At 33.6% G+C, this 72,089-nt stretch overlaps 3 protein-coding genes across 6 annotated transcripts in view; all 3 read right to left on the bottom strand.

Annotated features, from left to right (window-relative positions):
• Positions 1-1,615, bottom strand: part of LOC108326275 (U-box domain-containing protein 3) — a 5,309-nt gene extending 3,694 nt beyond the window's left edge. Inside the window, exons 1-2 of the mRNA XM_017559670.2 lie at positions 1,342-1,615; positions 63-343 (exon numbers count right to left, since the gene is read on the bottom strand). Coding sequence (XP_017415159.1) covers positions 63-343; positions 1,342-1,351 — 291 coding nt within the window. The 5' untranslated portion in view covers positions 1,352-1,615. The remainder of the gene's footprint in view (positions 1-62; positions 344-1,341) is intronic.
• Positions 1,616-36,762: 35,147 nt separating this feature from the next.
• Positions 36,763-41,083, bottom strand: LOC108326599 (rho-N domain-containing protein 1, chloroplastic). 4 transcript variants are annotated; one of them, XM_052875370.1, is made up of 3 exons: positions 40,956-41,050; positions 38,314-38,370; positions 36,763-38,066 (listed from the first exon to the last, which is right to left on the bottom strand). In XM_052875370.1, the coding sequence occupies exon 3, from the start codon at positions 38,056-38,058 to the stop codon at positions 36,988-36,990; it is 1,071 nt and encodes a 356-aa protein (XP_052731330.1). In that variant the 5' UTR covers positions 38,059-38,066; positions 38,314-38,370; positions 40,956-41,050; the 3' UTR covers positions 36,763-36,987. The 4 variants fall into 4 exon arrangements, with proteins under 4 accessions (XP_052731330.1, XP_017415679.1, XP_052731331.1 ...); XM_017560190.2 differs by lacking the exon at positions 38,314-38,370 and having other exon boundaries at positions 40,956-41,083; XM_052875371.1 differs by lacking the exons at positions 38,314-38,370; positions 40,956-41,050 and adding an exon at positions 40,125-40,851.
• Positions 41,084-42,403: 1,320 nt separating this feature from the next.
• LOC108326430 (uncharacterized) lies at positions 42,404-69,980 on the bottom strand. The gene is made up of 5 exons (XM_017559933.2): positions 69,809-69,980; positions 68,154-68,323; positions 44,017-44,200; positions 43,240-43,346; positions 42,404-42,907 (listed from the first exon to the last, which is right to left on the bottom strand). The coding sequence occupies exons 1-5, from the start codon at positions 69,878-69,880 to the stop codon at positions 42,826-42,828; spliced, it is 615 nt and encodes a 204-aa protein (XP_017415422.1). The 5' UTR covers positions 69,881-69,980; the 3' UTR covers positions 42,404-42,825.
• Positions 69,981-72,089: the final 2,109 nt, after the last annotated feature.

Raw genomic sequence — 72,089 nt, 5'->3', positions numbered from 1 at the left:
AGGTTGGAAATACAGTTGTTGGATATGGTATTAATTTGACAAAAAGAATAAGAGATTCTTACACTGTGAATCCTGCTCATCTTTGGACTCCATTTTTCAATGAAATCTCTAGCTTCATTAACTCGCTTATCCAATTCCTCACACTCTTTACATAGATTTACATCTGATGGAATTTGGTGATCCATAACGTCATCAAGCACCGGCTTCAAACGCTTTAACACCCCAACCATATTATTACAGATCTTCTGAAAGGGCATAGGTTTCATTGTTTGACATGAAACCAGATGAATGAATCGAGAAATGCTGTTGATCAGACATTTCACAGAAGTTGTATCTGTCTGACCTGCAAAAGTGAAACCATATAACAAACTAATATTACACAAGCAAGAATTCCAAAGGAAGACTTAAAACATATACTGGGAATCACTTAGACAAAATAAGATAGTCCCCTATTTAGTCCTATTATCTTTAAACAATTAAAGAGGACTCAAGTGCATGGTAGACACCAATATTGATTAATATTTTAACTGCACTACCACAAGCTTCTCTTCAAGAAAAAACACAACATGAATTATGTGATCGAATATCACACAGAAGGAGACACTCGACATAAACTTTGATGAATCCAACAGCAAAAAAAAAAAGAAAAAAAAACATACGTAGATGGAATCAACTTGCAGGAAGAAGGGTGTAGTACAAAATTGCAAAGAAGTTATTATTGATCAACCAAAGGGTGCATGCCCCCCATCTTTGCTGAAATAGTAACATAGGCCTTTCGGCAATGAAAATGGTGCATGCAAGACAAGTCAAAGTCCACTAAAGAGGAAAGAATTTTTGGTTCATAAATCCCAGTAAAATAATCATGGAAAGACAGCACCGTCAACTTAAAAGACCCTAATTCAACTATAATGCTCAAAAGAAAATTCTTCATCTCCGGGAACCACACAAATAAAATAAAAAATCCAAATCACCCTCTCTTTTAGACAACTTCTCCACAGATTTTCCCCCAAAACCCAAATGGAAAGCATGTATCTTTCCATTAACCAACTCAATAAATCACTAACAAAAAACTCTAACCATAACATAGCGAAAGTTAACTACTTAAGGAGATTTCATCAAACATTCCCAAATTCATAGCTCCCCAATTAATCCACAGAAACCCAGAAGCCAGTCAAAGCTCAGATTTTCAGTACAAGTGATGATGGGAGAACCAATTCGATCCACCAACAAATCAGAAACAGAAAAGGGCACCACAGAAACCCACATAAAAAATTATGGGAAAAAGAAACATTTTGGGAGAACGAAATACAGAAGCTTTGGATCATTCATATGCATACACACCTATATGCATGGTTCTGAAACTCAAACGGAACAGGTAAAATAGATCCTGATCAGCCTCAAACCATAAGGAATGTAATGGAAGGTTCCAAAAGAAAAAGCATGTAGTGATTTAAGAAATTCAACGGTTGTCCCAGAAGAGCATCATCTTCCTCCATTCATTCATTCATCATTCGTCCTGCATTTTTTTCTTCCAACAAAGCTGTCTGAAAAGCCTGGGTGAAAGGAGAGGGTCCAACACCACCAACAACAAGGAAAATTTTTTTTAGAAAAATAAAAATGGGTTAATGTGGTGGGTCCTTGATGTCATGCGGATACGGTTGCAAATTTGTTGTGTTTCGTGGCAAAATTTAATTAACAAAGTACTAATGAACAGTTCCAGTGGTGAGAAACAACAATATTTTTGGGATATAATAACAGGTCACTGTAACACCAAATATATTTTTCTCGTAAAATTTGAGGACAGTATAACACAAGAAATAAACACCTTTTTCTTCTCTACCATAAAAGACATTTTCTTTCAACTAAAGAAATGGTTTTTTTATCTGGGCATATGCCAGCTCAAATATGCACCACCATTTCCCATATTTTCTTTTTTAACATTTTTTATTAATTGAAATTTATGAGTTTCACTGTTTTCCTTAAAAGACTTTCACTAATTTGAATTTAAGAATTTACCAGATAAAAAAATTAACAAGAACAACGTAACAAAATGTGGCTAAAAAGTTATATTAGTATCTCCATTTCTTTTTTAATGATAATATTATTCCTTTGTTACTTCTTTTTTCTGGCTGGAACAATGGTACAATACTGTATCTTCTACCTCGAAACTAGTATGAAAATATGGAATCTGGAATTATTATTTTCTTGTGTTTCTGAAGATGATGAAGGATAAGGGGACTACAAATCCCATTTTTGCATTTTCTACCCAAACAAAACCCATCTTTTCGGCAACCATTTTTTTTTCTATCCAGGAAAAGTGGAAAATCTCCAAGTACTTGAACTGTATGATACGCTGTCTCTCATCTTTGGACAGTTGCACTGAAAAGGTAAGAGAAATAATTGTTTTTGAGAGAAAAAAAAAGTGTGTACCTTGTTTCTTTAATTAACTTATTAAATACTGGCATTCGTTTAATTTATATATTCGACTTTCATCATGAGGAATATGAAAGATGAATATGTTGATGTTTTTTTTCTTCTTTTAACAAAGCTGTACATGGTATTTTGCATCTACTACATAAATCTTTTCAAATTTTGATAAGATAAATTTTAAAATATGTATAATTAGAAATGTGTTCAATTAATGTAAACATATTGATATATAAATTTAAATGGAAAAATTCAATTTTTAAAATAATTTATTCGTACGAGTAATTGGCAATAGAAAACTAACATAAAAATAAAAAATACATTACTGTAAATAAAATACTATCAAAAACGTGTTGTATGAAAAGAAATGTAATGAGACCTTTATACATTATCTTTACTTAATTTGAGAAGGCTTTTTTATCTTCATCCAGCGTATATGCAAAAATTTCAATATTTGTAAATATATTTTTCAAAATTATATATATATATATATATATATATATATATATATATATATATATATAATAACTTGTCATTCTTACTAATTCAACCTTTTGCCTGCAGTTGTTAGTCGTTACCACTGATAAATGTCCAATTTACATGATTTGATATAGGCTATTCAAATATAAAATGTGTGAATTTGATAAAATTTAAGTAAAAACACCGACAACCACTTGCATCATCTTTTGCTCAGGTATATTATATAAGAGTTAAATAGGTTTTTGGTCTCTTAACTTTTAGTGAAAATTGGAATTAGTCCATCTTCAAAATTTTGGCCTAATTTAGTCCTCAAACTTTAGAAATGTGTGAATTTAGTCTTTTTAACTAAATTTTGTTAGATTTATTTGATGTTTCAAGTACGTTTCATGATAGCATTCGAGTTATTTACACCGTTTGACACATTTTTGCTTCAATGTTAGCTGAGAAATATTTTTGAAACATCAAATAAAGTTAACAAAATTTGGTTAAAAGGATTAAATTCACACATTTCTAAAGTTTGGGGACTAAATTAGTCCAAAGTTTTGAAGAGGGACTAATTCCAATTTTCACCAAAAGTTAAGGGACAAAAAACATATTTAACCCTATTATACAATCATAATAGATAGATATCACAAACTTACAAAAAAAATGGTTTAAGTTAGTCTTTTTTACAAAGTTCTACATGTGTCTTCACTACACTAACATTAAGAATTTTCTACACAATCAACCATAATTTAAACATACATGAAAAAATATAAATATATTCTAGACATTTTCGAGAGACATGTAATTGAGTTGGATTTATATGAAGTTTTGTGCATGTCATAAACTCTCCTACCCTGTAGAGCCATTGCATTTTGGATAAAATCTTATCCCTATGATAGGATAATTACACGGTCCTTTTTCATGTTGTCTCCCCAAACAAAGGAACATTCATCAACTCTTATTACCTAAACCTCATTTTTTATGAGAATATCGACATTTAACTGAGTTAGAATGATGTCACATCGGAATCTCTAATCAATATATACACTAATATTATATTATATGGTAATTCTCCTTAAAAAGGACCATATTTACACATATAATCCACATATAAAGTAAGATAATAACAAACTCAATAGATTTATGGCATAAAATGGATCTAGTTCTACTCAACCTAATGCCTAGTTTATTTATAGCATAAAATGGTGTTGGCTCTACTTAACCTCATACTCAAGAGATTTATGGTACAAAATGATCCTAGCTTTACTCAATCTCATACTCAATTCCACCAACAAAACTTACTTTTGGTTCTTAAGTTCTTTTCTCGCTTATCCATCAGGAGACTCGCCTGATGCCCTTAAATTTGTTCTCTACTCACACTTAAACTCGCTCAACAAGATCATTTTTCTCACTCAACAAGATCATTTTCTCGCTTAGTGAGATGTTGATTTTCCGATCAACTCACTCTCCCTTTAACACACTGGTTTTTCATTTTAGATATTCATTAGTAAAGTGTACTTTCCCTATGAATCAAGCACCTGTTGAAATTGGCAGCATACAACTCAGATTTTTATGAAGTCTGATCTCTTTCGAGCTAAGTTGATGATGTCTGAGCTCTTCCGAGAACAAGCAAGTGAGTTCTTCCAAGAACAAATGAATGATGTCTGAGTTCTTCCAAGAACAAGTAAATAACGTTTGAGCTCTTTCAAGTTAAGAAAGAGATGATCGAGCTCTTCTAAGCTAAGAAAGTAATGACCAAGTTCTTACAACCTGGACTAATGATGACCGAGCTACGCAAGCTACACCAGCAATGTCCGAGCTCAATCTAACAACTCTACAACTCAGCAAGACCACAACCCGACAAGGACGACAACCCAAAAGTTGGTAGTGGGAGATTAGTCATGCACCTACATGAACTACATTGGCATATTAGACTGTAAGTCAAACCGAAATATCATTATCAAATTAAATCATTTGAAAACATCTTTGGCACAAAAAGAGTATGTTGTGAAACACATAATAGTCATATAAATTGTTTTAATCAATTACCATACTTACAAAATCAATTAAAACATACTCAAACTTTTCACAATCTACATTTTTATGTTATTAATCGATTAGGACAATTTCAAAATCGATTAATAACACCACTAGTCGAGGTGTTTCCCATAAATATATGTCTTCTCTCATTTTCAAAAAAAATCGAAAAAAATGTATTTCAAAATGCTAATTCTGTGGAAGGAGGGATATTTTTTTGAATTCTTGAAGAGTGCAAGAGCTGAGTATTTGGGAAATCTACCAAGAAATTGTCAAGACACATTTTATTATGTGATTTCTTACTTGATGAAGGCTTGAATAGCGTAATTTTCACTTCAAATATACATTATCCTTTGTCTTTCTGTATTGTTCATTAAGTATTTTTTTTCACTGTGTAAGTGAGTGCTTTAAATGTAACTGTGTGAAACATTACACCTAAATATTAGTTCTTGGGTTTGAAGAGTTTAGGATTATTAAGGTGAACTTATAATTTTATAAACTTTGTGAATACAGTGAAAAATCTTCCAAAATCAAATTGTTTGGAAGAAGACCAAATGTATATTCAAGTTTAATCTTATGTTTCTTGGAAAATTTGTAAAAGTTTAAAGATTTAGCATCTCAACACTTATTTTAAAAAAATAAATTAAATAAATTCTCCTATTGGTTGAGAAATATTAATTACAATAGTTTTTAACAGCATGGGGAGAAATTCCTCGTAAATTCACCATGCAAGGACTTGGCAAACCCAATAACCAACTTCCCCTAAAACTCACTAGATTTTTCAAAAATATCTTCATCGAGCAAGGGGTTCAATCGTTTAGCAACTAAGACACTAGAAATTGGTTTTACCAACTAGCTAATGAGACCATATAAGCCTTGATGAGCGTATTTTATGAACTCGTAATGATAGTTTTCTTGTCTAATTTTATGATTTTAAACTTTTATATTTTATATATTTTTAGTTTTTAATTTTTAGTTTTATAATTTTATAATTTTGGTTAACTTTAAAAATATTTCTCACTAAATAACAATAAATCTTTGTGGAAGATTTTTGTTATTTTGGTTTTTTGTTACAAAAATGTTATGTGACAAGATAATTTTCATGTTATATAGTTAATAAAAAAATATCTAACGACAAGAAATCAATTGAAAAGTTTTAAAACTTTGAGAACTCAAATAGAATACAAAATTTTAAAATTTTAAGAGAAACTCAATAAAAAAATTTCCAAATTTATTAAAACTCAAAACTTCATTAAACCTTTATTTAAAAATTATCGAAACAATCGGTACCGTTATAGAGTCGCGCAGCGGAATAAAATATTCGGAAAGCGTGTTACGATCATAAATCAAGTTTTGATGGTCCGTTTTAGAAAAGCAATTTTCTTAGAGAAAATTTATCAAACAATTTATGTGCATAGAACAGTAAAGAGTGTAAGGAATAGAAAAGTTGACACAGTGGATTTTTATCCTGGTTCGATTCAAAAGAATCTACGTCCAGTTGTTAATCACTATAAAAAGTGATTAACGATTTCACTAAAATCAGTTTCAATAAATTACAATTAAGAGAGAATAAAAAACAAGAAAATAAAACCTTCCTTCGACCAACGAACTGGAAGCAAGTAATCTACACTTTCCTTCGACTGACGAACCGGAACAGTGCAGAACAGTTCTTCCTTCGACCAACGAACTGGAAGAACAGTAGCGTTGCCAACTCGAAGAGAATCGCTCCGACTTTTGACCCGCAAAGCGTGAGCTTCTCCTTTTCACGAGACTAGGCAGTACAATGAACTAGCTTATTGAACTTCCTCAGATCACACTGTATTCTCAAAAGCTCAGTTTCTTTCTAAGAGTTTTGGAAATAACATATATAGCCAACTGGTCTAAGTTCGCATAGATGAATTATAACTGCCACAGATAATCGATTATTGTTAGTGATAATCGATTATTTAAGTCCGTTACAGGGTTTTTCAAGAGTGATAATCGATTATCCTGAGGAATAATCGATTATTCCAGAGTCTTTGGCAGTTCTCATCAGAACTAGTGATAATCGATTATTTGAAGTAATAATCGATTATTCCAGAGCAACAAGGTTTCCAGAAGGACTCAGGATAATCGATTATAGCTTCTAATAATCGATTAAATGCGTAACAGTTCTAGAAATACGAATTTTTCTAAGTATTACATGTTTAAGGCTTTTCCTAATACATTTATAATCTACAAAGTGCTTTTAAAACAGTTATCACAATCTATCGTCTTTCAGCATCATCAAAATCATTTATCTTCAATTTTACCAATGCTTCTCATTTGTAACAATCTCCCCCTTTTTGATGATGATCAAAAATCACTTTTTAAAAGCAACTTTGGGTTATCTGCAAAAGATACAAACTGACAGACAACAATAAGAGTTAGTAGTAACTGCACATATTTCTCCCCCTTTTTGATCATAAGCAAAAAGAGTTATAATGCTCCCCCTTAATATGAGCTCCCCCTCAATTAGACCGTGTATGTACTAAAACAATAGATCATTTTATTCATGAAAACATTAAAGATTACAAGGGCACATAAAGCAAGACATGAACATGATAAAACATCCTAGGAATTCAAAACAAACAAACATGAAAGCACACTAACATAAAATCCTAAATTTAAAATTCAGGACTTGGTGGTCTCTCTGGAGGTTGAAGATTAAAGTGATTTTCAATGTTTCCAATGCGAGTATCAAGGTCATTGAACTGGTCGATCACAAATTCTTCATGATGTTGTTGCCACTCATATATTTGTTCAAAGTGAGTCTGCTGAAAGAGACGCATATCCTCCAGTTATTTTGACAGGTTTGCAAAATGCTCCTCCATAGTCAGGGATGAAGTGGAAGGCATGTGAGAAGGACCAGCATCAGCAGAGGTAGCAGCTGGGATTGGATCAACCATATGGGCATCCATATCGTCATTGGCATCTTCGTGGTGATCATCATCCTTGTGAATGATCACACGGCCACGAGCAACAAAGCCCATTTGGCGAAATGTTGTCTCACCAATTTCAGTGCCAATTGCTTGAATGGAGGTAGTGAGTTTGCCGTCCACACTTACACCTTTGTATTCTAAAATTCGAGAGATGAGAAGTGCATATGGAAAATGATAAGAAGGATATTTCTTGGCCTTTACCATTGTGTCGGAGATGAGGGCTGGCCAATCAATGTGGATGTGATTTAAAAGCCCATATAGTAGTAGAAGATCTTGCTCCGAGCATTGAGCATGGTTAGTGGCACGAGGACATAGGATCCATACAATTAAGTAGTGAATCATCCTTTCTTCAACCTTGAATCCACCCACAAGCAGTTGTCGACGATTGATTTGTTGTTCAGGATGGCGCAAAAAGGATTGAAAGGCGAGGAGACGATTGAAGTCCGGAACTCCAAGATGGATTTTGACAGCATCATCCCATAGTGTGAGTTGTGCGACATTCGTCCATATGTCATCATCCAGAATTATAAGGACACCTTTCACTTTTGTTGTGATGATGCCGTCACGATATCGCATATTGAAGTAGAAGGCACGGATGAGATCAGGGTAGATGCACCCCTTTTACTCCACGAGATGAGTAAGTCCTTGAGCATGAAACAGATATGGAAATTGAAATCCATAAAAACGATAAAAGTCGAGACGGATGAACTTTACCGCCATGATTCGTCGTTCTTGCCAGAAATGGACATAGTCACCATGTTGCTCCTCATCTGAAATCCAACCTTCGATGGAAGCAGGACGAACATTTCGGGAGCGAGAGGAAGAAGCACCAACAGTCCTCCTTCGGGTTCTTCTTGAATCAGCCATGAGAGAAGTGGGCAAAAAGAAACTTTGGAATGAAAGAAGAAAGATGAAGAGATTTGGTTCAGATTTGGGTGCAGCAGTTTTCTGGGTTCAAAGAAGTGAGTAATAATCGATTATAGGGGGCTATTTATAAGAAAAATGGAGAAACTAGCCGTTTATGACCGTTTCCAGCCGTTAGAATTCACTGTAACGGCTATATTTTTTATACATATCGCGTAATAATCGATTATTGTAAGTGATAATCGATTATCTGCTCATACGTAACTTTCCAGAAATTGTGTAATAATCGATTATGTATGAAGATAATCGATTATCTTCACATGAATGTCCAGTTTTTGGTTTGAATATGAATAATCGATTGTGCTATGGTATAATCGATAATCTGCGAATAGGAGTTTTTGTCAAAGATAAAAATAATCGATTATTCGATGGTATAATCGATTATTTGCGAATAGGAGTTTTTGCTAAAGATAAAAATAATCGATTATTATCCTATGATAATCGATTAAAAGCGCTGATCTTACGAGATTTGAGAAAATTTCATAAATCTGGAGTTTAGGACATATCTAACACCCCTAACTCTCTTCTAAGCTCATAGAATTTATCTTTAGGTAGTGCTTTAGTGAAGATATCAGCCAATTGATGTAAAGTGTCAATGTATTCAATTTGGCAATCTCCCTTTTGAATGTGGTCTCTCAAGAAATGATGTCTAATTTCAATGTGCTTAGTTCTTGAGTGCATTATGGGGTTCTTAGTTAGGTTGATAGCACTAGTATTATCACATTTCAGAGGAATGTGATCAAGGAAGATATCAAAATCCTCCAGTTGTTGTTTCATCCATAAAATTTGGGCACAACAATTTCCAGCAGCAATGTATTCAGCTTCAGTGGTAGACAAGGCTACACAAGCTTGTTTCTTTGAATGTCAAGACACTAAAGAATAGCCCAGAAAATGACACGTTCTACTAGTACTTTTCCTATCAATTTTACAGCCACCATAATCTGCATCAGAATAACCTATCAAACTAGGTGAAGCATCAGAAGGATACCAAAGTCCAAAAGATGGGGTTCCTTTAAGGTATTTCAAAATCCGTTTGACAGCAATTAGATGAGATTCTTTAGGATTAGCTTGGTACCTAGCACACACACACTTTGCATAATGTCTGGTATACTAGCAGTTAGATACAGTAAGGATCCTATCATTCCTCTAAACATGGTTTCATTTACTCCTTCACCAGATTCATCCTTATCTAAATAGCAAGACATTGCCATAGGTGTGTTGGCTTCTTTACAAGTATCCATACCAAATTTCTTAAGCACTTCTCTACAATATTTAGTTTGGGAGACAAAAGTTCCCCCATCTATTTGCTTTATTTGCAGTCCTAAGAAGAAGTTAAGCTCACCCATCATAGACATTTCAAATTCACCTTGCACTATTTGTGCAAATCCCTCACACAATGAATCATTTGTAGACCCAAAAATGATATCATCTACGTATACTTGAACAATCAAGATATGTTTTTCTACTTTCTTAATAAACAAGGTTGAATCAACCTTTCCTCGAGAAAAGTCATTTTCAATCAAGAAAGTACTAAGTCTTTCATACCAAGACCTAGGTGCCTGTTTAAGACCATACAAGACCTTTTTCAACTTATAAACATGATCAGGATATTTAAAATCCTCAAAACCAGGAGGTTGACTAACGTATACCTCTTCTTTAATGAAACCATTCAAAAATGCACTTTTCACATCCATTTGGTACAATTTAAACTTCATCAAAGATGCATAAGCAAGTAATAATCTAATTGCTTCTAACCTGGCTACTGGGGCGTAAGTTTCATCATAGTCGATACCTTCCTCTTGACAGTAGCCCTTTGCAACTAACCTGGCTTTGTTCTTTGTGATGTTTCCATCTTCATCAAGCTTGTTTCTAAACACCCACTTTGTTCCAATGATTTGATAATCATCTTGTCTAGGAATGAGTTCCCAAACATCATTTCGTTCAAATTGATTAAGTTCTTCTTGCATAGCAACACACCATTTATAATCTTGAAGAGCTTCCTTTATGTTCTTAGGTTCTACCTGAGACACAAAAGTTACTGTTAAGCAGAAATTATTAAGATTGTGTCTAGTAGTTACCCCTTTTAATATATCTCCAATGATGTTGTCTAGAGAAAGTCATCTTGGTTGTTGATAGCTTTTAGGATCAACTACTTGATGTTCATTTTGAGTTTCTGGAGGATAGTTTTCATTTAGATACATCTCTTCAAGAGCTTCCCTCAAATAATTCTCATCACCTACAATTGGTTTATTTGACTCAAGAGGGTTCACCTCAAGGTCCACAATTTCATCAAAGACAACATGCATTGATTCTTCAATTTTCAAGGTTCTTCTATTAAACACCCTATATGCTTTGCTAGTTAAAGAATATCCTAAGAAGATTGCCTCATCAGATTTAGCATCAAATTTGCCTAGATTATCTTTACCATTATTCAAAACAAAACATTTACATCCAAAGATTTTCAAATGAGATACATTTGGTTTTCTACCGTTAAACAGTTCATAGGAAGTTAGCTTAAGAATAGGCCTAATTAGCATTCTGTTCAACACGTAACAAGCAGTACTAACTACATCAGCCCAAAAGTATTTTGGCACATTAGATTCATTTAAAAGAGTCCTAGCTAGTTCTTCTAATGACCTATTTTTCCTTTCAACAACACCATTTTGTTGGGGAGTTCTTGGAGCAGAAAAATTATGAGCAATTCCATGTTCTTCACAAAACTTTTCAAAAGATTCATTTTCAAACTCACCACCGTGATCACTTCTCAAGGTTTTGATTTTCAATTCCTTTTCATTTTGAACACGTTTTGCAAAGGATTTGAATGCTTTAAAAGCTTCACTTTTCAAGGTTAAGAAAAATGTCCAAGTAAATCTAGTGTAGTCATCAACAATCACAAGAGCATAGTTGTTTCCACCAAAACTTTTAATTCTAGATGGACCAAACAAGTCCATATGCAAAAGTTCTAAAGGTTTTGATGTTGAAATCATGTTTTTAGACGACAAAGAGGATTTGGTTTGCTTTCCCTTTTTACATGCAGAACATATTTGTCTTTCTCAAATTTTAAATTAGGCAAACCAATCACAAGATCTTTTGAGATCAATTTATTTAAATGCTACATATGAATATGTGCAGCTCTTTTATGCCATAACCAAGGATTTTCCTCTTTAGCAACTAAACATGTTATACTATGACTAGATGCATTTTCAATATCAATCAAGTAAATGTTATTATGCCTAACACCTTGCAAAGCAATTTCAGTAGAATTTTTAAAATATACGGTGCATCTATCACTTTCAAAGGTTACCTTGAGACCCTTGTCACATAATTGACTTATGCTTAGGAGATTGTGTTTGAGACTTTCAACACATAATACATCCTTTATAGTCAATGTGTTTCCTCCTCCAATATCTCCAGTTCCAATTATTCTACCTTTGTTGTTATCTCCATAGGTCACAAATCCTTGCTTCTTCTTCTCAAAAGAAATAAACCTTTTCTTGTCACCGGTCATGTGTCTTGAATAACCACTGTCAAGATACCACAGTGACTTCTTTGACTTAGTAAGTTCCTACAAAACAAATTTGAGCAAGACTTAGGTCCTCAATCTTATTATGGGTCCTTGGGGTTAGTTTATGCAAACATACATCATTTTACAGTTTTAACCCATGCATATTTACCATTTGGAACACCAAAATGTTTGATGCTGCATTTGTTTGAGGTGTGACCAAGTTTCATGCAGTAAAAACAACAAGCCTCATACACTTTATTTTTCACAAAAGTCCCTTTTTCTACCCAAACTCTACGAGTTCTTATCACTTTAGATTTTTTGTGTAGGTGCGTGTTTCCACTTCTTGCATTGCTTTTCTCAAAGTTTGTTTTGGCATATGACTTAGACTTAGTTGCCTTTGCAAGTAAATTCTCAAGAATGTCAATGTCAAACAGATGCCTTTTACACGATAGACATTCAATAGGTTGTACAACAGTATCAGATTCAGATAATTTAGTTTCCAAATTACTAACTTTGTTTCTTAAAACAACTTCGTCATCTAGTACTTTTTCATACCTCAATTTCAATTCATTATGCTCTTTCTTTAGCTTTTTATGAGCAACATCAAGTTTTTCAGATTCATTTAACAAATCAAGAAATGCCTTTTGTAAGTCAAACTCATTACTTGACTCTAAGCTAGAATCACTTTCTTGGCTTCCTGCATCTTCTAAGTCTGCCATTAAGCACAAATTTGTTTCTTCATCTGAATCGCTTGAGCTTGAAGAACTAGAAGCATTCTCTTCCCAAGCTATGTAAGCTTTCTTCTTCTTTGGAAACTTTCTTTCTTTCTTTTCTTCACTTTTCTTATTTTTAGGACAGTCAGTCTTCACATGACCTCTTTCTCCACATCCATAACATTTAATGCTTGATGAAGATCCTTGATTTTCTTTCCTTTCTCCACGGTATTTGTCTTTTCCCTTTGCTTTCATAAATTTAGCAAACTTCTTAATCATAAGACTCATGTTTTCCTCATCGTCATCGGAATCATCGTTCTCAATTCTCTTAGAACTTTTTCCTTTTGAGATTTCAGACTTGAAGGCAAGTGTCTTTCTTTTGCCTTGATCCTCTTCTGCAGTTAATCTTCTCAGCTCAAGCTCATGCTCACGAAGCTTTCCAAAGAAAATTGTCGTTGACATTTGAGTGAGGTTTTGAGACTCCGAGATGGCAGTCACCTTTGGTTGCCAAGACCTGTCTAATGATTTTAATATTTTCACATTCAATTCATCAGTGTCAAAAGACTTACCCAAACCTGTTAGGTGGTTCACAATGTGAGTGAAACGCTTCTGGACATCAGATATTGTTTCTCCAGGTTGCATTTTGAACATCTCATACTCTTGGATGAGTGTATTCTTCCTTGCACGTTTCACGTTGTCTGTACCCTCATGTGTGACTCTGAGGACCTCCCACATTTCCTGTGTTGTCTTACACACTGAAATTCTATAAAATTCATCAAGTACTACAGCAGATGAAATAATATTACGAGCCTTAATATCAAATTGGGCTCTTCTATTTTCCTCAGGAGTCCAGTTAAAGTATGGTTTTTCTACTTCTACACCATCAACAATTCTTTTAGGAATATAGGGACCATTTAGCATAGCTTCCCAGATGCCTCTGTCAACAGACCCCATAAAAATTTCCATTCTGACTTTCCAGAAGGCATAGTTATCACCAGTAAAAAGAGGTGGTCTGTTGATGGATGCACCCTCAGCATATACTTGATTTTGATGACCGGCCATTTTCGCAAAAGTTTGAAAAAATATCAAAGCAAGCTCTGATACCAATTATCGGAACAATCGGTAAAGTTATAGAGTCGCGCAGCGGAATAAAATATTCGGAAAGCGTGTTACGGTCACAAATCAAGTTTTGATGGTCCATTTTAGAAAAACAATTTTCTTAGAGAAAATTTATCAAACAATTTATGTGCATAAAACAGTAAAGAGTGTAAGGAATAGAAAAGTTGACACAGTGGATTTTTATCCTGGTTCGATTCAAAAGAATCTACGTCCAGTTGTTAATCACTATAAAAAGTGATTAACGATTTCACTAAAATCAGTTTCAATAAATTACAATTAAGAGAGAATAAAAAACAAGAAAATAAAACCTTCCTTCGACCAACAAACTGGAAGCAAGCAATCTACACTTTCCTTTGACTGACGAACCGGAACAGTGCATAACAGTTCTTCCTTCGACCAACGAACTGGAAGAACAGTAGCGTTTCCAACTCGAAGAGAATCGCTCCGACCTTTGACCCACAAAGTGTGAGCTTCTCCTTTTCACGAGACTAGGCAGTACAATGAACTAGCTTATTGAACTTCCTCAAATCACACTGTATTCTCAAAAGCTCAGTTTCTTTCTAAGAGTTTTGGAAATAACATATATAGCCAACTGGTCTAAGTTCGCAGAGATGAATTATAACTACCACAAATAATCGATTATTGTTAGTGATAATCGATTATTTAAGTCCGTTACAGAGTTTTTCAAGAGTGATAATCGATTATCCTGAGGAATAATCGATTATTCCAGAGTCTTTGGCAGTTCTCATCAGAACTAGTGATAATCGATTATTTGAAGTAATAATCGATTATTCCAGAGCAATAAGGTTTCCAAAAGGACTTAGGATAATCGATTATAGCTTCTAATAATCGATTAAATGCGTAACAGTTCTAGAAATACGAATTTTTCTAAGTATTACATGTTTAAGGCTTTTCCTAATACATTTATAATCTACAAAGTGCTTTTAAAACAGTTATCACAATCTATCGTCTTTCAGCATCATCAAAATTATTTATCTTCAATTTTACCAATGCTTCTCATTGGTAACAAAAATTATCCAATTTAACACGTGCAACACTCATAATTATACTTTTGGAATATAAATATTTACTTATGACAAGTTAAAAGGTAAATAACTTATTACACTCATTCTAAAATTGAATAAAGACCTAGGTATTTCTTTTTAATATGTTAAGATTTTTCCAACTCCTTGCTTAGGTATTTCTTTTTAATATGTTAAGACTTTTCCAACTCCTTGCCTCAACACTAATAGCATATCACCCTAACCTATGTTAAACCTAGCTAAAAGTGTAAAGTTAAAGAGTAAGGTTTTTTTTGTCAACCAAACATGGAATTAATAAGAACAAGTTATACTTTTAAAATACAAATAGTAAGCAATATATTGAATTATAAAAGGTTAGACTTTGTTCACTTGAATGGATTTGGGAGAGAGTGATTGAATGAATTTGAAGATAATTTTTTTTTGTTTATTTGAGTGGATTTGGTTGGAGTTAGGTAAGACTGGATTTGGAAGTACATTTTTTTAATCTGTAACATCAATCAAATTATACACTAATTCTCACAAACGTTGCTTCCAAATTCACTCTCACTTACCTCCAAATTCACTCAAATAAACAACAACAAAAATTATCTTCAAATTCACTCAATTCCCTAAATTTATTCAAGTGAACAAAGGGTTAGAAACAGTAATATTTTATTTAAAAATTTTATTAAGGTACCTTTATTATGATTTGTAACATTTTTTTTATATAAATTCTAATGACAGATTCTATTTTGAATCCGTCGGAATCCAAAAATAATTTTTTTTTCATCTACCTTGTGGCAAGTGAAATTATGAGATAATTACCTGTTACAAAAATAAATATGAATTGATTTTTTAGTCCTGTAAAATTAAGTAAATTTTTTTTAGCTTTTAAAAGTATTTTTTTAATCTATCCAAAAATAATAATTTTAAGTTTTGAAAGAATTAAAAATTAAAAATATTTTATATCCAAGATTTAAAACCAAATTTCACTTAAAATAAGAATTAAAAATAATGTTTTTTTTTTCATTTTAAAGAAACTATTTAAAAAAAGTTATAAAGCTAAAATGAAAAATTATTCACTTCAGGTCTACTAAAAATATATTTAAATAATATAAATTTAGATTAATAATTCTTCTTATATAGTTTTTTACTTAAATACATTTTAAGCTTCTTATAAATTTGTGTACTTTTGTTGAGTCTCTATTAAGTCTTGTGTTATTTTTCTTCTCTGACGACGGGTATTAAGAAATATAATATTTTTGCGATTTATATGAAATAATAATACAGTTAATATAAAATGATAATAGACTTTTATATTATTAATCATATTATTTTATATTTTTAATATAAAAAAATAAAGATGTAATATGATGGTCAAAATAATAGTTATATCATTCAATAACAAAACAATTTAAACGATCGAAATTCAATTACAAAAATTAAAAGTTTTAAATATCCCATAAATAAAAAAACTAAATTAAAATATACGAAATTGATAAGAGACTTAAGCTTTTAGAATTTATTTGGTCTTAATTCGAAAACTATGGTTAGGATTCGAAGCCACAGTTAAATGAATGTCTTTGTTTTAGTATATTGTGGACTACCTAATACCAACTCCAATGAAATGAATGACCCAAATTTCCACCTTTCAAACTGGGTTGGTCAAATAAATTAATTAAATTCATCTGCAATATGTTGTTCATCAAATCTCACTATCCTTTAGCACTGTCCCTTGACATTGACAAATAAAATTTCCATCCACATACACATATAAAGAAATGGTTAAAAGTTCACTTTAAGATTGCACAAAAAGAAAGTAAAAACTCATAAAAAAAAAAAATAAGGCATCAAAACCAACCTTTTTTCATGCATAGATACTGACGGAGACAAATAACAACTCCAATTTGGCCACTGTTGCACTGTAATACAACCAAATTACCTAGCTAAAGCAAACTTGGTAACTTTTCCTCCGTTGGTGTCATGTGATAATACTAAAACATGTAAATGAGTACTTTTTTCCCTTTTTCTTTTTTTTTTTTAATTTTTTAAGATATTATTAATGAATACTGATAAAATAATATGCTCAACACAAATCTCGTTAAAATAAACTTTAATCTGATTTGAATACCACATTAAGAAGTAAACTTTAAACCTAATTCAATCTTACAAAATCGATTTGTAAAGTGAGTTTTACACTCAGTTATATATTATAAATTGATATTTATCTCTAATTAATATAGAACTTCTAACCCATTAACTTTCACATTAGTATACGTGTGAATTATTTATCGTTAAAAATAGATATAAACCATGAGTATATATAAAATGAGTTTTTTCCTTTTTGACATAACTTATTTTGTATTTGATATATCATTACAAATTAAATCAAAGATTGTATTATTAAGATACAGAAAGAAAGGCTACCTATGTCAAATAAAGTTGGTTCATAACTATAATGAGAATTGAATAAACAACTAAATAGTACTTTTAATTTGAAGTTAGGGATTTTGCATCCTTGTATTTGGATATAAAAATGAAAACTACTTTGTACTAGCTCCATGACATCTTTGATTTTGAGAAATGAATATAAAAGATTAAAATAGAGAAAAAAAAGTTGAAAAAAAGAGATAAATAGATAATAAATAAAAGTAAATATGTTTTTTGGTAATATAAAAACAAGTATAAACAAATAAATGATCGTTTTTGAAATTTTTGTGATTTTTTTTTGTTTAATAGAAATAAGAAGAGAGATATAAGAGATAAATAGAAATATATAAAAGAAAATGGAATGATAGATTCCAATTTTTTAAAATTAATTATTCTTTTTGTTGTTCTTCAATTAAATTAATTAAATTATTTTTTTCTTTCGTCCTTCTTAATCAAATAAATAATTTTTGAATTTCACAAGTAGACATACCACAAAAAATTGATATGAAACTTGAGAGTGTAGATCTAATAAGTTTTAAATTATGAGTCAGTTATATATAAAAAATCTTAATGTAACCTTTAACAATGTAAAGAAGAAAAAAATTTAAGACAATAAATATAAATCTTTGTTCTTATATATTACTTACAATTTCATCTCTATTTAGTATAAAACTTTAAAATCTAAGATTAAATTCCTCGCGCATTTAAATTAATTTTGAACAAGAGTTTCATATTCCCTTGATTTTTAGTTCTTGAAAGAATAGATGCTGGTTATTAAATAGATCCGAGTGAAAAAGGTATTACAGATCCCATCTTAAATTAGTGTGACATAAATTTACGAAGTACTAAGTACCAAATTCATAAATAACGTATATGTATGAATTTAGAAACTTCCCTTTTTCAACCAAAAACGAAGAATGCTTTTATGTGATAGCAACCAATAGAGGTTGTACACGTGTGTTCAAATTCAGAGTCATTTGTGGCGAACATGTGAGCCTACAATATTCCGTGACACTTTCGACAGCTTCATCTTTTTTCTCTACAAACAAGGAGGACTTAAAGATGCCTGTCATTGTATTGTCACTCACTTCAAAATCACTTTATCATAATAATAATAAGTTAAATATATTTTTGATGCTTTTAGTTTTTATTAAAATTGAAACTAATTTATATTCAAGACCTAATTTAATTTTCTAAACTTTAAAATGTATAAATTTAATTATTTTAATTAAATTTTATTATGTTTATTTTATGTGTGTATGATAATGTAACATTCCAAAAATATAGCTGTAAACTATATTTAAGCGTATTTACATTTATAATAAAATAGAACAGTTATAGGAAAAAGATTTAACTTACAGTTATCATAAAATAACCATAAATTTAAAACTTACTAAAATCCTACACTGAATACAAACCATAAGAGCAAATCGAACGGTCATACAAGAGATGTATCAACCGAACGGTCCTATCCTAAGGGATTGAAGACTCCTCACTCAACACCTGCTCCAGGGAACCCTCTCCGCACTCTGCTCACGCCCACATGGTGATCATTGCAAGGACGTAGACGACCGAATAGACAACATGACAAGACGGAAAAATAAGAGTAAGCTAATGTAATTTAATTAACCATGTTAACATACAATTCAGACAAACATATAATACAATCATACATATATAGAAATCATACGATCATATTACAACCGATCACTTCACTTTGCTCTCAACGTTCTGCATAATTCTGCAGAATAGCTGCAGAATTAGGAACAACACCTAATTTTACCAAAACTGAATATTTTTCCCAACTTCTAATTCCCCATACTTGAATCATATACCAATTTATATTATTCCAAGGATGTCTAAACCTTTATAAACACTTTCTAAAGAGTCTACTACCAAACTCACGATCCAAAACTGCATCATCATCAACTTAAAGACTCAAATTCGATTCTACTGGTTTTAGCACATTTTGAATGACTTAGGGACTCTAACAGATCCTAAATAACTCCTCTAAGCTCTCCCAACCGGTCGATTTAACGTCTAACCCCAAACTCTCATTTTCATTATCCCATTTCCTCAAAACTCACTGTAAGACAGTACTAGATAATTCTGCAGAAAAGCTTCACACGGTCACAGTCCATATTATTTCAAACAACCATACAAATCACACAATCACCCAATTATATATACATGCAAATCTTCTACACTGCATTATAAAATATCATAATTCAACAGCACATCAATTAATTAAATTAACTAGCTTCCCTTACCTCTAACCGAACTGGACAACTTCCACAACCTTCAAGAATTTGCTTTCAACACCAGAAAATCCTAAGAATACCTATAGTTCACCGATTGGTGATAACAGACCACCCAAAGGACCAAAATGAAGTTAGAAAGGGGAAGAGAATATAATTAAGCACATGCAAACAACAAAGCTTTCTTGCATGTACCAGAAATCCCAAAAATTCATGAGAATTTAAGGAACGGCACTTACCCGCTCTAAACACGAAATTGATCGGGGGAATAGGAAGCTTGTGATGCCAGGATCACTCAGGTGCCCCCTGATTGCTAAACAGATGAACTATGGGTGAAGAAATCTAGATAGAAGGGAGAGGGAAATTAGGAAATAATGGTTCTAGAGAGATAAACAGTTTTAAGATAATGAACTGAGTGTTTAGAAATTTCTATTTATACTGTTGGTGTATTTCAACATTAAAAGCTCAGTTCAGTTATTTTAATACCTCTGTCTACTCTATTATTCTATTTTCTGGGTCTTTACGGATAACATTTTATTTGTTTATGTTTTTACTTTAATATTGATTGAGAAATACATTTAAAATATTAAAAAAAATTAAAAAATTGATTAAAATAACTAAATTTATTTAATTTTAATCATAAATTCTTAAACATAAATTTTATGAGCATTTCCAATGGAAAGTGAAAGTTCTTAGTCAATAATAGTATTATTTTAATATGAAATCCATAAAGATAGATTACTTTTTTTAAAATTAGATGGACTTTCTAAAAATTCATATTGAGCAATGAGGATGTTCTAGATATATTATAAAATAGGTAAATTTACTATCACAATGTGATGTTTATTATATTATAAAATAGGTAAATTTACTATCACAATGTGATGTTTATTGTGCTACCGTTATGCTCTGATCAAAGATGCCGACATTTTGTTATTTATCAAGTTTGATGTATTTTTTTATTATTAGGTAGTTGTTTTAATATTAGTTTTATTCTAAACTATAATATTTTTCCAATCTAATAGATAACATTTATTATGTTTTTCTATATCATACCTTTATTTATATTTACTGAAGTTTTACATTTAATTTTTACAAAACTTCTACATTAAATAAAGACACTTTAAATAAATATAATAATTAATATCTTTGACTGTTCTGTATTGAATTAAAGTAATTATTTCATTTATTCTTCAGAGATTATGGGTGTTGCATCGAGTTTTTATTTCATAATTTTCATGATATGTAATTATTGATAATAATAAATAAATAAATAATAAAGATATTAAAGTATAAAAATAATACATATAAAAATTAAATAACTTATAGTTTATAGTTAAAAACTTTTAAAAAATATTATATTAAGGTATCTTACACTTTTAGATAACTTAGATTATTTTATAAATTAATCAAATAAGATAATATCCAACTCGTTACCTTATCATTCGTAATACCTTTTACAATTGCTTTTTGTATACTACATGGATTAAGAACAGCAATAAATATAATATTTTTACAAACTTCTTTTATTAAACAAGTATTATTTTTGTAAATACATTATTTTAAAATAAAAAGAAAAAATAATTAATTTAAGATATTATAGGGAACACAATTAGTAGTAGTAGTCGTCGTCGTTGTAGTAGTAGTAGTCGTCGTCGTTGTAGTAGTAGTAGTCGTCGTAGTAGTAGTAGTCGTGGTAGTAGTCGTAGTAGTCGTAGTAGTAGTAGTAGTCGTAGTAGTAGTAGTGGTGGTAGTAGTAGTAGTAGTACAAATTATCACTCATGAACCAGATCTATGGTTGCAGTCTTGAACATTGTTAACGGTCAACGACAAGTGTACAAAATCACTCAGGTAATATAAAATGGTAAGATCAAGTATTGTTTCCCAAGAGACTCATGTAATACTAAAATTAATAGAGCTGTCAAAACGGGTCACCCGACCCGACCCGGCCCGGCCCACCACAGGTTGATCACTTAGTGAGTCAACCCAACCCGACTCATTTATTAGCGAGCCAAAAAAATTCGAACCCGACTCGACCCACCACAGGTTGGTGGGTAAATGGATTGGCTCACTGTCCCACTTAATTACATTTTTTTAAATAAAAAAAAATTACAAACTTCCTATAATTCAAATCTAAACAAATTTTACTCCCAAATTTCACTCCCAACATGAGGTGTTTAATTAATTTTGAAAATAGGGAACTTAAATAATTTTTTCAAGCAAAAAATAATAATAAATATTTTTTTATAAAATTAAAATTAAATTTTAATAAAATAAAATTAGATTGGTGGGTTGGTGGGCCAACCCGACCCACCACGGGTTCAACCCGATGAGCCGGGTTTAAATCTGTCCCGCATAAAAAAATATAATTTTTTTAAACCCAATCCGGCCCAAACCCGTGGTGGGTCGGGTTACCCCCAGATTGTGACCCATTTTGACAACTCTAATGATTAATGACTCATATAGACTAAAGAATATAAGATTATGTGCAAGAAGATAAATTAACAAAGAAATAAAAGGTGGACTAAGAGTTAACTTAAAAGAAAGCATATAAAATATCATGACAGTTATCCGATCATAACCATAACACCAAACTTTATATACAATGATACTCTAACACTAAGAGTTTCTATACAAAGGCTAAAGGTTTAACTAGAGTTTTACATAACATCTATTATACAGATAACTACTCATATTGCCTACGCATTTGTACCTTCGCCCTCCAGCACCTGCTCAACAAAATCCTCTTTCTCTGTTCACACAATTTAATTTATCATTACAAAAGAGAAAAGAAACAAACCAACATACACAGATAAAAGGGTAAGCTAATTTATAGAAGAGCACACATATAATTAAAACATATATGTTAACACATCAATACAGATAAATCAAACAATCCTAAGCATATCAACATATACTTTAGACTTGACTATCCAGATACATGTATTGATGTTAAACTCTAGCGAGTTCTGGACTTGTAGTGGTGAAACAAGGTTAGTTCATCAACTACATATAACCAAGGAAAAGGTCATAGACTAGGACCTCCTACTACTTTTCACGATATAACTCACCTTTCTCTACTTGAGATTGGATGGTTATTGGAGTATCAGGATAACCCCCAATATAGAATCCCTACATCAATACATCACACTACTAAACAACAAAAATAACTTCCCCTTGGAATTCCTTTCATAACATTCTTTAACCATACCTACATTCATGTGTTTAAAATCCATAAAGCATCAACAATTCTAAATAAATATGCATTGATTTTATATAATCCAATCCAAACCAATTAGGAATCATGAAATCACAAAAAACATACACCAACCTTAAAACAACGAGTGCTCAGCGTCGGCTTGATGCCTAACGCCAAAGCTCTTGCAAATTTTCTCGCCCAGCTAATTATGGAGAAAAGGTTCCAACCCTACAAGGAAGAAATGGTGCTTTGCACCCAAAAGCACCGTCCAACGCCATGCCAGAAACTTTATTACATGATCTGATTGCACTCAAGACCTATCCAATTGACCAAATTGGTATTCTTGACATTATGATTGATTCAAAAACATGTTTATATTAGATTGAATACCAATTTGCTCAATTGGCCATCAACTCAGTCCATCAGATCAAACCAATCTCAACTAGATTCAATACAATAGTTCAACATTCCAATTGACTAAAATTCAGCAATAAGAATAGGTAACCAGGTTCTAAATTGCATAAATTCAGACCACCAACATCAAGTTCATTCAACAATCAATTACCACAGAATTTTACATGTCATACCACAAATTCTAGAGCAATTTCTAACATGTCAAATTACATTTGATCATAAGTCTCAACAAATTTTACAATGATGAAATCAATGCAAACATACATTCAACATCAATCATAGCCATCAAATCATGCACACAAATCAAATTACATTATAACTTAAGAACAACCGTATTTAGCTTCCCTTACCTTTTAGAAACTCAAATAGCTCTATAAAACCTAAATTGCTCTCACATATCATAGAACTCTATCTACACCAACAAACCATAGAATCGTTATCAGAGTACGCCGCTAGGACAATTGATCAACAAAGAGTCTTATAAAAGACTCAGACAACACATGCAAAACATAATTACCTCACATGCAGGGGAAACAAAACATACTAAAAAAATAGCATAAACTAACTTATTATTTTCAAGAAACTGATCAGATAGACTTAAAGATCTCACCTCAAGGATCACTCAAGCAATCTCTAATCTTCAAACAAATGAACAAGGAGTGAGAACTCCTAGAGAGAAGTCAGAGAACTCCTAGAGAGAAGTCAGAGAACTCTTGAAAAGTGGTTTCTAAAGAGATAATGTGTTTTAAAATTATGAAAATATTTCATAACAAAACTATTTATATTAAAAAAAATTAATATTAAAATAGTCGAGTTTCACTAATTTTAAACCACTATCACTTCTAAAATGTCAATTTCTAAGTCTTTACAAAAACGGTGTCTATTATAAACAAAAAATTATAATTGATTTTTGAATTAAAGTCCAAATTAATCTTTAACATTAGCTATCAATGTTTTAACAACTTACTATTACTAATTCTAAATTAATCTCTAATTTTAATCTAAAGACTAATTTAAACATTAATTCCTTAGTAGCTACAAATTTGGTAACTAATATTAAAGACCAATTTAAATCTAACTCATAAATTAATTATAATTTTTATTCATAATAAAATTTATTTTAGTTTATAAAATAAAATCTAAATTAGTCAATACGGCTAATACTTTTTATCTTTAAAATTAATTGTTATTTAATGATTTTGTTGTAATGAATATTCATGGTTAACTTGATTATGGTCAAGTAAATTTGTTGGTTTGAAATGTTTCAATGTTTAATATTGTTTTTTTATTGAAGTTGACTAAAGTTTCTTTCATATTAATATTAATAATAATTATTGTTTTTTCACCATTATAATTAACTTTTTTACTAATGCTAATTAAAATATAAGTTTAAGTTATTTCATGATAAATATTAATTAGTATTTTCTTAGCCAACTTTGACATAAAGTTTGTATAATTTTACCTATGAGGCTTTTTTTCAATTGATATTATTAGTATTGTTGTTCTAACAAAACTAAATATATTTTACGAAAGACTTTGATAAACATTTAAAATGCTTCAAGTCTTCAATTTCAAGGATACTTGTCATCTTTTAGTCGGATAAGGAATTATATATGTAGAAGATATGCTGATGTTCAAGTCACTCAAGTGCATAAGAAGGTAATTAATATTGTAATAATAAACATAATTAATATATTTTGTAAAATGTGTTATTTATACTTATTGTTCATGGACTCTTATCTAGATGGATCTGGACCACGTGATCTAATTATCTATTAATCTTGAGTTATCATAATTGATTGTGAATCTTGTTGTTTAACTTGTACATTAATATGACTAATAATGCAATTGGTATGACATTATCATGACTGAATAGGTATGAGTCGGATATATATCGACCTAGTCGACATATATTTTACTAGGATTAGGTTTTGTATTATCATTGTCAAAAGATACTTAAATTGTATTCTGCACAATTATTTTGTGATGAATGAAAATTGTGCTCAAACAAAAAATATATAATAAATTATAGTTGACTTAGCAAGCAAAATATTTTGAAAATGAAAGAACTCAATAAATAAATAAAAAATCAACGTGTTTTAATTTTTTGAAAATTATAAAAAATTTCAATTAAAGAAAATTGCAATAATAAAAAAACAAGAAAATGGAAGTTGGTGTATCATAACAGTACTTAAATTGTTTAATTGATGTGCTGATACTGCCATTCTTGGTGTGAAGGAGAATAGAGTAATTTTGATGATTAAATTGGCATGTTTAGATGTGTTAGAAATGTGAATTTTATTGAAACGTGTTATGTGTAGATTTAGTTAAACTCTGTTAAATTGTGAGTTTGATTTATCAAGTTCACCAAGTGAGTATATTTGAGGTGTTTTTAAACTAACATGTAGTTATTTTGATATGAGAAATGAATAAAATGGCTCAAATAGGTAGTCATTTTCTGTGAAGCCAGATCGTCTTTAAAACGAGTTAACGAAGAGTATTTCCACATTTATTCAATTTAGAGTATGCTATTTAGCCACTAAAATTTAAAAAAATATTTAAAATAATCAATTTAAAATATTTTTTTATAGAAGTGAACGTGTTTTAAGCATTGTTTAAAAAAATAATTTGCTGTCTTAAAAACACTTTTTAAAAAATGGAAATGCTTTTTCGTTAAATATAATAGAGAAGTGTATTAAAAATAACAAAACAAAACAAAATATATTTTATAGTGCCTGTCTCAAGATTATTTTTTTTTTCAACTTAGCATTTGCACTTCTATATTTACTAAAGATAATTTTTAACTTCAAGAATAAGAAACCAGTTCCTTCTAAAGTGGAGAGATAATCGAAGTTAGTTTAGGTTCTCAAAAAATTCCTTTTATATATACAAATAGAAATGTAACCATTTAGCAACACAGAGGGATTGGTTTTACGATAATTATTTTGAATTCACATTAGATACTCACTAATCACAAGCTGTTTGATAATAATTTCTGGAATAATAATAATAATTACTACCGCTTTATCATTTTGTTTATAGCTGTATATCATTCTCACAAAGTTGCCCAAAAAGGTCTCTACCTACTCCCCACAGAAAACAAAAGCCTCATAAATTCTTTTTTGTTTTTTAGGTGAGAAGGTTCAAACATTATAGAAGATAATATTTTAATCTTTATAAAAGCTTCCAATTGATTAATATTTGACAATTATGAGGGAATGAGAATGGATCAGGTCACTCATGGATAATGTCTACCTGTAATCTGATTTGTAAAATAAAAATTTATCCGCAACCCGTTTATTATTTATATATATACTCGTTTCAAAAATATCCGTGAATATTTTAAAACTTGTGAATATCCATAAATACCCGCAAATATTAAAAAAAATATTTTATATATTTTTAAAATAAATTTAATTAAAATTAAAAAATATATATAATTAATATAAATAAAATAAAATATAAATTAAATTTTAATTAAATTAATCTAATAAAATATAAATTAATTTTATTTTAAATTAAATTTAATTAAATATAAATTAAATTAAATTATTATTTTTATTTTTTACGGATAACAAATACCCGCTAATCGAGTAGTATAATACACACATTCGATCATTTTATAAGGGGTATTAAAATATTCACTACCTACAACCTCCAGATAGTAAATATTAATAAGTATCAATTATTTATCACAAATTTTATTCACAAATTATCCAACCCGTTTATAAGCGAGGTTTAAAATATCCACTATTCACAACCTGTGAATAGTAAACATCCACATGTATATCCGTTGGAAATTTTATCTGTAGATATTTCTCTCTAGGAAAATTTTTTGCCATTATTCTTAAGCAGAAAATTAATCGTTAATACCTTGAAGCAAAATACTATGATTGAGGCGAAAAACTAAAAAGTGAAGCATGATTAAGGTGAGTGAGATCGACATTAATGTGTGAAAGATTGAGTATTAATTTAGGCATATTGTTTGCCGTATACGTTATGGTTTGTATTATAGATGAGAAAATGAATTGTAAGTGTAATTTTGAATTGTGGGAAAAGTGGAATTGGAAGCAAGAAGAAAAAGCATGCACGTGGTGGTGTTTCCATGGAAAAGGAAAGGAAAGTTGGACTTGAATTATGGGCTCCAGTCCAAATTATAATTATGGTACTGCGTTTCAGAGTTGGGTAATGATTATGGGCCTATAAGAAAAACTCATCACATTTTGTGTTGTATTTAGATTGGACTACTTGTTGTCTCCTTTTAAAACTAAAAGATGCTGCCGACATTCTAAACAGTGCTTAGGTTAGCTTAACACAAACAAACAATGCTCTACTTAAACCCTACCTAACTCAGGCTAAAAATATGTTACCTTTATATTTTTCTCTCACTTCATGTCAGTTAGATGATGTGACCAATTTTCAAGTACACCACATATATATATATATATATATATTGAAGTAATGTTCCATTTAATTTTTTGTTTGACAAATATTATCACACTTGCATCCAAATTGGGGAAGGGTATAGGCTCAGATTTTAAATATCCGTTGAGGGAGGAGAAGGCTATTCTAACTGATTAGATTATAAAATTTAAACGTATCATTTGATTATTAGAATTTTCAAGTCAGAAAACTTGATTACGAAAACTACTGATATTAAATTTATTAAGATAATAAATTTTATGTATTAGAATTTGTTAAAGTTAATTATTATATTTTATGTATTATTTACTTTACAATTTAGAGTTTCCTTATGTATTTATTTTTAAAAACTTAATTGGAGAGTTGAAAGAGAAATGCACGTTTTAATTGTCTTTAATCTTGACTTTAAATGATATGAAATTATTTAGGTTCAAGAACAAGTCTACAAATCAAAGGATAAGAGAAACATGGATTCATCTTTGAAATTTTTTTTCTATTTTTTCAATTAAGGACTAAAAGAATCAGACTTCATCTTTGAAACTATGGTTTCATTTGCTTGATAAACATGAATTTTTCTTTAAAACTAGAATAATTACAACAAATAACGAAAGTATGCTCTATATGTCTAACTTAATTTAATAATAAGAAGAATAAAAAGAAGATAAGGAGTTAGAAGTAACATTATTCTAAATAAAAATGAAATGATTGAGGTGAACAACACTTACAAATTTTAAAAATAAAGTCATATTAAACATTACAATGAATTTTGACATCTAAGTTATGTTGATATTCCAAAGTTTATCAATTATTTGTCTTCCTTAAGTTGAACTTAACATAAAAGAATTAGGAATTGTTCGAGAGTTGTTATGGTGAGAAACAATTTGTTGTAATCCTTGAGAATTATTTTCAATAGGAATAACATCATCCAAAAAAGACATATCAATTAAGGAATCAGAATATACTAGCACATGATTACTATTGTTATCATGATTATGTACAGGAGAAGACCCATCCTCAACACTAAGACCATCAAGATTAACCACCTAGCCAAAAGGTAAACATAGTGCTGCAAAATGGGTTGTAGGCTAAGACTGAGTAGTAGGCAACACCACAACAGGTTGCATCATAATAGACTGAACCATAGCAAGATGCAACACAATAGGTTCTATAACAGGTTGTACCATAGTAGGCTCAACAACAGGTTATACCACAATAGGCTTCACAACAGGTTGTACCATAATAGTATGTTACACCAAAGTAGTAGGTTGCATCATAGTAGTGTGTTATTGCATCTCATTAGTAGGTTGATGAACCATAAACTACACTATAGGCTTGCTCTACAAGTTGTTTTAGAGGTTGCTTAGGCTACACTACAAGTTTCACCATCACAAGAGTCGACTCTTAAGAACCATCCGAAACACCAACCACCTTAGGACACTAATGTTGTTGGATTTTTGCTCCAACTATTTTCTCCCACTATAATTGGTGTTTGCATCTTGTGGTAATCTTCTACAATTAGATAGGTCATGACCAATCATTTTATAATTAGAACAAAATAAATACAAATTTTCATAATCCACAACAAAAATCTATAAGTAATTCAAAATAATAGTAAATAAGACCGTTTTACCTATGAATATAAATATTGGCTTTTCCACTCGAATTTGATTAGATAGATGATATTAAAAATCAATATATACTAAATCAAGGATAAAAAAAATTACAAGACTTATTTATGATATAATTATTCAAAAATAAAGATGTAACAGTGACACGTGGTGTGGAAAAAATTTCCTTTAGTTCTCAATACTCTAATAGAAGCTCATGAATATAAATCCAACATTATGTTTTCATAATTTCATAGAAGCATGAACAAAATCCTTTATCCATGCAAAATCATAACCAATAAATAAATTCCAAATTTCAAAAAGTAAACCCTTCTCATCTCCTTTAGCGAAATGAAATCAATTACAAATTTATTGTTATAATATTTTATATTAATAATGATTTGATATTTCTTATGTAAAATGGCCTGTACAAGTCATTCAATTAAAAAATTTCTTATTGTAATTTTCTCATATTCATTCAAATAATCTAACATGATAAAAATTTTAAATAAATGAATAACTTTCAGGATTATTTTATTGGTATTTTTAAAAAAATTAAAATAAGCGAATCAATTGGGGACATGACACCAATAATTTACTACAATAATTTGTGCATCTGTATCTATTTCTTTTTTTTTATGATGAAAGGATATTTTAAAAATTATTGTTGTTATTCTTTGTGATGGTAAATTGTTACTAAAAAACTTTATAGAGAAATTATTAGATGCAAATATTTCTCAATTGGTAAACAATCAAATTATTCATTCTTTTACAAAAACATACTTGCTAATATTATTCTATCAATTTGAGTTATAAGAAATATTTTTTTCACTAAAATCAAGGTAAAAGGAATAGGTGAAAAACTCATACTATACTAACTCATAATTATTAACCAGTTATTACCTTGAATTATAATTAAATTAAAGTTCTACAGAACCTTAAAATAAATTTTCAAAGTTAATGCTAGTTGGTGCGATATTATAGATAGAAAAAGAAAACATTCTAATGAGATATTTAAACTAATCATATCCAATTTGATATTTACATATTATCTCTATACAGTACTATTAATACTTATTCATCGGTTTTATTTTATCGTTGAATAACTAGCTATATTTGCGATTTTCAATACAGATGGCATGTTTTAATGTACGAATTAAGTAGAAAAACTATTTTACTTACAAAATAAAATAAGAATACTTCAATTTTTTTTTATTTTAATTAGAGATGATAATGTGTGCAAAATTAGTGAATATTTTTTATTTATATATATTATATTTATAAAATATTAAATTGATTTATTAAAATAAAATATTATAATTTAAAAGACTATAATTTATATTATGTTATTTGAAGAACATAAATATATAATAATATTTTAATTTAAATTACAAAATACTTATCAATTAAGTCTTAATTATAAATTATCAATTTTATTAGTTCATCTAATTAAAAATATTAATCAAATAATTCAAACTTAAAAAATATTAATTAACTAATTCAAACTTAAAAAAATATTGACATTATTAAATATTCTTTTATTGCAATCCTACCATCTGATTTCAACATATTTTGACAATCATAGAGTTTTTCATGAAAGACACTCAAATTTCTCTCATTCCATAAACTCCATATCAGTGCACACCACATTAAGTTCCATTCATTCTTTTTAAAACACTCCTCATTCCTAAAATGAGGTCCATGATTGTTGGGCGATATTGTACTAAACATTGTTGTAGTTTCCTTATCCAAAATACAACATGGACATATTATACTTGTCTCTAGTTGTCAATCTATCTTGAAATAGCCTTCACATGAACAAAACTACCTTAGAGACGTTGAGCTTCCTTATCTTCCTACACACATTCTCTAGTTGCCCACTTCCTTCATTTTTAGAATACTTTTCTATGAACTCCCTATTCAATATATTTCAACCATATCCTCCTTCCGTATTTGCCACAATCATAATTTGAGATTATATATTTATTTGCATCACCTACATTTGATGTATTGTCACTATTTTACTGTTTTTAAAATTTTGGGATGTCTGTAATGCAATTGTTATACTATCGATTTTGTATTAATTTTAAGATTTTGTAAATAAATCTAAGTTTCAATTTCTTTTTCAACAGAGAAATGTATTATATATATATATATATATATATATATATATAAATAAAAAGAGACATTACGGGTGTATTAACAAGAAGAGGAAAATGAAGTTCAAAGAGAAGATTGTGAAATCAACAAGATTTAAAAACAACATTGACAACTCCTCTATGTTCAATCTTTACACTAGAATGAAACGGAGTATGACCAAAAGACAAGGTTGTTACCAAGAAGCATATAATAATTAGATGTAGAGCATCTAGTGTCAGGACATCTAGCCCAATCGACATCAGTATAAGAAATAAGTTTCTCGAAAGAGGTCGCATAAAGGTGTAAACCACCTTGTAAGGTATCATGAGCATGTCGCATAATGCATTTCAATTCTAGCATGTGCTTAATGCAAGGGGCATGCATGTGAAGATAGACCTATTCAACAACATATGAAGTGTCAGGACGAGTGAAGGTGAGATACTATAGGGTGTTGGCAAGATTTTGATACATAGTGGAATCCTTATATGATGTATCAGAGGGTGTACTAAGCTTCTGCTTTGTATCAACCGGAGTAGCGAAAAGAACTGCAAGAGGTCATGTCGGTACGAGGATGATGTCACTAGGATAGGTGCTCTAATTGAGGAACATACCACCTGCATGTCTTGTCATAGTAATCCCGAGAAAATAACTCAAAGGACAAAGATCTTTCATATAAAATTTAGAAACAAGGAGTGTCATGATAGATTTACGAAAGTCATGGGATCAACATAGAATAGGATGTATAACATGTCAGAACCACGTTGGTAGATGAAGAGAAAGTGATCTGAAACACTATGTTGGAACGCAATGCAGAAACATAACTAGCACGAGGCACTTGCTTCAGGCATAAAGAGATTTCCTCATGTGGAAAACGTGATTAAGGTGAAGGGGATCACAAAAATTGAAAGACTGATGCATTTATATAGTCTTATGTAGATCACCATGGAGAAATGCATTATAAACATCTAACTTATGAATGGACCAAAATTTGGAGAGAGTAATGATGAGAATTGTGCAAATAGTCACAGGTTTCATCATAGGATTGAATGTCTCATCATAGTCCACACCTGCAATTTAAGACCTACCATCACCTACAAGATCGTGGAACCAAATCTCATGTTTTATTTTAATTAGAACGTCAAATTCAGAATGCATGTCAAATTTTCAATTAGGGTCCGATAAAGCAAGGTTGAGATTTTTGGAAAGAGGAGATATTGTCAAGTCAACAATGGAAACAAAAAGGTTAAAGAGCTTTTTGGGTTTATAGACAGCGGTCATCCTATGGGTGGCCATGGTTCTAGAAGGAGGGGTGAGTCGATGGAGGTGTAGGGTTTGGAGGCAAGGCAAACTAGTCTAAAGTAGGAGAGGTAGATAGGCTGGTTATGGAGGGTGATACGTTGGATGAAGAGGAGGATAATATTGCAAGTAGTGGGTTAGGCAAAGACTTAAGGCCAGGGTTAAGTTAGGGATGAACAAGAGATGAATGTATGTCATTAGTGAAACAATCATAAGTAGAGATAGGGAGGAAGGCATATGGAAAAAGGGAAATTGTGTTCCATAAAAAATGACATGCCTCAATATTATTACCTTTCTATAGGGCAAATCAAAACATTTATAACCTCTGTTTTTAAGTGGATAACCTAAGAAAACATACGGACTCGATCATGGTTGTACTTTGTTAATGGTAAGAGATAAGTGGCCATTTGAAGGGCGTGACGCCAACACAAAAGAAGAAAAAATGAATAAGCGAGGAGAGTATGAATCATGTTGTTAATGGTTTGAATTTTACGATCTGTTATGTTGTTTTGAGAAGAAGTACGAGACAAGAGAATTAGAAAAGAATACCAATATCGCAAAATCGATGAAACAACACATTGTCATAATCAAAAGGAATCAAAGTATAATTATTAGATGACACAAAATACAACTTAACATGTTTTCCAAACACACATAAATCACAAATAGTTTTTGAATTCACATGTTAACAAGCAATGAACTTATTCCTAGACCAGTAAAAAAAGTGGAACTAGTAACTAGATAAAGGTCATTAACATTATCACATCTCGAAAGAGAGGTCCTCCTCTTCAAATCATAAACAGAGAAGCCAAAAGGGTCAAAGGAAACAAATATGTTATTATTAGTAGTGAGTTGTAACACAAAAATTAATTTTTTTATAATATGTGGTGTGTGCAAGACATGGTTAAGGTTGAGAGGTTATGGCGATTTGATGTAGAAAGAATTGTGTGACCAGAGCCCTTAATATGAATACCTTGACCACTACCAACAATTAGTGTCTGGTTTAAATGGTTCAAATTAGAATATGACGTAAGATTACCTTGTGATGTCGTTGAGTGAGAAAAGGCTTCATTATCCATGTACCACGTGTTGTCATAAGGTGTTAGTGACATAGTGTGCATAGAAGTAGCAATGTCAATGGATATTGGGGAGGTTGTGGCGATGTGGGCCTAAGGACGCTGATCCAGAATGTCAGCTTGCTTCGAAGGTCATGTGGGGCGAGTCCATTGAGATGTGGGATAAGGACAAAGAGGCATGCCCCAAGGAGAGGAAGTCCAACCCCAAGGTTTCCAAGGAAAAGACCAAGGATTCCAAGAGAAGGATCAAGCTTCTGCCATTGAGATTTATCTTCATTGGGTACAGTGGAAATATCTTGTTTAAGATTATCATGGTATCCTTGACCAAGAAACCATAACTCCACGGAAAAAAACCAAGATGGCTAGTTTTTCCAACTAAATTTTGAAAAAGTAATGGTAGGGGTAGCAGATAGAGAAGGTGTTCCAAAACCATAAGTTATTCTAAGGCCAAACAGAAAAGGGAAAAATCTGATTTGGAGGATAGAAACCCTAAACAGGAGCTACTATCAACGAAACAGCAAAATAATGACCACATCACACTTAGGAGACTAAGGCCAAATGACGGGAAATGGTGCGGTGATGTTCCAACACGGGGAAGGTGGTGTGTGAAGCCCACGCGCCGGAGGTTGACTGAAAGAAGCGACACGTGACAGCGCGTCGGGAGGAGAATGAATGGGTCGCGCTCGTTGAGATGCACCTAACCCTTGACTTCGTCGGAGAAAAAGTTGCGACCACTAGTACAAAATTTGCGTACAACGTCGAATATTTTGGGCTTTTAACTGCGAATTCGTGAACGATGTCATATTAGGAAACGTTAAATTAACGTCAAATTTTGTCAATATAGAACGTTAACTTAACGTCGAATTTTGTCAATATTTTATGTTAATCAAATTTTTTTATTTTTTTTAATTAATTGTGATCCTTTTTAACTACTCTATAAGATCTGAAAAGCATAAAAACAACAAATGTCAAGTTTTTTATATTTTATAAAGCATGAACTTTGATCAACAACAAACAACAATAACCAACAACAAACAAGTTCAATCAAACAACAACAAACAAGTTCAACCAAACAACTACGACAAACAAGTTCAACCAAACAACAACCATAAACAAGTTCAAAAAAAAAAAAAACAAGCTCAACAAATAAGTTCTTCAAAACGAAAACGAAAACTAACCTTCAAAAGGTGGGTTCATCGGAATAAAGTGTCGTCACCCGTAAGAGAGAAAGCAGAATGCATCTATGAAGGACAAAAACACGAAAATAATCGGTTAAAACAAACGAAAATCATACATAAAGTACGTAATTAACATGCATTTGTATCAAATGAAAGAAAGATTACATGTGATGGTCATCAAACTTCGTTCGAGAAAAGTTGGAGAAGAGAAGAGGGTCTAGCGCGCTAAGATAAAGTGAATGAATTTTCAATCTCCCGCTCAAATTTTTATTGAATTCACTAACCTTTTAACGTCTAACGCTAGGACATTCGACGTTTTATATCCTTTTATGTCGAATTACAATTATAAACGACATTTAATAATTACATTTATTTACAAAAATGTCACCGGTCATTTTTAACGTTGGTTATTTAGTGGTTCGACGTTAAACACGTGATGTTATACGTTGTTTTTGTACTAGTGGACGACGACAACAACAACGGACAGGGAAAACGACAATGGATAGCAGCAACGGTCAACGAGGTTGGCTCTGGATACCAACTTAAAGAGTTGAGAGAGAAACTGAAATTTTATTATTACTCTTCACTTAATCCTAATACACCATACTACCCTGTTTATAAGAGATAGTAGTTCAACAAGGCAAAACATAATGCTTCTAAATAGTCCATTAAAAAATACAATACATTTGAACATTATCTAATTATGCACAATATAATTACATTAAATTAGTTAGGCTTAATTGGAGAAGAATAACATTGTTCTATCAAAACCAAATTAATAGACACGACACAACATGATCTCCGATATCCTATTCCTTCTTTTGCATCTTCCTATTACCTTATTCATTGTTACTCCAAACCAAACAACCACTTCTTCACTTTGGACCCCTCTCGTATTGCCTTTAAAATCACAAACATCCCCACATGGGCATATTTCTATTCCAAGTATTTCTTCACGTAAGCTCTCTTCCCACCACAATGCAACCTTAATTGTTTCTCACCCATAGATAGTCTAAATTACTAGATTCGATATTATTTTTCTTTCACTTGGAATTAGAAAGGATTATCACAAATAGAATTAAAAATGTTGCATATCATCACATTGTCTCTTCCTTTTATGCTCTTAGAAATTACAAGAAAAATAGTTTAAATAATAATACTTCTTAAAAAAGAAAAATAAATTTCAAATAGTTCAAATAGCACTCCTTATTTACAAACTGAACTTGAAAGTCCTTACAAAACACAATTTCAATTTATTTTTTTTAGAAAAATTCATCCAAACTTAACACGACTTTTTAATAATTTTAAAAAACAAAGTTATCTTCTAGTTACACAACTTTTGTGCAAACTGAAAATTCAATTTGAAATTTTATACTAGAGACAGGACTTCTTTAACAACAGTCGATCTTGATAAGGAGGGTCTACTTAGAACCGACAATACTTTTTAAATCTCTCCATTATGGTAAAATTGGTGTAAAATTACACCATTTTCATAAAAGAACCCTAAAAGACCACAGGATCTCATAATGGAAACATAACTACAAATTAAAAAACCCTCCAAGACAAAGATATATCATGAAAAAACCTACCCAGGCAAAGATATATCGTGATTACTTTAATGATCCACAAACTCTCGACCTGAAGTACTTATGAAGAATTAAATTAGAATGCGACAAACAAAAAACACAAAGAAACATAAGATAGAATGTCAAGTCAAAGGCACGAAAAAAATCTAATTTATCATGGCATGTATTGGTTCTGTGACTTTTTCTTCGCCGCATAACATTCCATCAGAATTAGCTCTCAGTTAGCAATTCCAAGAGGTCACTCTTCTTCATTTTTGAGAACCCTTTCAGGCCTCGAGACTTTGCAAGCACCCTCAATTCAGACAACTTCAGTGCACTCAAGTCTTCGTGTTGAACAGCTGGCTGCTCCTCCACACTCTCATCGTTATTGGTTTGCTCAAAATCATCATCCTCTGACAATGCAGCTATCCCAATGTTGGGGAAGAACAGCTCATCCTTTGAATCAATATCTAATTCAGAGTCAGGCTCTGGTTCGTCATCATGCTTCAAATCTATCTGATCATGATTGTTCTCTCCATCCTCACTACCTACTGGCAAGACATTCATATCATCCTCATTGTTAGAGACGGGCTGGTATTTTACACGAGGAACGGGAGACCTTCTCTGGAAACTTGATCGAGGCCTAGCTACTGAGGAAACATGACCCTCTTGTGGCTCATCCTTGGGAGTACTGTCTAAATCAGAAAGTTTGGTGTTTCGTTCTCCGTCATATTGATTACTATCTTGCAACTGATCTGAACTAAGATCGTTTCCTCTTCCCCCTCCGCTACTTCTCTTCACCTGCTCGACAGAGTGTTTCTTCAGCAATTTGAGGAGGGAATCTACAGTGCTGTTTTCTTTAATCTGCACTCGAGAGGCTTCAACTTTCTTTTCTTCTTTGGATGCAGCCCTCTCACGCAGCCGAGCCTGGACCTTCCTGAATAGCTCAACAATCTCCTTCTCTCTAGGACCAGGGACTGAAGTGGACTGGAATTTTCCTGAGGTTGAAAGAGACATAGGTGGTCCATTTTTTAAAGAAAACATATCATCATCGAAGTTCTCAAAGCTATCTCTCCCATCGTTGTTCCTGTTCCTGCCTCTGGAGTGCCCATGCTTGTTTTGCCTTGAGAAATCTGGGTTTCTCTTTGCTTCACACCGAAAAGATGCTCCCCGAAAGCCACACGTTAGTCCTCTAACTTTGACATGGGAATGAATTATGTGATGACCTGGAGAAGAGTAAGAATATACAGCAGCAGATCGTCCAGAAACACCTGAACATGGAAGGCACTTTCCTTCTGCCATTCCACAACCTTCAATACCACCAAAATAATTTAGTTCCACGGAGAAACACGTATATGAGACAGAAAAAGTTTTTGAAAAGGTGTTTAATGACACAAAACGGCGTGTCCTGACAAGTAAACTCACTGGAATGCAACCCACCTGACTTTAGTAAAGAATTAAAGATAGATGTCAAGACTAATCACGGGATCCAACTCTAGAAACCCTAAGCCCTAAAAACAAACTAATCATGTTAAAATACAACCATTGTGACTTAACACTATTCCACAAGCAGCTTGCAGATAAGGCATGCAGAGCTACATTGGTTCGATCATCCTGGAAAAAGAAGACAAACTTTGAGTTTGTTGAGTTCCCCTCTAAGACATCAACAATATAAATCCCGCTCCCCATGGTAAAAAAATGATGGTAATATAAAAACTATCAACAATTGCAAAATGCATTGCATGACAAAGATCAAAAAGAGCATAAACAAAGGGTATGCCTGAGTAAATAGCTTAATTCAGGACTTATTCAATAAGTTCTTATCACATGATAGCTTGTGTTATAAATTTGATTGAAACTAAAAAAACAAAAGAGCTAACTTTGGTAAACTATATCAAGAAGCTTATTAGAGCAAACTGAAAAGGCATATACGAGTAGTGTTAGCAATGCAGCTTGATTTGGATTTTACTTAAAAATACATTTGAAACAGACATAAAAGCTATATACAGGTCATTTTAGTTTGGTTTTGAACATATAATAAAAACTGAACCAAACTAAACCAACTTTTGTAGTTTAGATTAAATCAGGTTTTGTGGTTTTCAATTCCTAGGACTAAAATTTTCTTTTATTAAAGGTTGAAATCATTAAAACCTAACACTGGATACATAAAACATAAAATCATTGCAAGCTGCAACAAAGATAATAAACTAGTAAAAACATAACATTATCATCAATTAAACGTCAATTGCAACAGAACATAGTAGAGATAACCAAAGCATCCCTGCCCAAATAAACCTAACCAAATCAAAGCATTACATTAAATCACAGAACAGCATTACATTAGACCTGTCCAAATAAACCTAATCAAAGCATCACAATAAACCACACTTCCAAATAATCATCCCAGTCCTACATACACTTCACAAACCTACCATATTTAGCCCACAAATAGAAATGCAGATTTTGTAAAAATCATTTGAACTGGAAGCGATAGACATTTGTCCACAAACAATTATATCCTTCCTCGGCTCCCTTCAAACCACGACAAAGGGAAAACATAACAATTCATTTCATTACTTTACAGATTCATCAATTTCAAGATTTTCATCAGTTGCAGAGCTATGGTTTACTGTTACTAAACATTAAACATTAAAATGCTAAAACAAGTATTTCATCCTAAGAACAGCAACTAAACAATAAATCATTCAAATATCATAACCACAGACCTCTAAGGAATTCATTGTGGTTGAACAGAAAACAAATAAAAAAAAGGAACGCAATTCAGCGAGAGATTTAGGGAATAAAGCATAAAAGCTATTTTTTGAAAAGTAATACCCGAAGAGGAACAAAATGCTGTACTTGGTACTGCAGAATTTGCTCATTTTTAATAATCGTGTTTCTAGAATTATAGAAATAATTTTCCCTTCTTCTAGAGACACTCTAAGTATTAAATTGTCAACTCAAAACAAAATCTACTTATCACATCTAGTCAAACCAGGGTTTTGAGGCTAAATCAATTTTACCTAACAATAGAAAAAAAAACATAACATTTTTATAAAATCAAGTTTGATGGCACTCAAAATCAATTTTCATCGGTGTACTAGCAGAAAAAAAAATGAAGGATTATAGTCAAATCAATTGAAAGAAACACAACTAATTAGATAGAAATTGGCATAATTTTAACTGGGAGATCTAAAGAAAGAAAAATGAACCAAACATAGGAAGAAAAAAAAATCCCAGTAAAGTATGAAGGAACACAGTTCAAATAAGATGAACCTTTTGTGGGGTGATTAATAATGAGAGGCTTCAATCCTATTATGTTTCTGAAGCAAAAAAATGCAATAAAAATGAAAAGAATAAAAATTTACCCTAGAAAAACCACTGTTTTAATGGCCGCTAGCGACTCCACTATTTGAATCCCATTGCAACTGAGGACCACTCGGCTCCAATATTGTGCCTTTTTTTAGTGTCATGTTGACTACTACGATTTTCATAAGTACAAATAAGCTCCTCCAGTCAATCCCCCCACCCAAAAAGAAATTAAAAAATAAAGACAAACAATAAGTGGTTACAAAGAAAGAAAACCTACATTAGAGAAGAGAGCACTTCCATCCATTAATAATAGAAGTGTACAAAACCCAGTAACCAATAATTTACATTTCCATTACCAAGGGAAATCCTGGTGTAGATTTTCACTTGTAAATGTAACATTCCGTTCAACAAATAGATGGCGGGCAATAGAAGCCAGCTCCAACAAAAAACGAGCCGAACATTATATCATCATCAACCCAAACTCCAAATACCAATTCCCAAAAGAATGAAGCCTCGAAGACACTTAATAGCCACGCCAACAGACAAGAAACAAAAGTAAAAACACACATGATGGGGTTAAGAAACGATTAAAACAGAACAGAAAAAGAAGACAACAGCGATGGGGAAAGAAGCTTTCTATCATAATTCATGAAGCTACGAATTTCACAGGAATAGAACAGATGATTCACCCAACTAAGCACACAGTATTGAAAACCCCGTTGTTTAATTTGTAATTTAAGATAAACGAATGGAACGGAGTTTTGAAGCTGAAGGGCTTAAACGTGGCTAAGGTTTCAGCATGTTTAGTTTTGTGTTCTGTAATAATGAAAGAATAATCATAAAGTCTTAAGAGAAGAAGAGGGAATTAGAGTGAGAGAAACACTAACCAAGCTTATTGGCGAGAAAGGGATGCAGCGTTTGGGACATTGTTTGAAGCCTAGTGCAGAGGAGATGAGAGGGAACTCTCACTCAATGCCGCTTTTCATGCGATTCGTAGGTTCTTTTGTTTGATAAGGGATGTTGTTGGAAATATGTAATATTTCAGAGGCAAAATGGTCATTTCCCTTTCCAACTAACTAAACTAGTGGGCTGGATCAACAACATTTTTTATGACTGTTTTGATCTTCTCATTGCCAACGGTAAATTATAAAAAGACACAAGTTTATCTAATATACTCAAAATATAATTCATAAGTTATAAATCATTTCTTAAAAGATTAAATAATATTCACTAAAATATTTAAACCTAAATACTCTATTATATTTTATCTTTGGTATACAAATGTTATATTACTATCCAAAGAGATAACATTTCGTAAGTCTATAAGAACATGTGAGCAACATGAATCCCTTCAACGCTTCCTTTCAATATCTATAATTATTCATCTCTTAATATTCACTTGATAACATAAGTATCAAGAGTGTCATGGATCTTCTTTTATTGTGTTGGAGTTGTCCTAATTCATCATTGTTGCTTATAGTTTAACTCATATTTCCAAGAGATTGAGGACTTCACCTCATTAATAGATTGGTCCAAAGATTTTCACTTTCTAGTAAGAACAACTTTCAAGGAAACAGATTTTAAACAAATTAACTTATAAAAGAGTTTCTTATATTAAATTCTTTTAAGATTTTGTTATAAAATGTAACATGTTATGATAACAAGGATTTTTACCTACTGGACTAGTTATGAACATGTCCAATCTCACAAAATTTGAATTTGTGCTTTTAATTATGATCATGTGGAAACTACTCATCATAAATTTCTATTTTCTTTGTTAAGCCAAATGAAAACATTTATCACCTTATGGGTCATGAGAGTTCTGAGAAATATTCTTTCATATGTAATTTTTTTTCTTAATAAAAAGATTAATATTCTAAATATATGATTTCTAAACAATGTTCTTTAATACTGATAATTTAAAATTAAAAAAATGAACGTTAAAACTACACCAATGGTTAATAATACAACTTATACAACTTCTAAAAGTAATATTTTTTTTTTCTTGTTTGGTAATGCAAAAAAATAGTATTAGTATTAACTCTGATACTACAAATATAAGTGAAGATTTAAAGAGCTAATACATTAAAACAACCATATATAAGGTTACATATTAAAAATGCATTTTATTCTCCTTAATGAAGTAAAAACTAAGTTTTAGATGGAAAATGAACGTTTGTGAGTGCACCATTAACCATAAATTGGGAGCAAAAGAGGAAAATAAAATAAAAGGAAATAATTTTGAGCGAGTTAAAACAAGAACATGCTTATGTGCGTGTGATACAGCCAATTTTAACTGAAACTCTTTTCATGAGCTCACTGAGTAGAGAAAATAGATATCAAACAGTATCCCCTTCAAATTCAAAACGTGAGCCCAGTCACACTGGAACTTCACAATTCTACATAATTGTCATCGAGCAACAAAGGAATAGAAAATACCTGAAACCATGATATTTCTAATGGTGCAGCCTTTTGTGAGCTTTAACAAATAGACCAAAATTTAGTCAATTTTAGAGCCAAACCAATGACTTACGAATAGTCCTTGCTTGAACTTAGCTTACAATCATGTTTGTGTTGGGAAGAACGAACCAATCGCCTAAGATGCAGTGCATAGGATAGCCATATAACATCACCATCCCATTGCAACAATTTAAAAATCATCTACTTTATTCTTCATCTGTGCTTCCAGGAAAATCCACAAGAAGAAACTTGGGAATGCATAAAGTAAAGTAGTTAGTGCTTCCCGGGACAAAAAGCTCAGGTTTTGTGACTCTTTGCCATCTCATCAACATCAAGTTCCACTTCCAACACTGGTGTATCCTTTCGCATGCCAAAATAACTGGTACACCAGTAAAATATGTCAATAATGAGGTTCAGTACATCAGAGGGTCCCTAATTATTTTGGGAATTTCATTTAATTATCCCTAAAGAATAAAAAAATAGTTAGGTCTTTGATCTTGTAAATATTTTGGCATTGGACTCCATAGTTAATTTAAAATGGTTTGAAACTGCCAGAAAAATAACTTCGTGTCAGTTTTAATAACTCCACGAACTCAATTACAAAAATTATAAAAAAACCGAGGACCCAACTGCAATTTTTTTAGTCGTCTAAGGACCTAATTAAAAAGATCAACGACATAACAATTAATTAACCTAAGAAATTAAGTTCACCTGTTTTGTACACGGCCATGGTCTACAGCGCTTCGCAGGCAATATATGACTCTGCCTACAATGTCTGTCATCTGAACTGGACCAAATGTTCGACTATCATTCGCTTCCTGCTTTTTGGGTTAGGAGCATTAAAAATTCAATTATTCTAAGTGTTCTACAACCAATTGAGGAGGGAAAAACATTGCAATGTCAAAGAAAAAGGAGTGAATATATGAGGTTTAAACTTAACTATATCCTCAGTTCTCAACGTAACCATACGATGCTACATAGAAAATATTGAGAGTTTGACACTAACCATTAGCAGGAGAACTTTTTTGCCTGATAGAGGTGATTTTGTTTGTCTTCAGGTTACTACCATGATTATTGTTCAGGAATAAGCAATTTTGGTATTACAAAAAAATGATAAAAGTCATGAATGAATTAAAACATAGATTGAACATTTCCACTTGAGAAATCCAAGTCGCAAATGATCTCTAGGCTATAGCCATATCATAAACTGAACTGCAAAAGTTACTTAACTGAATTGCCATGGTAACTGTGGTCTATTTTCATTATGTTTTGAACAACTATATTATCTACTAACTCATCATAGAAAATTACTTTAACCAAACCAACCGTTGAAATAAATCTAATTATAATCTAGTTAATAGACTAATTTTAAATGCAAATTTCAGAAAATTTAAATAACTACAAGCATGCTCCCATCTTGTTTTCTGCTTTTATATCAATTATAACTCACTGCTTTGACTAAATGATATTTTAATCCAAAACGTTTACCTTCGCTTTCAATTTTTCATTTTCAGCTACAACCCAGCATTGGTCCTTCTCAAGAGTAAAGGGTTCATCATTTTCATCAGTAGAAACCATTTCATAACCTTCAATCGCAGTTAATCTTCTGACTAGGTAGTTATCTGGCTTCTCAGGATCCTTCAAAACCACAACATCTCCTACAAAAACACGCCTGTAAAAGAACCAAGTCCATCACTAACAAACGATGCATATGAATCAAAAAGCTCCAGATGAAAAGGTTCATCATCACTCAGGCTCCATCTTTTGCGGAACTCAAAAAAATAAGAACAAAAACGACAAAGATCTAGTTTCAACATTATGCAAATTGCCAGTCACTAGGCAATCCTTTTGTTTTCCGGAAGGGGTCATCACAACCTAATAACAAAATCCGAAAAATATAAATAATACACATAACCACTCCCGATTATATGCATGAAATTTGTCACACTACTGAAGGGCAACTAATTTATAACATTTGCTAAAACCAACCGAGGCTCTGAAGTATAACTTTACAATCTTCAAGATATCTACATATTCGTAGGTAAAAACCAGCTCAGAACTTTAACTACCAAAGAGTCAGATTGTTGTTACAAAAACATACAGTCAAACACAAACACTAGACTCATTTATCATCTCTGGTGCACGGACACGTCCATCAAGGTAGCGTATCCGTCCTATCTGACACGGATAGGATTACGTATTTAGAGAGTGTCCAGTAATTGGCAATTGAAATCGTGGAGAAAAAGGTGCTTGCACACAATTCTGTTTTCTTTAACCACCGACTTCAGTTTTTCTTTACTTTATTAAAGCACTTCTATTTTTTTTAGCATCTAACACACAACCCACCGAATTTTATTCCTAATATTAACAACCAGCATAAAATCAGATTTGAACGTTTTCTTTAATTTATTAACCAACGCACGTTCTGTATTTCTTTAAACCGAATTTTCAAATAATAATTACAATAAATAAAAAATAATTTTAAATAAGATATAAATTGAAGTTTAAAATATTATTAACAACAAATAAAATATAATAACAGTTTAAAAAAATCATAAAAACTATAAAATATTATAAAGTTTAAGTATATATTTTCTTATTTTGTTTAGGTTGAGAGAATATAATATACAATAAATAGGCAGATAAATAATAACACCCCTACCCTATATGTGATACTACCCTCCATGAGATGCTTATATATGTGACCTATGACTTTTAATTTGTCATTAAAGGTGTAGCAAAGGAAAATTATTTGACGTGACATTCAATTCTTTTATTCTTGTTATTCTAGAAGTGTTTGACGGATTGCATTTATCTCTTCTTTCATCTTCTTTCTAAGGAATTATTTTTTCTTTATTAGACCTTTTCTTCATTATTTTCTACTATTGTTTTTCTTATTATTGATTTTTTTTTACCTCTAAGCAGATGTAGTATTTTATTTATGACTAGGTGAGTTAAAAAATGTCAAAGCCAACACCAAATTCGTTAGTTCTAACTCAAAAATTCAAAGAGAGTTTATTTCAAAAGATGTTCAACAAGTTGATTATGCTTCTCTATGGACATATGTCAGTTTATTAGACAAAAACTGAAGGAGAGGGAGAAACAAGAGATGGTCTTGTCATTTTTGTCAAAAAAAATTGAAAGTTATTACTCTAGAGTAAAAGCTCATTTATTGAAAATTCATGGGTCTGGAATTAGTGTGTGCTCAAACATCACTGAAAAATATTTGGTTGAATTGAAATCGGTTGTTGAATTGGCAGAAAATAGAGTAAAACCTAAGCATGTTCCCATGCCCACCGGAGATGGACAAAAAAAGTAGTTTATTAAAAAGGAGGAAGAGTGGTCCTTTAGAGAGGGCACTCAACATAGAGGACAAAGACAATCTAAATGCTATCATAACTAGAATGTTCTATTCTTCTAGCTTGCCTTTTAACCTTGCAAACCCCTATAATGTGAATTCATACTTGTTTGTTGCAAATCATAATATTAGTGGCTTTATTCCTCATAGATACAATGCATTCAGGACAACCCTATTACAACAAAAGAAAACACATGTTGAGAGGTAACTTAAACCAATTAAATAAACTCGGAACAAAAAAAGGATTAGCATAGTTTTTGATGAATGGACCAGTACCAAAGAAGACCTTTAATTAATTTTACAACCACTAGTGAGGGGTTCCTATTTTTTTAAAAGTTGTTGATGGTTCTGATGAAATAAAAGTTAAGCATTACATAGCTAACAAAATGACTAATGTTATTAAAGAAGTAGGGGAAGAAAATGTTGTGCAAGTTATAACAGATAATGCTCCTATGTGCAAAGGTGCTGGAATGATCAGTGAAGGTTTATTTCATTAAGTGTTTTGGACACCTTGTGTTGTGCACACATTGAATCTTGCCTTGAAGAACATATGTGCAACAAATAATATTGAAGGCAATGATGTCATTTATGGTTCTGGAAATTAGGTTAAATGGAAATTGATATCTTTATTACAAAGAGATCATACAAGATATATACGGGAGACCTAAGCTATTTTAGGAAATATAATAACTATATTCTATTCTAGAATCCCTTGATTTATGGGATTGCCCCTATTTATTCAAATCTATACCGATTACAATAAAATATATACTTGTTATGAAATACACAAATTTCCTAATTTATTCTTTCCTAAAATACTATTTGATTTCCCACACTCCCCCTCAAGCTGGTGAATAGATGTTTTCCATTCCCAGCTTGGATACAATCTTCTCAAAATTGTGGCAGCCCAGCCCCTTGGTAAGAATGTCTGCAATTTGATCTTGAGAGGACACATATGGAGTGCATATCAAGCCACTATCAAGCTTTTCTTTGATGAAGTGTCTGTCTACTTCAATATGCTTTGTTCTATCATGCTGCACTGGGTTGTGGGCTATGCTGATTGCTGACTTATTATCACAATAGAGCTTCATAGGTTCTTCCCATTTTATCCTCAAGTCTTCTAAGATGATTTTAAGCCATAGCAACTCACATATACCTTGTGCCATGGCTCGGAATTCCGCTTCAGCACTGGACCGAGCCACTACACCCTGCTTTTTGCTTCTCCAAGTCACAAGATTTCCTCCAAGAAAGGTGCAATATCCTGTAGTTGACCTCCTATCCACAATTGACCCTGCATAATCAGCATCAGTATAGGCTTCAAGCTTCACATTACCATTCCTTTTGAATAGAATCCCTCTTCCTGGAGTTCCTTTAAGGTACTGTAAAATTCTGTGGGCAGCTTGTAAATGGGTCTCCTTTGGGCTATGCATAAATTGGCTAATTAAACTCACTGCATAGGCAATATCTGGCCTGGTATGAGACAAATATATAAGTCTGCCCACTAATCGCTGGTACATCTCTTTTTCAACAGCAACGTCTTCTTCTGCATTTCCAAGCTTTATGTTTGGTTCTAATGGGGTACTAGCAGGTTTGCACGCTGCCTTGCCAGTTTCCTTGAGCAAATCAGTGATATACTTCTGCTGGGATATAAATATCCCTTTCTTGGAGTGGGCAACTTCAATTCCCAAAAAATATTTTAGTTTTCCCAAGGTCTTGATCTCAAATTCCTTGCCCAAGCATTGGCTCAACAATCGCTGCTCTTCTTTATCATCTCCAGTTAATATTATGTCATCCACATACACCAATAATATTGTTACTCCCCCTGACTTGGAATGTTTAAAGAACAAAGTATGGTCCCCTTGGCTTTGTTTGTAACCTAGACCTGTCATAACTTTAGTAAACCTGCCAAACCATGCACGGGGGGACTGTTTTAGCCCATATAATGCCTTTTTCAGCTTGCAAACAGTGTTGGTAACAACGTCTCTACCGTATCCCGGAGGTATCTCCATATAAATTTCTTCTTCAAGGTCTCCATGTAGGAAAGCATTCTTAACATCAAATTGTTCCAAGTTCCAGCCATAATTGGCAGCAAGAGACAATATCACCCTAACTGTGTTCATTTTGGCAACCGGAGCAAAGGTCTCCAGATAATCAACTCCATAGGTTTGGGTGAACCCTTTGGCAACTAGTCTTGCCTTATATCTCTCAATTGATCCATCAGCCTTGTATTTCACTGTATAAACCCACTTACATCCAACTGGCCTCTTTCCTATTGGTAAGGTGACTAACTCCCAGGTGTTGTTCTTCTCTAACGCCTCCATCTCTACATCCATGGCTTGCCTCCATTTTCTGTCAGACAATGCCTCAGATAGGGTATTAGGTAGGAGTGTAGTGTTTAGGTTTACTAGGAAGGCTTTATGGGTAGGAGAGAAATTTTCAAAGGACAGGTAATTTGAGAGAGGGTAGAGTGGCTGTTTGGTGCATTTTCTTGGCCCTTTTCTAATGGCAATTGGGAGGTCAAGATCATTTTGGGTTTCAATTTCAAGATCATTTTGGGTTTCAATTTCAGCCTGCACAGCTGGAGAAAAAATTGTTACCTCTTTTTGTGGATTTGAGTTGGATTCTTGAACATTGCTTGATCCTGGAATGGCCTTAGTCTTCCTTGAGTATACCAGCTTCTTACCAAATTTTCCAGCTTCAACATCTCCTTGATCAGCTTCACAATTAATTTCACTTTCTTGACCTATTTCACTTGGTACAGCTTCAATTTGATCTAGTTTAGGTTCAAATATCAGGTCTGGAAGAATGGGAAAACCAGAATTACTACTTTCCTTATCTTCCCTGAAACTCTCCCCCGGAAGATAAGGTTGATGGAAATAGCCCTCTTGTTCATTGAAGGTAACATCCCTAGACACAAAGAATTTTTTGGATGGGGGGTGGTAGCATTTATACCCTTTCTGAGTGAGTGAGTAACCAACAAAGACACACTTTAAGGCTCTAGGATCAAGTTTCCCCCTGTCTGTATTATGAATATGGACATATGAGATGCACCCAAAAACTCTTGGTTTAAGATTATTTGTAGTGGATAGGTTTGGATAGAAAGACGACAAAGCTTCCATAGGGCTTTTTGATCCTAAGACTCTAGAGGGTAGTCTATTGATAAGGTGTGTTGCTGTAAGAACAGCTTCCCCCCAGAGATTTTTTGGAACACTATTTTGGAACAACAATGCCCGAGTCTGATTTAATAGATGCCCATTTTTTCTTTCTGCGACCCCATTCTGCTGTGGTGTTTTGACACAAGAGGACTCATGAATTATACCTTCTTTTTGACAAAAAGAATTAAGGACATGATTGAAGTAATCTTTGGCATTATCTGACCTAAGCCTCTTAATATTAACACCAAACTGACCTTTTATCAGGGAGTGGAAGTTTAGGAAGACAGAACTGACTTCTGATTTTTGTTTAAGTAGGAAAACCCAAGTGACCCTTGTACAATCATCTATAAAGGTGACAAACCATCGAGCACCAAACACATTTGAAACATTAGAAGGTCCCCATACATCAGTATGAACAAGATAAAAGGGGAAATTGCTAATTTTATTACTTATTGGAAAAGATACACGCTTGTGCTTAGCAAGTTCACACACCTCACAATGAAGACTCTCAACATCTAACTTTGTAAACAGAGAGGGAAACATAATTTTGATCACTCCAAAGGAGGGATGTCCCAACCGACAATGATAAAGCATGATTTTTTCTCTGTTGGTCATCAAAGATTCAGATATGAAGGAATGAGAGATTCTGTTTTTGTTGGACAGATTTGGATCTTCAAGATAATAAAGGCCATTCCATTCTCTAGCATGTCCAATCATCCTCCCCGAATCCTTGTCCTGAAATACACAATGATCGTTGTAAAAAACAACCTTACATGACAAATCCTTTATAAGTTTTCGTATAGAGACTAGGTTGGTGGACAGCTTTGGGACATGGAGAACATCTTTTAAGGTTATTAAAGAATTGATTTGGATATTTCCTTGACCAGCTGCAGTTATAAGGGTTCCATCTGCTGTGGCCATTTTCTTGTTGCTGGGACATGGGGAATATGTGGAGAAGTGTTTGGCTAATGGTGTCATGTGGTCTGTGGCTCCAGAGTCCAATATCCAGTAATTGTTAAAGGGTGTATCTGAGACATTTAATCCAAAAGAAAGTGGAAACTTACCTGAATATGCCAAAGAACACACACCTGTAGGTTTTTCCAGCTTACTAAGAAAGGTTCTCACCCTTTCTATCTCCTCTTGATTAAGATGGGCAGCAGCTTCTGGATTATTTCCTTCATTTGTTCCAGCAGCAACATAAACTTGTCCTCCTTTCCTTGAGGGGCCTCCTCTGTGTCCCCCTTCTCGATCTCGATTTAAAGGCTTCCCATGCAACTTCCAGCACTTCTCTCGGGTATGACGAGGCTTATTGCAGTAGGTAACCAGAGACCATCACCTTTCTTCTCCACATTTGCTGATCCTCCTTTCTTCTGTTCGGCTACCATGGCCAACGTCTGTTCTCCTTTATGGTCAGCCACTATTGCTGAGTTCTCTACTACTGCTGGACTCTCCAACATGAGACCCCTTCTGCTTTCTTCACTTCTCACAATAGCCACCACTTCATTGAAGCATGGTACCTTTTGCTTCCCCAATATTTGAATCCTAACTTGATCAAATTCAGGATTCAAACCAACAAGGAAATCATAAACTCTGTCTTGTTCGATATATTCCTTGAGAAGTGCTGAATCTTCAGTACATTTGGCTTTTATGACTCTATAATGGTCTAGCTCCATCCATAATGATTTCAACTGATTGGCATATTCTGTAACAATCTTGTTCCCTTGTTTTGCTGCCAAAGTTTTCACCTTTACGTCATATACTTGAGCAGCATCTTTGGCTTTAGAGTAGGTTTGCTCTACAGCATCCCAAATCTCTTTTGCCGAATTAAGGAACATGCATGTGTCGCTGATTTCTGGAATCATTGAATTCCACAGCCACGCCATGATCATTGAATCTTCCTCATCCCATGTAGTAAACTTGGGATCCTCCTGTTTGGGTCCAGACTCCATCAGGTGACTCAACTTCCCCTTTCCCTTCAGCACTGTACGAACAAGTTGGGCCCACTTCAAATAATTTCTTCCATTGAGTCGATATGCAGAATGGATATTCTACAGTTCTCCAGGAAGCTAGGAATGGGAATTCCCTGTTTCTGGGGTTGGGTTCACAACTTCCTCTTCCCTTGACATCATAGCAAGAAGATGGCTGAGCGGAAAAAAGGAAAGGCTGTGCAATTAAGGCACAGAGAAGACAGCAGCAACAGAAGATTGAGCGATAGAGAAGGTTGCAATAGCAAGGGAAAAAAATGTAATGAATATAGGAAAAGATGCAGCAGCAATGCAGGCTGCCGTCTTAGGGTTAAGAGAGATGCAGCAGCAATGCAGGCTGCCGTCTTAGGGTTAAGAAAAATGCAGCAGCAATGCAGGCTGCCGTCTTAGGGTTTACAATGCGCAGACAGAGCTTCCTAGATCGGAAGCTCTGATACCATCTGGAAATTAGGTTAAATGGAAATTGATATCTTTATTACAAAGAGATCATACAAGATATATACGGGAGACCTAAGCTATTTTAGGAAATATAATAACTATATTCTATTCTAGAATCCCTTGATTTATGGGATTGCCCCTATTTATTCAAATCTGTACCGATTACAATAAAATATATACTTGTTATGAAATACACAAATTTCCTAATTTATTCTTTCCTAAAATACTATTTGATTTCCCACAATGGTGAATGTAGTTGGATTATAAAAATTATTGACTATGCTTCTTTTATTAGCAACTTTATCATGAACAACTCCATGAGATTTGCCATTTTCAATCGCTTCTCACATTTGAAGTTACTTGTTAATTAAGTACGCTTTGCATCTTTTATAGATGAAAAGATTTAAATTTTTGAAACGTTCATTGCAATCCATGGTTATTAGTGAAGAATGGAGTTCTGATAGAGAGGATGAAGCGGGCAATGCCCAAGCTATTAATGATTTTGTTTTGAATGATGTATGGTAGAACAAAATTACATATATTTTGGCTTTGACTGTGCCTATATATAACATGCTTAAAGCTTGTGATATAGATAGTCCCACTCTTCATTTGGTCTATGAGATGTGGGATACTATGATAGAAAAAGTGAAGAAAGATATATATATATATATATATATATATATATATATATATATATATATATATATATATATATATATATAGGTAGGAAGAAAAGGAAGGATATGATACATCAACATTTCATGAAGTTGCTTACAATATACTAATAGCAAGGTGGAGTAAAAGTTGCACTCCTCTCCATTGCATGGCTCATTCTCTAAATCCTAGGTAAACGTATCTTATCAATAGTTATTTTTTTTAATAATTCATCTCTAAATTAGAAAGTTACTAATTTTTATAACAATTTTTTTCTGAATTTTTATTCATAGGCATTATAGTGAAGAATGGCTTCAAGAGACTTCAACTAGGATCCTCCCACATGAGGATGAAGGGATTTCTAAGGAGAGGAATAACTGTCTGAAAAAGTTTTTCACAACTATTGAGTATAGAAGAAAGGTTGCACTTGAATATGTTGATTTCTCGTCAAATTCAAATAGCTTTTCTTCTTTTGACTCAATTGAAGATATGTCGATTGGACCCTAAATATTGGTGGGTGATGCATGGTTCTTCTGCCCATCTCCTTCAAAAGCTAGCATTGAAACTTCTTGTGCAACCTTGTTCATCGTCTTGTTGTAAAGAATTGGAGTACCTATTCATTCATTTACTCGTTAAAAAGAAATAAGTTGAATCCTAAAAGAGAAGAAGACTTGCTTTATGTGCATACTAATTGCCACTTTTGGCTATGAAGAATGAAGAATATAACCAATGGAGAATGAAGAATATAACCAATGGTGCCTCTTCCCCAATATTATAGTGATCAGTAAGGCTATAAATGTTACTCTCTTGATACTAATTTTTCCACTGATGCCATGGTCTTTTAAAGTCTCCCATTTCTATTCCTCATCCTCCTCTGTAGGCCTTATAGGTTTATCATCATAGATCTCACACGACTATTGATGACCCTCCAGAAGCCCCTACTGAATCCCTTCCTGCTGCATTGGATAAATATCCAAGAGATAACCTCCCCATTGCCCTCAGAAGGTTCTTGTTATTCCCATTCAATTTATAACTATGTCAATTATCATTGTTTTCTACACCATATTGTGCTCCTGTATCCTCCTTGTAGGTTTGTTTTTCCTAACACTGCCATAGTCAGTTTTACACCCAAGAAATGGTGGAAGATATAACCGTACTGAATGCTAACAGTCCTTGGGAATTGGTCCCTTCTCCTCAAGCTAAATCCTTTTACTTGTCATTGGATTTACAATATGAAATTTGGCCCTAGGTGGATCACCTTAAGACTCGTCTGGTTGCTATGGACACTCAAGCTTATGGTCAAAATATCATCCTAATCCCTTTTTTCTAGTTGCCAAGATGCCATTTGTTCACCCATTATCTAATCCATGGCTGTTAAGCGTTCCTGGCCTTTGTTTTAGCTTGATATTAAAAATGCCTTCATAGTAAGACTTGAGATTAAAACTGATAAAATATATTCTTGAGGGCTTGACAGATCCCTCTCATTATCTTCTATATATATTGAAAACACAAGAGTACATGGAACATCAAGAGTCTGCACTAGACCTCTAGGTACAGAACTAGGTACGACTCATTAAATGGTCTAGCAGACAAGCCTTAATGATGATATATAACAGTAATTATTCTAACACTCCCCCTCAAGCTGGAGCATACAGATTGTATGTACCAAGCTTGGAACAAATAAACTCAATCCGAGGTCCCCTTAATGACTTAGTCTACACATCTGTGAGTTGGTCATTTGATCCAACAAACTCAGTACATATTTCTTTCGACAATAACTTTTCCCGAACAAAATGACAATCAATTTCTATATGTTTAGTTCTCTCGTGAAACACTGGATTTGATGCAATGTGAAGAGCAGCTTGGTTATCACAATACATCTTCATACTCTGGATGTCACAGAAGCTAAGCTCTTGAAGGAACTGTTTCACCCATATAAGTTCACATGTTAGTGACGTCATTGCCCTATATTCAGCTTCAGCTATTGATCGAGCCACTACATTATGTTTCTTACTTTTCCATGAGATAATGTTTCCTCCAAGGAAAACACAATATCCAGTAGTAGATCGTCTATCAATAGGAGAACCTGCCCAATCGGCATGACAATATCCTGATACCTGAAGGCTTCCTTTTTCTTCATATAACAGCCCTTGCTCGGGAGCCTTTTTCGCATACCTTAGAATGCGAATGATAGCACTCCAATGGCCAACACATGAACTAACTAACCACTCCAACTGCAAAAGATAGATCCGGCCTTGTAATAGTGAGATAGATTGGTTTTCCAACTAGCCTCCTATATCTCTCCGGGTCGGAGAATAACTCACCTTCTTCTGTTGTTAATTTTTGACTTGGGTTCATAGGACTGTCAACCAGTCTACAATCAATCATGCCTATTTTCTTGCAAAATATCCAGAGCATACTTCCTTTGGGAGATTACAACTCCATCTTTTGACTGAGCTACTTCAATGCCTAAGAAGTATTTGAGGCTTCCAAGATCCTTGGTTTGGAAATGTCTACACAAGTACTCCTTCAATTGAGATATTCCAGCAGTATCATTTCCTATAATGACTATATCATCAACATATACTATTAAGTAAACACGTTTTCCGAGAGACGAATGATAATAAAAGACTGAATGATCTGCTTCACTGCGTTTTAGCCCAAATTTTTGAACAATGGAGCTGAATTTTCCAAACCAAGCACGTGACGATTGCTTGGGCCCATATAAAGATCGGTGCAATTTGCAAACCATACCAGACTCCCCCTGAGCAACAAACCCAGGAGGTTGCTCCATATAAACTTCTTCCTCAAGATCACCATGGAGAAAGGCATTTTTGATATCCAATTGATGAAGTGGCCAATGACGAATTGTTGCCATTGCGAAGAAAAGACGAATGGTAGTCATCTTGGCCATGGGAGAAAAGGTGTCACAATAATCAAGGCCATAAACCTGAGTGTATCCTTTTGCAACTAGTCGGGCTTTTAGCCTATCAATGTCACCATAGGGCCGACTTTAATTGCATATACCCATTGACAACCAACAGCCTTTTTGCCCGGTGGAAGTGGCACAAGCTCCCAAGTATTATTGTGGTCAAGAGCTTGCATTTCTGTAATCATGGCTTGTCGTCATCCAGGATGATCAAGTGCTTCTTTCACACTTTTGGGTATAACCATAGAAGACACTGAGGATAAAAGGGAATAAAAGGAGGGCGACAATATGTGATAGCTAAGAAAATTATAAATGGGATGAGTGTTTCGAGTGGAACGAGTACCTTTTCTGAGAGCAATGGGTCAACCAGAATCATCTTCACCAGGAGGCATGGCAGGAGGCGGTGAGGGAGAAGAATCTAAAGGAGGAGATCCACCATTTTCTGGAAGAGGACTACCCATTGGGGTACTATGTTGGAAGATATCAATATGTGGAGAGGAATGTTCGGGAGGACCTTGAGCATGACTTGGATTGACTGAGACATTGGAAATATTGGACTCAACCACTGGAAGAGGAAGGACCTGTTGGAGGATATGAACATCTTGAACAGATGGAGAAAAGAAAGGTGTATGTTCAAAGAATGTAACATTGGCAGACATCTAGTACTTCTTGGTTTCAAGAGAGTAACACCAGTACCCTTTTTGAAGCCGAGAATAGCCTAAAAAGACACATTTGATCGCACGAGCGGAGAGCTTGTCTAGCCCCAAAGACATGTCGTGAACAAAACATACACAACCAAAAACTCGAGGAGGGGTGTGAAAGAGAGGATCATTGGGAAAGAGAATGGAGAAAGGGACTTTATTATTGAGAGAGAGGGAGGGCATCCTATTAATAAGAAAACATACAGTTAAGATGGCATCCCCAGTGATGAACAGGAATATGGGCACCAAGCAAAAGGGTACGAGCAGTTTCAACCAAGTGTCTATTTTTTCTTTCGACTATACCGTTTTGCTGGGGTGTATGAGGACAAGTGGACTGATGCAAAATACCATGGGAGCTAAGGATTGCAGAAAAAGTGGATGAGAAATACTCTTTAGCATTATCACTTCTTAAGATTTTAATTACTTGACCAAATTGGTTCTTGATTTCATTCAAAAAGGATGTGAAGATGGGTAACAATTCAGAGCGATCTTTCATTAGATAAACCCAAATACATCTAGAATACTCATCCATAAATGTAACAAAATACCTAAAACCAAAAGAAGAGATGCGACTAAGTCCCCAGACAAAATGAAAAATAGAAAAACTAGAATTACACATTGATTGAGACCTTTTAGGAAAGACAGATCTAACATGTTTTCCTAGTTGACAAGACTCACATTCTAAAGTCTGAAGACCACTAAGTTCAGGACACATCTTTTTTAACTTTGACAAGTGAGGATGGCCAAATCGGTCATGTAACACTTTAGGGGGAAGAGCTGCAACACAGGATACCTGTGGACGAGATCCAAAATGGTAGAAACCTCCAGCTTCATATCCTTCTCCAATCTGTCTCCCCGAGCCACGCTCCCGTATAACATTTTAGTTAACTGACTTAAGGAAATTAAATTGAATAGACAGTTAGGGACAAAAAGAACAGATTTCAGAGTTAGAGAGGGAGACAATGAGACTTGACCGACTCCCTTTGAACAAGTTCTAGAGCCATTTGCAAGGGTAATGAAATGGGGTTTTTCTTGGAGGGAAAGGGTTGAGAACAATGAGGTATTACCAGAGATGTGATCAGAAGCACCCGAGTCAATTACCCATGAATTTTGACCTTCCATGGATTGAGAGATGCAAGTTGTGGATGTACTTGGGGATTGTGCCAAGCTGTTAGACTTTAATAATAGATACTCTTGATACTCTTCCTCAGTGAACTTGGAGTTGGAAGTGGGAGTTTCAGCCTTAGAGATATTGGCTGTTTTTGAAGGAAAATCATGCAGGGAGTAGCAGTTTTCTTGGGTGTGACCCACCCTCTTATAGTAAGTGCACTGTGGACGTCCCCGAACTCCACGTCCTCCTCCTCTAGTGCCACGTCCTCCTCTTCCTCGCGTGGCAACCATGACAGATGGTTCCATTGTTTCATGAGCTTCCTGAGATTGAGGCACTGGAACACGAAAAAGACGTGTGGTCAAGGCTTCCAAGGAAGGGACCTCATGACTTGTCAGAAGTTGATCTTTGATATGATTCAAATCTGGATGTAAAGCACGGAGGATCATCACCATATAATACTTGTCAAGCTTCTTCTTGATGTCTTCTGAAGATTCCACTTCCAAGAACATTCTCAACTCTTCCACAGCTGCTTGGGCTTCAGTCATGAAGGAGACCATATCATGGTCTGTCATTTTGAGACATGCAAGCTTGTTTGCTGTATCATAGAGACGTTGAATATCATTAGCATAAATGCTTTGAGCTTTCTTCCAAAAAGAGTGACACGTTTTGAAGGCTCTAAGAGATATCAAAAGTCGGGGTTCCACAGATTACCACAATAGGGCACACAATTGGAAATCTGCTTGTTTCCATTGTTCAGCTTTTTCAGAAGGTACTTGGCTTTCATCCTACTCAAGGTGGTCATAATGTCCTTGACCGAGGAACCACATTTCCACGGCAGCAGACCAAGACAGATAATTCTTTCCGTTTAGCTTTTCGGAAGTAATTGATGGGACTTCCAGAGAAAGAAAGAACACTTCCAGACGCCATTCTTAATAAAAATAGGAGAAGGAAATGCGCGACAATGAGGAACCAGAAAACCCTAGAGGGTTTCTTATGGTTTTCTTCAAGGGGAGCTTCTGGACTTCACTGAAGTAAGGTTTTAAGGGTCAGAACAGAGAGAGGAGGCTCAGGCGACAGCTATGGAGGTGTCACGGTGACTTTCCGACGGACAGAGGGCGACGCATGAACAGTACGCGCCTGTTCGCAGCGCACAAAGAAGCTGCGCGTGGCAGAGCGTGGAGGAGAATCAGACTCTGGCACCGGTGGGGGTGGTCGTCGCGTGAAGAGACGAACCAGATCCAGTGGTCGTCAGACGGAACAGTGACGGCGGACAGCGGCAGACAGATGCGAGATGGCAGAGAACCAAGTTGAAGAGCTTCAAACTGCAGTTGACAGCTGCAAATAGTGACAAGACAACCGCGGACAACGACAAAGGGCATCGGACAGATGCGAACAGCAATGACAATGCTAGTGGACAACCCAGGACAGAAACCAGAGCAGGATGAACCCGCTCTGATACCAACTTGAGATTAAAACTGATAAAATATATTCTTGAGGGCTTGACAGATCCCTCTCATTGTCTTCTATATATATTGAAAACGCAAGAGTACATGGAACATCAAGAGTCTGCACTAGACCTCTAGGTACAGAACTAGGTACGACTCATTAAATGGTCTAGCAGACAAGCCTTAATGATGATATATAACAGTAATTATTCTAACAGTAAGTTTCATGAGAAGATTTGTGGAGCAAACTCCAAGTTTTATTTCTCACAATGAGTCTCACCCAGTTTGTAAACTCAGTCACTCTTTTCATAGCATAAAGTAATCTTGTAATCAAATAGTTTCGTACAATTTGAAGTGATTCTATTCGTTCAATCTTTTATATGTATAATTCTCTAAGAAAATGCATCTATTTTGGTTGTTAATGTTAATGACATTTCCATACCTAGAGATGCTCAGAACAGTGCCAAGAATCTAATGCAACACTTATTTCATCGCTTTCAAAACCAGAGATAAAAGCACAAAAAATTTTATGTATTGAAGTAGCTTGGTCTAACTCTACTATCGTTTTGTTTCTCAAAAAAAAGTATATGACAATGTAATGGATAATTCTTGTGGAACTTTGCCTACTAGATAATAAACCAACAGAGACTATATTATGGACCCTACTATCAAGCTTTGCAAGTTAAGGGAAGTTGTTGACTGATCCAATAAGGTATCTCTTAAAAAGTAGACTTTAAACTTAATTCAACCTTATAAAATCAACTAATAAGGTGAGGTTTGCACTCACTTACATATTATAACTTACTACTGAAAAGAAAGAAATATTTGTTGAAAAGTTTCCATACATACCTTTTGGACAATATTTGCTAGACAACACACACCCCCATGCTAAGTACTCTACATCTCAAGCGGAAGACTAGATATTTGTAGGTCGATAGCATCCAATTGCAAGTAGTACTATAGGTCCAACAAACATTGATAGGTTAAGCTCTGATACCATCTTAGAAAGTAGACATTAAGTCTATCTTAGTCTCACAAAATCGGCTTACTAAAGTGAGATTTGTGACCACTTATATATTTATAATTTACTTATATCTCTAGTCAAGGATCTTTGAGACACCCCTACACACCATGGACATCAAGCATGGGAACAAAGGAGAGTCCAATAGTGTCATGAAGGTCTAACAAACCTTGATAGGAAAATCATTATGAGCTTTGATACTATCTAATAAAATGAACTTTCAATTTAACTCAACCTTACAAAACAGAATTGTAAAGTGAGATTTTCACTCACTTATATACTCCAAATTTCATCATATCTCTAGTCGATACAAGATCTCCAACAACTAGTTAGTAGTTGGTAAGTTAACTTACCACCTTCGCTCAAGACATTTCCTTTGTTGTTTCAAATTTTCATGATGAGTTAACTTCTGCCATCTCCTTGTGATAATGAATGGGATTCAGCCATTTGCATTTTGAGTTATGACAATGAGTCTCTTGGTCAAGGTTAACTGTATGAGAATATTGGTTACTCACAATAACTCTTACCTTAAACCCTAAACTTGAGAATTAAACTGTAAAATAATTCTAGAGGGCTTGATTGATCCCCTCACAATCTTCTATTTATAAGAATAAATTGATACAAAAGTACATGATAAATAGGGTAACCCTAGACACAATATAATCATGATAAATAGGGTAATCCTAGACACAATATAATCATGATAAATAGGGTAATCATTAACACAATATAATGATGATAAAATAGGATAAATATCCTAACACTCCCCCTCAAGCTGGAGCATACAAATTGTATGTACCAAGCTTGGAACAAATAAACTCAATCCAAGGACCCCTTAATGACTTGGTCAATACATCTGCGAGTTGATCGTTTGACCCAATAAACTCAGTACATATTTCTTTAGTCAACAACTTTTCACGAACAAAATGGCAATCAATTTCTATATGTTTAGTCCTCTCGTGAAACACTGGATTTGATGCAATGTGGAGAGCAGCTTGATTGTTGCAATACATCTTCATAGTATGGATGTCATAAAATTTAACCTCTTGAAGGAATTGTTTCACCCATTTAAGTTCACATGTTAGTGATGCCATTGCTCTATACTCGGCTTCCGCGGTTGATCTAGCTACTACATTCTGTTTCTTACTTTTCCATGAAATAATGTTTCCTCCCAGAAAAACACAATATCCTGTAGTAGACCGTTTATCAATAGGTGAACCTGCCCAATCTACATCACAATACCCAGAGACCTGAATGCTTCCTTTATCTTCATATAACAATCCTTGCCCGGGAGCCTTCTTTACATGCCTTAGAATGCGAATGAGAGCATTTCAATGGTCAACACATGGAGCCTGCATGAACTGACTAACCACTCCAACTGCAAAGGAAAGATCTGGCCTTGTAATAGTGGGATAAATCAGTTTTCCAACCAGCCTCTTATACCTCTCTGAATCGGAGAATAATTCACCTTCTTCTGTCCTTAATTTCTGGTTTGGGTCCATGGGACTGTCTATCGGTCTACAATCAATCATGCCTGTTTCTTGTAATATATCAAGAGCATACTTCCTCTGGGAGATTACAACTCCATCTCTTGATTGGGCTACTTCAATGCCTAAGAAGTATTTGAAACTTCTAAGATCCTTGGTTTGAAAATGTCTACACAAGTACTCTTTTAGTTGAGATATTCCAATAACATCATTTCCTGTAATGACAATATCATCAACATATACTATTAAGTAAACACATTTCCCGAGAAAAGAATGACAGTAAAAAACTGAATGGTCTGCTTCACTGCGTTTTAGCCCAAATTTTTGAACAATAAAGCTAAACTTTCCAAACCAAGCACGTGGGGATTGCTTGAGGCCATACAGAGATCGATGCAATTTGCATACCATACCAGACTCCCCCTGAGCAACAAACCCAGGAGGTTGCTCCATATAAACTTCTTCCTCAAGATCACCATGTAGGAAGGCATTCTTGATATCCAATTGATGAAGTGGCCAATGACGAATGGTTGCCATGGCAAAGAAGAGGCGAATAGTAGTCATCTTGGCTACAGGAGAGAAAGTGTCACAGTAATCAAGACCATAAACTTGAGTGTAACCTTTTGCAACAAACCGAGCTTTGAGCCGATCAATTTCACCATCAGGGCCGACTTTAATTGCATACACTCATCGACAACCAACCGCCTTTTTGCCTGGGGGAAGAGGCACCAGCTCCCAAGTATTACTGTGGTCAAGAGCCTGCATTTCTGCAATCATAGCTTGTCGTCATCCAGGATAATCAAGTGTTTCTTTCACATTCTTGGGTATAACAACAGAGGACACTGAGGATAAAAGAGAAAAATAGGAGGGCGACAATCGATGATAGCTTAGAAAATTATAAATGGGATGAGGGTTTCGAGTGGAACGAGTACCTTTTCTAAAGGCAATAGGCCATGCTAAATCATTTTCACCAGGAGGCGTGGGAGGAGGTGACGAGGGAGAAGAATCTGAAGTAGGAGATTCACCATTGTCTTGGGGAGGTGGACTATCCATTGGGGCCCTGTGTGGGATGATCTCAGTATGTGGAGAAACGGGTGTAGAAAGATTGTGATCAAGACTTGGAACGACAGAGACAGTGGAGCTATTTGACTCAACCATTGGAATAGGAAGGACCTGCTCGAGGATAGAAACATCCTGAACAGATGGCGAGAAGTAAGGAGTTTGTTCAAAGAATGTGACATTGGCCGACATGTAATACTTCTTAGTTTCAGGAGAGTAACACTGATATCCTTTGTGAAGTCGAGAATAGCCTAAGAAGACACATTTGAGAGCGCGAGCGGAGAGTTTGTCTAGACCTGGAGACATGTCATGAACAAAACATACACAGCCAAACACTCGGGGAGATGTATGAAAGAGAGGAACATTAGGAAACAAGATGGAGAAAGGGCATCCTATTAATAAGATAACAATAACTCTTACCTTAAACCCTAAACTTGAGAATTAAACTGTAAAATAATTCTAGAGGGCTTGATTGATCCCCTCACAATCTTCTATTTATAAGAATAAATTGATACAAAAGTACATGATAAATAGGGTAACCCTAGACACAATATAATCATGATAAATAGGGTAATCCTAGACACAATATAATCATGATAAATAGGGTAACCCTTAACACAATATAATGATGATAAAATAGGATAAATATCCTAACACTCACAATAACTCTTACCTTACAAACCAACTTTGTTGGGTTGAATTAGACTTATGAAATAGTAGAGAAGATTAGGAGAAATCTCCCTTATGTATTTAGCATACACATAGGGTAGTTTATTTATAATGTAAGATAAGGGTTAAACCCTAAATACAGAATGGGCTAAGCCCAATTAACATAAACACACAACTTAACATCTAACACTCCCCCTCAAGCTGGAGCATAAAAATCATATGTTCCAAGCTTGTTACAAAGATAGTCAATTCTAGGTCCTCGTAAGGACTTGGTGAATATGTCTGCCAACTGATTGCTTGAGTTAACGAACTCAGTCTTGATATCTCCGGATATGATTTTTTCTCTAATAAAATGACAATCAACTTCAATGTGCTTGGTTCTCTCATGGAAGACAGGGTTAGAGCTAATATGAAGTGCAGCTTGATTATCACATATAAGTGTCATGTGAGTGACATCTCCAAATTTCAATTCACTAAGTAATTGTTTAAGCCACACAAGCTCGCAAGTAGCAGATGCCATAGCTCTATATTCTGCTTCTGCACTGGACCTTGTCACAACACTTTGCTTCTTACTTTTCCAAGATATCAGATAGAGACACAATATCCAGAAGTAGACCTCCTATCAGAAGGGGAACCAGCCCAATCAGCATCTGAATAGCAAACGATTTTTGTATCGTTGTTAGGGCCATATAGCAAACCTTTTCCAGGTGATCCTTTAATATACTTCAGTATGCGAACAACTGCATCCCAATGGTCTTCACATGGGGAGTTTAGAAATTGACTCACCACACTAACTGCGAAGGAAATGTCAGGACGCGTAACAGTAAGATAGTTTAATTTACCAACTAATCTTCTGTACCGTTCAGGATCTGAGAAAGACTCCCCCTGATTTGGTAGGAGTTTGATGTTAGGGTCCATAGGTGTCTCAACAGATTTACAGTTCATTAACCCTGTTTCCTCCAAGATGTCTAACGCATACTTCCTCTGAGATATGACAATACCATCATTGGATTGTGCTACTTCAATACCCAAAAAGTACCGGAGTTTGCCAAGATCTTTGGTTTGAAAATGATGACAAAGGTGTTGTTTCATCTGAGAGATGCCGAGATAGTCGCTTCCTGTGAGAACAATATCATCGACATACACTATTAAGTAAATACATCCAGCACTTGAGTGGCGATAGAACACTGAATGATCCGTTTCACTGCGAGACATACCAAATTGTTGAACAACACAGCTGAATTTACCAAACCAGACTCGAGGAGACTATTTTAGGCCATATAAGGATTTGCAAAGACGACATACCAATCCAAATGATTCCCCCTGAGCAACAAAGCCAGGCGGTTGCTCCATATAAATTTCTTCATGCAAATCACCATCTAGGAAAGCATTTTTGACATCAAGTTGGTAAAGAGGCCATTGTCGAAGAGCGGCCATGGCAATGAATAGGCAAACAGAGGTCATTTTTGCCACTGGAGAAAAAGTATCACCATAATCCAAACCAAAAATCTGTGTGTAGCCTTTAGCAACCAGTCGAGCTTTCAGACGATCAATTGTGCCATCAGGGCCAACCTTGATAGCATACACCCACCTGCAACCAACAACAGACTTTCCAGATGGTAATTGGACAAGCTCCCAAGTTCCACTTTTCTGTAAAGCACTTAATTCATCCAACATAGCTTGACGCCAGCCAGGATGAGTTAAGGCATCACCCACAGATTTAGGAATTGACACAGAAGAAATGGATGAGAGACAAGTGTAAAAAGATGGAGATAATTTGTGGTAACTAAGAACAGTATAATAGGGGGAAGGGTTACGAGTAGAGCGTATACCTTTACGGAGGGCAATAGGCAAGTCAGACTCATTTTCTGGAGCCGGAGGAGACACAGGAGGCGGCACTGGAAGTGAGTCATGAGGGAGACAATTGCGGCGACTATAAACCTGAAAGGGTGGTGGTGAAGGACGATCCTGTGGTGAATGAGAGTCAAAAGAAGGAGGAGACAAATGGGTGGAGCATCACCAGGAGGATCACAGATAAGAGGAATATCAACAGTAACAGGGAGAGGTACAAAACTAGAAGATAGATGTGTAAAGTAAAAAGAAGATTCATCAAAAGTGACATCAGCAAAGATAAAATGATGATTAAGGGAAGGGGAAAAACACTTATAGCCCTTTTGTGACCGTGGAAATCCTAAGAAGACACATTTGTGAGACCTAGGAGATAACTTATCAAGACCAGGACTAAAATCATGAACAAAACATGTGTCTAAGAGGTAATGGATGTAGAGGGTCTTGAGGAAATAAGATAGAATGAGGGATTTTGTTATCTAGGACGGAAGATGGCATGCGGTTGATAAGATAACATGCCGTGAGAACAGCATCACCCCAAAAACGTGAGGGTACTTGACCATGAATGAGAAGGGTACGAGTTGTTTCAATAAGGTGTCTATTCCTGCGCTCAGCCACCCCATTTTGTTGAGGGGTATAGGCACATGAGGTTTGGTGAAGAATGCCATGAGAAGCCATGAAATGTTTAAACGGTTGAGAAAGGTATTCACGGCCATTATCACTGCATAAAGTGCGAATAGAAACCCCAAACTGAGTTTTTATTTCATTGAAAAAAGATTGAAAAATAGAAAACAACTTAGGACGATTCTTCATGAGAAACAACCAAGTACATCTGGAATAGTCATCAATAAAGGTAACAAAATACTGAAATCCTAAAGTTGACTTAACATGACTAGGTCCCCAAATATCATAATGAACCAATGAAAAGGGGGATGATGCTCGTTGTGAAACACTATGAGGAAAGAAACTACGAGTATGTTGCAGTTTGGCAAGACTGGGATGACCTAACTGAGCATGAAGAAGGGATGGTGACTCCATGATTACGCCAGCATGTGGAGAAGGGCTGAGATGATATAGGCCATGAGACTCACATCCTGTGTCAATCATGTGTTTCGAACTCCGGTCCTGCAACCAAACAGAATCTTTGGTAAATGAAATAACACAATTAAGGGAACGAGTTAGACGACTTAAGGACAATAAGTTAAAAGGAGACCCAGGGACATAAAGTACATTATCAATGGATATGGACGGAAAAATATGAACAGTACCAATACCATGAGATGAGACTCTAGACCCATCAGCCATCGTTACCGAGGGTAAATTATCCAGACATGACAAGGAAGAAAACAAGGACTTGTTACCAGTGATATGATCGGTGGCGCCTGAGTCAAGGACCCAAGATCCGAGAGAGTGAGTCAGACCAACAAAAGGAGTACTTGTGTGTATAACAGAAGCAGATGTAGTGGAACTAGAGTGTTGACGGTCCTCATACCATCTGAGAAATTCCTGAAAGAGTGCAGGGTTATTTATGGTATTTGATGAAGTAGGATGGTCTGCAGACGGTGATCAAGGAGTGGATCAGAATTATCCATTACTATAGGTCGAGGAGGACGTCCATGAAGCGCATAACATCTATCAATTTTGTGGCCTAGCTTGCCACAGTGGTCACATTTTGGACGTCCTTTACCAGGCTGGCGAGACCGACTCCGATCATCAAGTTGGGCAGCCATGAATAGGGAGAAACCCTAAAAAATCCAAAGTGCTCCGATTGACACAACGACAATAGATCCAGAAAGAGAACGAGGAGGCAATCACGACGGTCCTGGTCGGCGACGGATCTCACCGACGACGCGCCGGCACGCGCGGTGGGAAGCGGCGGATCTGGTAACCTTTGCGGCAGCGCGTGGATAGTCTGTTCGCCGCGATCTTTGCACCACGGTGGTCGCCCGGCCGAGACAATCCGGATGGTCTGTTCGCCGCGATCTTTGCACCACGGTGGTTGCTCGGCCGAGACGATCCGGATGGTATGGTCGTCGATCGATTCTGGAACTCCGGCGGCGGCTGCTGCGACAGTGACGGTGACGGCTGCGGCGGCGATGGGTACCGGAGACCGTGGAACTGGCTGGAACAAAACCTAAGCTCTAGATACCATATGAAATAGTAGAGAAGATTAGGAGAAATCTCCCTTTATGTGTTTAGCATACACATAGGGTAGTTTATTTATAATGTAAGATAAGGGTTAAACCCTAAATACAGAATGGGCTAAGCCCAATTAACATAAACACACAACTTAACATCTAACAAGACTCTAAGTCCAAATTCTAAGAAATAACATTATATTCCACTGCTTATCTTCATTATATTGAATTGCGTTGATTAGTAACTGCACCTAATCTAAATGCTTCAACTTGAGGGGGATGTTAATTTATATCAGTAGTTTGGGCCCATTAGCACATTCTAAACATGTAAGTATGTACGTACACTGTTGCAATACTAACTATTCAAAATAAATGAAAATTTTCTTAATCGTATCTATCTCTCTTTCTACAGTCATCATATGTATTATACGTGCCAAAAGTAAATGAAGTTTTGGCAAATGATAATTATACAAGCCAAAAGAAACCCATGCCTCATTTTCTTTCATATTATTAAAAGCTACTTAAAAGCTCCAAAAGACTCAAACTCTGTTACGTATCCGAGTGGGAGACGAAATTAAGAACGATCACAATAGGTAGAAAAGACAATGACTGAATGATAATGAACGAATGAATTTCTTTTATTGATGGTAATATCGAAATCAAAGAAAGCAAACAATAACTGGGAGCATAACCTCCTTCGGTCACTAGGGAGCATAACCTCCTTCGGTCACTAGGGAGCATAACCTCCTTTACAAAACTCAATAATCAAAAGCATAACTCTTACAATAGCCTCTAGCTTTATTTATACTAATTATATCCCTAGAATATAATTCTATTTATTATAACTAACTTATATTAAATATTTCCCTAGAATATAATTCTATTTACTATGATTAACTTATATTGAATATTTCCCTAGGATATAATTCTATTTATTATAATTAACTTATACTGAATATTTCCCTAGGATATAGCTCTATTTACTATAATTAACTCATATTGACTATTTCCCTAAGATATGACCTTATTTACTATAATTATTTCCCGCCCATCCTAACTGTTGTCCCAGTTAGGATAGTCACTCTTCAACCGATCAGCTCTAGCTCTTCACCGCCTTCCACCGTTCGGCTTGCTTTCCTTTGCCTCCTACCGTTCGACTCCCCTGCCTTTTATCCTATCACCCAGTATCCTATCAAACACTATATGTTTTTTTCCTTTCAACATTTAAATTTAAATATCTATGTCTATGCCATTCAGCTGTCCTGGATGGACCCAGCACCTAAATGGTGCTATTTCATGTTGTCCAGATAACAGGGGTAAACTATAATTTCACAAGAAAAAGGTCTTTTAATAATTCAGTGGGTATATGACGGACCAATTGTAGGAAAAGTGGGAGTCTATCTTAACTGACGTTGAAAAGAAAATAAGTGACTAAAACAATTTCTAAGCAAGGTTTGCAAAGATATCCAAAAAGATGACACCGTATCACGACTCTAAGCAAGGTAAAGCAAATAGAAGCCATTTATGTTATATATCTATCTCTAGAAGGCCCACATCAAACAACTAGCAATAACAGTCAATAGATTTCACAAAAGGAGAGTGTTGTTATATTAGATGAATATGAAATTACGTTGGGTCTGCAGTTGGCAATTTCCGAACAAGAGTTACCGCTTTTCCATCAATAGCAGGGGCCATCTCCTCTCCTTTATTCCAGTGCAAGTACGTCATCCTTCCTTGAAAGAAGTTTTTCCAAATCATGTCCCTTGCCTCTTTGTCTGATATGTTACCTCCTTTATAGTTCTGTTCAAATTAAACATAGAATACAATCGTTCAAAATGATACCCCATATTTAATATCTAAATTAGCTGAAATATGCTTAAGTCTTCAAAGAATTATTTCCCAATTGTCCCCTCAGATAATCATTTTAATTTCAAATAGCATAGGTTCAACAGATACATTGAAAACGGAGAAAAGAGAGAACATGTGTATAAGACTATGAACAATTGTCATGTTGCGTTACAAGACAATGACTTAATACTTCTATTTTCTTCATATTAAAATTCCACAGCAAATGCAAGAGTGGTACAAGTTTCAACTAGAACAAGCCTAACCAAATATTATCCTAGTATTCTTTTAACAGATCCCGAGTAACCCTTGACTATTCTATTTATTATTTTTTACAACAAACAACTAAAAGAAAGAGAGTTCCCCAAGACAGTGACTTAATTGTACCGCAACAATTGTCATGTTGAGGTACAAGACAATGACTTAATACTCCTATTTTTTTTCATATTAAAATTCCACAGAAAATGCAAGAGTGCTACAAGTTTCAACTAGAACAAGCCTAGCCCAATATCATTCCTTACCAAATATTATTCCTAGTATTCTTTTAACAGATCCCATTTAACCCATGACTATTCTATTTGTTATTTTTTACAATAAACAACTAAAAGAAAGAGAATTCCCCAAATCAAAAGAACATAAGGAAATTACATAAATGCAGAGAAATGGATATGATGAAAAACCAAAAGAATATTCTTTTCAAGATAAAAGCATATCTTGAAAATCACATGCAATCCAACTACTCTTATCTAATTCTCCCTCGAGTTTCATATAATAAGATAGAAATTGGATTCCAAGCCACTAACACCTTTATTGACACTGCATAAATTTAGTGGAGAAGTCCTATTAATTGAATGATAACCACTATACAGCAAAAGGTAAAAAACAAAAAAAATAAAAGACAAGGCGTTTGAAAGGTTATGATTTCCTCTTATCCAAGGCAGTTTAGAGATAAAGGTAAACTTATTCACTTTCTTGTGATAAATAAAATGTAAACTTCTCAGGTTTGATATTTCAACTACCATTCTATGGTCATGACAGACAAAATGAACTGACAAAAAGATCTCTTTGCAAATAAACAACACGGGTATTATTAGAAGAATTACGAGAAGGACATTGTGATAGACCCAAATTACAAAGTTTCTCATCAGCATTGCCCAGTTGAAGACTTAAACAGCAAAGTAGTTTTAAATGTACTAGTAACGAGTAATTCCCACTAACAATCACTGAAAGAAACATTCTTGAAATGTACTAATAAGTTCAAGATGGGGGATTTTATCATCATGCCTAAAGTCTACCCATATAAACTCGCATTCATTAACAAGAACCAGTTCTGAGATCACCCTAACATGGCCTACGAATATGATCTGCAAGACTGGACCTAAATGAAAGCATAACAAATACACAGAACATCAGAGAGAAAATGAAAGAGGGAAGAAGGACCTTCCAGCCGAGGGAGACGGAGTAATCGACTTTGTGGGCAATATAGCGAAACCATGTCGATAGCGAAACCATTGCAGGGTGCAGACAGAGTTTAATTGTGTCAGAACTAGAACGCAGCAGAAGAGGCGGTACTGTCTTCTCTTCTTCTCCTCTAATAAACCCCAAAAAGAATTTCTCGCTATTTCTTGATATCAAGCATTTTGCATTTACCGAATTTTTTTTTTTTCAAAATAATAATAATAATAACTTCAAAAAAAATAAGAATAACATTAATATATTATTTAGGAAAGAGGACAGTTTTATGATTTTTTCTTTTCCGTACTTGAGACTAAGATGTATTTCTTTTCTCTTATACAGTTCAGATGTTTTGTATTTTTTTTTTAAGTTTGAAACGATAGAAAGTTATATCTTTAATACATTTTGATTATCAAAATAGTTGAAGAATAAGTATTTCAAATTTAAATAATTATATAAATTATTTTATTTTTATCTTAAAATAAGAATTAAAAAATCTTACACGATTAAATTCATATTTAAAAAAATATTTCATGTTTTATCTACATAAAATACAAATATTGAAAAACAAATCACTTAAGTCTTTTAAAAAATATTGTAACTAAGAAACATAAAAATAAATAAATAAAAATTAATATTTAATTTATACTTATGTCATTTAATTCATTTTCAGTTATGCTCAGGTCTTCTTTATAGAATTTATAATTATATTATTTAATTTATTTCTATGCATTATCATATTTATTGAATTTATAATTATGTTATTTAATTTATTTTCAATTATGCATTTATATATTAATCTTTATTTTTTGTTATTTTATTTGGTTGATATACTCACTCACATCAAATTATTTATAGAAAGTTTTTGTTTTTTTTTTATTTAAACATCTTATTTTATACTTCAAAAAAATACATATAAAATATAAAGTAAAAAAAATATTATTTTTTATTTGATAAACTTCCACAAAAATAAAATTGCATGCTATATTATTATTTTTATATTATTTGTATCTATTTAGATTATGTGTATAGATTATTAGTCAACACAAACATGACATCATTTAGTCATCACGTTATGATCTTTGAAAATGTGAAAAAGAGTAATAGGTTTTCTTCCAATGAGTTGAGACAAGCTAATGTATAAGTATTTGTGTTTGGAAAATCACAATTTAATATTGTACTACATAATGAAATGGAAGGTAAGAACCATAGTCAGTCTTGGAAAATATTTACTAAGTAGTTAAATATCTAGATAATTCAAAGCCTTACTCATGTACGAGTGTCTGTGTTTTAAAAATCACCAAGTTGATACTTTATTGTAGAGTGAAATGGAAGATAAAGATAATATTGGGGTATAAGAAAATAATTACCAATTAGGTAGATATGTAGATAATTCAAAGCTTTTTAATTACTCGGATAGTCCCCACAAAGTGGAGTGTGTAAAATTGGTTATCACTTTTAAAAAAGTTTCAACTTTTAAAAAAGTTTTAACTTACATTAACGACATGTCATGTGTTCTATCGTTCTATGTTTTTTTTTTTTCTAAAATAAATTATAAAACAATTGTTGTCACATGTTAGGTTAATGGTGTGTACATAACACTATCAGTGTCACTTGAGAGATACTACCATGTGACAATATTAGTGTTTAGTGTCATTGTTTTGATTTGAATTTAATCTCTATGTATCTCTTTTTTATTTAATTTAGTTTAATTTTTTCTCAAAATGAAATAATATTATCCATCTCTAAATCAAGACAAAATTTTATTATTTGTATAAATATTATATTCATGTTCTTATTTAAAAAAATTAAACATATTACATTATTATATATTATTAACCCATGTTTATCAATAATGACTTTAACCAATAAATTTTAATATAAATATCAGTATAACATTTATACAAATAATAAATTTAGTTCCAATTAAAAAATGACAAAATTTATTATTTATATAAAATATATTCATTAGTTTATTCTTATGAAAAAACATGGTTTAATAACATATTAGTTTTAAATACTTGTCTTTCTCTTTGTAAAAATATTTATATTTAATTAGTTTTAATATTATAAAAAAATATGTTTTTGGGTCAATTATAGTATTAAGGATACCAATTTGGCCATCGGGAAAGGTTTGAAATGCAACCAAATCAGAAAAATCAAAATTGTTGAAAAACTCACTAGAATAATCGATTATCGTACGTGATAATCAATTATTTCAAAAAGAAATTCATCTTTGCCTTATATCTCTCTAGAATAATTGATT

This window comes from Vigna angularis, chromosome 3, assembly GCF_016808095.1.
Source record: "Vigna angularis cultivar LongXiaoDou No.4 chromosome 3, ASM1680809v1, whole genome shotgun sequence".
NCBI lineage: Eukaryota > Viridiplantae > Streptophyta > Magnoliopsida > Fabales > Fabaceae > Vigna > Vigna angularis.
The sequence above is the reverse complement of the archived record's forward strand: the minus strand, read 5'-3'. Positions and strand labels throughout refer to the sequence as shown.

Excerpts from the sequence above, each read along its gene's own strand:
- LOC108326599 (XM_017560190.2), bottom strand. The coding sequence starts at position 40,995 with ATGTCCCAAACGCTGCATCCCTTTCTCGCCAATAAGCTTG. Across the intron at positions 38,067-40,955 it reads CTTTCTCGCCAATAAGCTTG|GTTGTGGAATGGCAGAAGGA; the intron begins GTTAGTGTTTCT and ends GTGGTATTGAAG.
- LOC108326430 (XM_017559933.2), bottom strand. The coding sequence starts at position 69,880 with ATGGTTTCGCTATCGACATGGTTTCGCTATATTGCCCACAAAGTCGAT. Across the intron at positions 68,324-69,808 it reads CCGTCTCCCTCGGCTGGAAG|AACTATAAAGGAGGTAACAT; the intron begins GTCCTTCTTCCC and ends TAATTTGAACAG. Across the intron at positions 43,347-44,016 it reads ATGAAAAATTGAAAGCGAAG|GAAGCGAATGATAGTCGAAC; the intron begins GTAAACGTTTTG and ends CCCAAAAAGCAG.